At 50.2% G+C, this 70,297-nt stretch overlaps 3 protein-coding genes across 4 annotated transcripts; 1 reads left to right on the top strand and 2 right to left on the bottom strand.

The window, feature by feature from the left end:
• Window positions 1-13,744: 13,744 nt before the first annotated feature.
• On the top strand, window positions 13,745-18,224 carry ZNF740 (zinc finger protein 740; the record flags this gene model as incomplete). 2 transcript variants are annotated; one of them, XM_080705104.1, is made up of 5 exons in its annotated part: window positions 13,745-13,888; window positions 14,338-14,427; window positions 14,900-15,023; window positions 16,122-16,240; window positions 18,135-18,224. In XM_080705104.1, exons 1-5 carry the CDS (start codon window positions 13,805-13,807, stop codon window positions 18,222-18,224), a joined length of 507 nt encoding a protein of 168 aa, XP_080561230.1. In that variant the 5' UTR covers window positions 13,745-13,804. The 2 variants fall into 2 exon arrangements, with proteins under 2 accessions (XP_080561230.1, XP_080561229.1); XM_080705103.1 differs by having other exon boundaries at window positions 14,302-14,427.
• A 3,663-nt stretch (window positions 18,225-21,887) lies between these two features.
• ITGB7 (integrin subunit beta 7) lies at window positions 21,888-37,315 on the bottom strand (the record flags this gene model as incomplete). The annotated part of the gene is made up of 15 exons (XM_080704877.1): window positions 37,211-37,315; window positions 32,202-32,402; window positions 29,918-30,119; window positions 29,661-29,831; window positions 28,820-29,061; window positions 26,514-26,672; window positions 26,089-26,184; window positions 25,845-25,934; window positions 24,698-24,844; window positions 24,211-24,404; window positions 23,662-23,885; window positions 23,024-23,243; window positions 22,671-22,879; window positions 22,204-22,364; window positions 21,888-21,968 (listed from the first exon to the last, which is right to left on the bottom strand). The coding sequence occupies exons 2-15, from the start codon at window positions 32,397-32,399 to the stop codon at window positions 21,888-21,890; spliced, it is 2,394 nt and encodes a 797-aa protein (XP_080561003.1). The 5' UTR covers window positions 32,400-32,402; window positions 37,211-37,315.
• Window positions 37,316-42,172: 4,857 nt separating this feature from the next.
• RARG (retinoic acid receptor gamma) lies at window positions 42,173-68,214 on the bottom strand (the record flags this gene model as incomplete). Its single annotated transcript, XM_080706283.1, has 8 exons — window positions 42,173-42,372; window positions 49,518-49,676; window positions 50,759-50,963; window positions 53,838-54,014; window positions 54,198-54,358; window positions 55,032-55,173; window positions 55,341-55,489; window positions 68,031-68,214. 8 exons carry the CDS (start codon window positions 68,212-68,214, stop codon window positions 42,173-42,175), a joined length of 1,377 nt encoding a protein of 458 aa, XP_080562409.1.
• Window positions 68,215-70,297: the final 2,083 nt, after the last annotated feature.

Raw genomic sequence — 70,297 nt, 5'->3', positions numbered from 1 at the left:
AAATTTCCTACCCAGCAAAACTTTCTATCAAATTAGATGGGGAAATAAGAAGCTTCCATGACAAACAGAAACTGAAGGAATTTATGTCTTCAAAAGCAGCGCTAGAGAAAATACTCAAAGAGATTAACTACAAAGAAGAAATAGGTAACACACACCAGAACCAGAGAAACAAGATTTTCCATCCAACAGACAACTAAGATTAGTTATCTGTGGAGATTCATTACGTATGTTAGTCTTTTACCTATCTCTAAATTGTATTGTTTGCTTTTATTGTTGTTAATTTTTAGGATTTCTAGTTGGAATATTAATATACCTTCAGATATAGCATTTGAAAATATTTTATCCCATTCTATCAGTAACTTTTAACTCTGTTTACATTGTCTTTGGATATACAATATTTTTTTTTAGGGAGTTTGTATACTCTTTTGTTGCCTGTGCCATTGAAATCATATCCAAGAAATCACTGCCAATTTCAATGTTGTGAGGTTTTATGACCCAGATTTTCTTCTAAAAGTTTATAGTCTTAAGATTTATATTTAGGTCTTTTATCCATTTTGAGTTAATACTTGTATATGGGATTAGGTAAGGGTCCAATTTTATTCTTTTCCATATAATTATTATTTTCCAACAATATTTAGATAAAAGATTATTATTTCCCCCACCAAATGTTCGTGGAAACCTTGTCAAAAATAACTTGACAATATATGGAAGAATTTAGCTCTAGGCTTTTATTTAACTCCAATGGTTTATATATCTGCCTTTAGAACAGTACTACACTGTTTCAATTATTGTAGCTTTATATGGTTTGAAATCAGAAAATATATATCTTCTAGCTTTGTTCTTTTTCAAGATCATTTTGGGTATCTAGAGTCCATATTCCATATTAGGATAGATTTTTTTCTGAAAAATAAATATATAAATATATGATAGTTTCACCTAAAAAAAAAAAGAAAAAAATATTCTCTGGTAAGAAAGAAAGCAAAAAGAAATACTTAAATGTTATCTTTAAGTTATCAAAAGCTTGGTATCAGACAAATGAAACTGTTATGTGAGATTATCATTTTTAATTTTGGATAAATTGCTATAATACTAGATGTCAACCACTAAGCCAAGCATGGGAAGGAGGGATGGGGAGGGAATGGGGTGGGGATCGGGTGGGGGCTGACTGGGTGATGTGTGCATGTATGTCTACAAAAGTTTGTATCCCACTATTATGTATGAATACAGTGCACCAATAAAAAATTAAAAAAAAAAAAGAAAGAAACAGTGTCTCCCTACATTACTTCTAAGCTGGGCCTGGAACTGGGATCCCCTGTCTCAGCCTCCCAGTACTGGGATTATAGGCATGTGCCACTGTGCTTGCCTTTTTTTTTTTTTTTTTAATGGTAAAGGGAAAATTGAACCTAGAAGCATTCTACCTCCAAGCTAAACCCCGAGACCAATTTTATTTATTTAGAAACAGGGTCTCACGCCGGGCGTGGTGGCGCACGCTTGTAATCCCTGCACTTGGGAGGCAGAGACAGGAGGATCGCGCAGGTTCGAAGCGAGCCGCGTGCGCTGGCTTAGGAGACCCTGTTTCCAATAAAAATGTAAAAATAGGTCTGGGAATGTAGCCCGGAGGTAGAAGGGCTTCTAAGAACCCCAGTACCACCAAAAAAAAAAAAAAAAAAAAAGAAAAGAAACAGGGTCTCACTAGACTGTTGAGAGCCTCACTAAACTGCTGAGGCTGTCCTTGAATCTATTATCCTCCTGTCTCAGCCTCCCAAATATTAGGATTACAAGCATGTGCCAACACATCCAGTTTGTGCCTGGATTTAATAATATTGGTGTGTGTCCCTGGGTTCAATCACCAATAACACACAGAGCTCCAGTCTATCAATACAAATGACACCAACTACTATGACTGACCTGTACTCCTAGAACCTTCTGGTACCAACAATCCCTGCCCGGATAGAAAACAAGAATGAGAAGTCTTAATATGCCTACAGCCCTGTCCAGCTAAAAGAAGCTATAGAAAATGGATCATTCCACCTGTTCCCTAAATGATTTCAGGGCCTCTAGCTCTTGAGGGGGAATGACAGATTGGTAGATTAGAGATGAGCAGGGTAGAGAATCTGGCCAGCCCTTATGAGAAGAAATAAGAAGATGCACTGCCCAGGCACAATTGCTATTTTATTGATTGATTGTCACTGGGGATTTTTTTTTTTGGGCGGGTCTGGAGATGGAACCGAGGGGCATTTGACCTCCGAGCTACACCCCCTGGCCTATTTTTTTTTCTTTATTTTGATACAGAGTCTCACTGAGTTGCAGAGGGCCTCACTAAGTAGCTGAAAATGCCGAGATTACAAGCATGCACCACCATGCCAGACTGTCACTGGGGATTTAATTCAGAGGCATTCTACCTCCAAGTAATAAAAATCCCAATTTTATTTCTTATTTAAAAACAGGGTCTCAATAGGTTGCAGAGGGTGTCCCTGAGTTGCCCAGACTGGCTTCAAACCTGTGATCTCTGCTTCCCAAATACTGGGATTGCAAGGGTATGCCACCACATCTGGCTTGCAATTGCCATTTTATTTATTTATTTATTTATTTAGCAGTACTGGAGATGGAACCCAGGGACATTCTACCTCCAAACTACACCCCCAGCCCTATTTTTTATTCTTTATTTTGATACAGGGTCTGACTGAGTTGCAGAGACCTCACTAGTGAACCGGGATCCTCCTGTTGTAGCCTCCCAAATGCTGGGATGACAAGCGTGCGCCACCACGCACGGCTGTGATTGCCATTTTATACACTACCCCCTCGGGCCTCACTTAGAGGAAAGTTTCAAATGTGGCGGGAACAGGCAGGTAGGTGCACTGAGCGTGGTGAAAATAGCACAGCACACGGAGCACAGGGAGCCTCCTCCACCAAATGCGTATTCTTTGTGTATGTGTGGTGCTGGGGATTACTGCACCCAGGGGCACCTCCAGGCTAGAGCCCCTATTTTTCATTCTTTATTTTGAAACAGGGTCTCACTAAATTGTGGAGGGCCTTACTAAGTAGCTGAGGCTGACCACGAACGTGTGATTCTCCTTTCTCAGCCTCCTAAGTACTGGGATTACAAGTGTGTGCCACCACACCCAGCTCCAAATACATGTAATTGAGAAGGTAAGTTTCCAGAGTAAATAAGTCCCCTGAGGGGTGCTGTTTTCCTGTTTTCCCTTTCAGTAATGGGATATTCCAGGCTCTTTCCCTTTATCACAGACTTCTCTTAAGCTATACTTCCACTTCCCCTAAATAAGCCTTTTATATTCCCTTAAACAACAACAAACTGATAAGAATGCAGAAAGAGCCAGATGTGGTGGTGCATGCTTGTAATCCCAGCATTTGGGAGGCTGAGACTTGGAGGATCGCGGTTGGCAGATAGCCTCAGCTATTTAGTGAGGCCCTCCGCAACTTTAGTGAGACCCTGTTTCAAAATCAAGAATAAAAAACAGGCAGGGGGTGTGGCTTGGAAGTCGAATGCCCCTGGGTTTCATCCCCAGACCCGAAAGAAAAGAAAAAAAAAAGAATTAAAAAAATCAGGCTTAGGATATAGCTCACAGGTAGAAATAATAATAGAAAGCCAGGCTAACAGGGCGTGGTGGCACACGCTTGTAATCCCCGCGCTTGGGAAGCTGAGACAGGAGGATCGCACGGGTTCAAAACCAGCCTCAGCTGCTGAGTGAGGCTGTCAGCAACTTAGTGAGACCCTGTTTCCAAATAAAATATAAAAAAGGTCTGGGAGTATAGCCCGGAGATAGAAAGCCCCTGGGTTCCACCCCCAGTACCACACACACACACACACACACACACACAGCCAGGCATGGTGGCACATGCTTGTAATCTCAGTACTTAGGAGGCTGAGACAGGAGGACTACAAGTTCATGGCCAGCCTCAGCTATGTAGTGAGGCCCTGTTTTAAAATAAACAATAAAATAGGGCTGGGGGTGTAGCTTACAGGTAAAATATTGAGTTCAATCCCCAGTACCACACATAATAAAATAATAATAATAATAATAATAATAATACAATAATAATATTAGTAGTAATAATAGAACGTAGCTAGGCTTATACCTGTAATCTAGCTACTTGGAAGGCTGAGACAGGAGGATTGCAGGTTCAAGACCAGCCTGAGCAACTTAGGGAGACTCAGGAGCCCAGGGAGATCCTGTTTCCAAATAAAAAATAAAAAGGGCTGAGGGTATAGCTCAGAGAATCAGAATGCCCCTGAGTTCAATCCCCAGTACCAAAATTAGTAATAATATTCTTAAAGAGACATTAAGAAAGAGTGAGATAAATGAAAGTTTTGTGCTAAAATTCCTCACTCCCTGTCTAGACCTGTTGTCCTCAAGTTTCTGGGATATCTACAAATTTTTTTATTTTATTTTATTTTTTTTTGGCACTACAGGTTGAACCCAGGAGCATTCTAACTCTGAGCTACACCCCCAGATCTATTTTTTTTTTTTAAACAGGGTCTGGCTAAGTTGCTGAGGCTGTACTCAAACCTGCAAATCTTCCTCAGTCTCCAAAGTACTGCACCACCACATGGTTTCTACAAATCTTTACTCCTTCAGTTCTGATAATCATCTTGAGCACTATTAATTATCCCACCCACAATTAGTTTAAGTGAAGGAAATATCTATTGATCAAACAATGGAGACCAAAACAAGGACCAAAAGATGTCCATGTTGCCAGGCACAGTGGCGCACACTTGTAACCCCCGCGTTTGGGAGGCTGAGACAGGAGGATCGCACAGGTTCGAAGCCAGCCTCAGCTACTTAGTGAGGCTCTCAGCAACTTAGTGAGACCCTGTTTCCAAATAAAATATAAAATATGTCTGGGAGTATAGACCAGAGGTAGAAAGCCCCTGGGTTCCACTCCCAGTACCACCAAAAAAAAAATGTCCAGACTACCATAAACCATCCTGTGATACATGAACTCATGTTATTCTCACAAACATTCCCATATGCCCCCTTTCACCAAGTTTCCTTTAAAAGAGCCAGGAAGGAGCCGGACGTGGTGGCGCATGCTTGTAATCCCAGTATTTGGGAGGCAGAGACAGGAGGATCTTAGTTCTCAGATAGCCTCAGCTACTTAGTGAGACCCTTTGCATCTCACAAACTTCTGGCTTCTCCTTGGGTCTCCAGCGACGAAAGCGAGAGGTACGGTGCCGATTCAAGGAGTTTTAACCACCTCACCCCATAGACACCCAAGCACCACCCCGCAATTTCAAAATAAAGAATAAAAAATAGGGCTAGGGGTGTAGCTCGGAGGTAGAATGTCCCTGGGTTCCAGACCCGAAAAAAAAAAAAAAAAAAAAACAGGAAGCCAAGTATGGTGGCTGATACTTGAAATCCCAGTACTTGGGAGGTTGAGACAAGAGGATCTCAGGTTTGTGGCCAGCCTCAGCTACTTATTGAGGTCCTTCGCAACTTAGTGAGACCCTGTTTCAAATAAAGAATATAAATATAGGGCTGAGGCATAGCTTGGAGGTAGAATGATCCTGGGTTTAATCCCCAGTACCAAAAAATAAAGAACCAGGAACCCCCAAAGCGCATTTCTCTTAAGATGATCCTTGGATGTGTATTTCTTGGTCTCCTAAATAAATCTGTCTTTGGCTGGTGCCGAAATTCTTTTCCATCATCTAGGCTAAGGATTCCACTGGTCCTGAGTAGAGTCCCCCTTCATCCTCACTGAGAACTCCTGGGGTCCTTCTTGCAATCATCTTTTTCTCCTATGACACTCTGGCCTTTTCCAGGGAGGCCACAGTTAAACTTCATAGAATAAAGGCGGAAGGGTAGTAGGTAAAAAGAGGCTAACCTCAAGGTGCAGGGACTTGAGCAGGGCAGTCTCTGGCTACTCAGTGACCGCCTCTAAGAGAGCACATATCGTCAGATTGTGGTTGAGTGTACACAGCAATATCGTGCAAAGAAAGTTAACTCCTCTCCTTGCTAATCCCAAATCTGCAGGTCTGGGCCGACAGCAACCTCGCAGAACGACAAATTTGGCGCGTTAAAAGACCGGGGTCACAAACTTCTGGCTTCTACTTGGGACTCCAGCGACGAAAGCGAGAGGCACGGTGCCGTTTCAAGGAGTTTTAACCACCTCGCCCCGTAGAAAACCAAGCACCACCCCGCGCCTAGAGACTTCGGGGCCTGGGCGCCTGCCCTTAGTCAAGATGGCGGCGGGCTCGCCGCGCCACGGCGCACGCGCAGACCCCGCCCGCCCTTCCCAGCCGCCCGCGCGCCGCCCCGCCCGCTCGCCAGCTGCGGCGCCGAGCATCCCGGCCTCACCCCCTTTCTGGCTGTCCCCGCCTGTCCAGGCTCCCGAGCCCGGAAGTGGATGTGGCCGCTCGGCGGAGAGGACGAGGAGGAGGGGAAAGTGCTTCCGGGGAAACGGGCCCCGGGTTGGTGTTTGTAAACTTGCCTCGGTCCCGGCGGGGACGGCGGCGGCAGCGGGCTTGGCACGGTGTGCTGGAGCCTGCAGGCGGCGCCGCGCGGCGCGGGAGGCCGCCGGAGGCCGCGCCCGGCAGGTAGGCGGCCGCCCAGAGAGCGCAGCCTGGCCCGGGCGGACGGCAGCGCTTCGGCAGCTCGCAGGCCGTGGGGCGCCGCGCGGCAGGGGGAGGGGTGGGGGAGGGGCGCGCGGAGGGAGGGCGCCCGGGGAGGGGGAGGGCCGCGCGCGTGCCGCCGCGTCCGGGGCCGGGAGACGGGCGCTCTAGGAGGGGACGCGGGCACGAGCACGCATCTCGCGCGATGCTCGGGGCTCGGGCTCATCTCCGGGTTGGTGCGGCGATTCCTGCGGCTGCCTGGCTGCTTGGCTGGCTGGCTGGAAGGAAGGAGAGGGAACGCGCCGCACCGGGCTTCGCCCGCCCTCCCTCCAGCAGCGAAATTCGTACCTTTGGGCAGGGACTCGGGACGCGCACGTGTGGGCACTGCCAGTCCAGTCCAGCGATGGCCCCCGAGCTCTCCTCCACGCCGGGTCGGCTCGCCTCTGCAGAGTGCCAGCATTGCGGGCCGGCCCACTTGGCCCAAAAGCCCCGAAGGGCCTCCGCCCCCTTCTTCCATTCCTAAGATGGCAAACTCAAGTACTTACCCTGTTGGCAGAGTTCCTCATAAGAGGCCCCAATTACTTTTGCTCCTTTTGGCAGCTCCTCCTTGCCCAAGAGACCAGTTTCTTCTACTGACCTAGAAAGAAAGCTCTTCTTGACTCATGTCCTCTTTCTGAGCCTCACAGCCCAGCAAAAAAGTTCAGCCTATCACACGGATGTTGCACTTAAGCGCCCCATCTGCCTTTCTGGTTTCAGGTTTCTGGAATAGACCAAGAGCTTCATCAAGAGAATTCAACTGGAAAACCAAGACTGGCAGACTCATTTTCTCAGACAATAGGCAGGAGCCAGACAGAGACCAGGATTTCTTGGGACACCAATTTTCCCTTTGGAGGACACTAAGTTCTTTTAGAAGACAAAGGTAGTTCAATATGGCAGCAGGACTGAAAGGACACGAAGGAGCCATTACCGTGATTTGGTGACAGTTCTTCAAACGACAGTGTCTTAAAAGCTGGATCAAGGAACTTCTGAACTTTTGGGTTGCATTAAGTGAAAAACCAGCATGGCTCAGGTAAAAAGCTCTAGAGTCCTCCTTCAAGATCACTGGGAAGCCTGTTTGCAGTTTCACTCTTGAATGCTGCCCTAGTCAACAATATTGACCAACCCCAGTGAGCCAAGCTCTGTATTAAGCACCAGGGGGAGATCTAGAGGAAGGAAAGGAGACAGGCCACAGCCCCTGCCTTCAGGGAGCTTCCAGTCAAATGAAGGAGGTAGGCTATACTGCATCACAGGCATTAATGGGACATTTGCAAAGCAACATGTACTCAGTGTACGTTTGGTACATTAAATGCTGATGGGCATAAGGGAGTGCATAGTCTGGTGAATGCTTCGTTTGTTTTTTTCAACAGGAATTTATTGAGCTCCTGTTACATGCAAGGCATTGTGCTAGGAATACAAAGATGAATGAGCATATCTTGGTCTCTAGTATGCTCCCAGGCTTCTTGGAGTGGGGGGAAGGGATGGAAAGACAGTCTGTTTTCTATTTTTGTATTCACAACGCCTTGCATAGTGGCTGGCTAGTAGTAGATTCTGTTGATTGAAATAATGTGCAGTAACTGAGGCATGTATATTGCAGGGTGGGACTTCTGCCTGGATGGGGAAAGAGGCAAGACTTGAAGGATGCCTGGGATTTTTCTAGATAAGCAGAGAAAGGCATTCAGACAAGGGGACTGTGTGGGGCAGAGACTTAGAGGCATGGGAGAATGGTGAGCGTTGAGTATTGCAGGTACTTTGCTAGTTATAAAGCAAAGGACTTAAATGGGAATCCTTAGGGAAATGGGGTAGATAATGATGGATGGGGAAGTTGTTTCCTGGAGAGGTAAGCAGAGTATGACCCACGGGCCTTTTATGCTGTGCTAAGGAATTGGGCTTTTTTCTGTAGGGAATGGGAATTCCCTAAGGAACGTTAAGCACAGAGTAACATCAAATCAGTGTATTTAGAAAGTGATTGTCATTGTGGAGATGGAAGGTGGATGGGAGGGACAGGATGACCACAGGCTGTTACAGTCATCTAGAAAAGCGATGTGCACACATCCCTAGCGCTTCTCCTAGATTTCTTCCAGAGGACCTCCCCTACCAGTCTCACCAGGATGGCAGGCCGATTATAGTGTAATTGGCTTTCTTCCAGCTGCTTCTGCATGCACAGCTTCCTCCTCTCCATGCAGAGTAGGAACTCTTTGGTTTCTTCTTCCTTTGTCTGTTTGCAGCCCACTCCACAGCATCGTGTTCACTCTTGTGAAAAGGCTGTCTTTCACAGAGCACTCTGTGCTGGGCACTCCTAAGCTTTTCTTATCTTAGTTTAATTCTCATTAACCCTCTGAGGATAGGCACTGTGATGGGCATTTTGTATTTAGGGAAATGAGGCATAAAAGGCGAATAGCTAGGCACAGTGGCACATGCCTGTAATTCCACTACTTGGGAGGCCGAGACAGGAGGATCACAAGTTTGAGGCCAGTGTGCAGGGACTTAATGACACCATGTTTCAAAATAAGGGCTGGAGTGTAGCTCAGAGCTAAAACACCCTAGCATTTAATCCCCACTACTACAAAATAAGAGAATAGGGCTGGGGTATGGAGGTAGCTCAGTGGTAGAGTGTCCCTGGGTTTAGTCCCCAGTGTCCACACACACAAGGCAGAGTAATTTGCCCAAGATTATACAGTGCAAACAGGAGAGCTAAGTTTATTTTGTGTGTGTGGTACTGGGAATGGGACCCAGAGGCATTCTATCTCTGAGCTATACCCCTAGCCCTATTTTATTTATTATTGTTTTGGGAACAGGATCTCACTGGGTTGATGAAAGTTTCACCACTTTCTGAGGCCATCCTTGAACCTGCAAACCTCTTGTCTCAGGCTCCCAAGTGATTACAAGTGTGTGCCACCACACCCAGCCCAGAGCTCACATGCCTGCTTTTTAACCCTGGCCAGTTCACTCCAGTGCCCCTAAGTGTGGGAAATGGAGTCCCAAGATATACTAACCACCTCAAAGAAATTGCATTTTGTGAGCTTACTGGCCAATTTTTTTTTTTTTTAAGCAATACTAGGAGCCGGGCATGGTGGCGCACGCTTGTAATCCCAGCATTCGGGAGGCTGAGACCAAAGGATCACGGTTCGCAGACAGCCTCAGCTACTTAGTGAGGCCCTCTGCAACTCAGTGAGACGCGGTTTCAAAGTAAAGAATAAAAAATAGGGCAGGGGGTGTAGCTCAGAGTTCGAATGCCCCTGGGTTCCATCCCCAGACCTGCAAAAATAAATAAGTAAATAAAGTAATACTAGGGCTGGAACTCAGAGGCGTTCTTCCTCCGAGTTATAACCCAGTCCTAATTTTTATTTTTTATTTTGAAACTGGGTCTCACTAAGTTGTGGAGGGCCTCACTAAGTAGCTGAGGCTGTCCTCAAACCATGATCCTCCTGTCTCAGCCTCCCAAGTACTGGAATTACAAGTTTACCACTGCTCCTGGCCCCCTTTCTTTCTTTTTTTTCAATACTAGGAATGGAACCTAAAAACATTCTACTTCTGAGCTGAACCTCCAGCTGTTTTTATTCTTTACTTAGAAGCTGTCTCATTGAGTTGCAAAGGGTCTTATTAAGTAGCTGAGGCTGTCCGCTAACCATGATCCTCCTGTCTCATCCTCCTGAATGCTGGGAGTTGGGTGTGCACCACCACACCCAACTCCCCATTTCTATTTTTTATTCATTTTGAAACAGAGTCTCAGCCTGGAGTGGTGGCCCATGTTTATAATTCCAGCAATCAGGAGACTGAGACTGAGAATTATGGTTCACAGACAGCCTCATCTACTTAGGCCCTCCACGATTTAGTGAGACCTTGTTTTAAAATAAAGAATAAAAGCCAGGTGTGGTGGTGCATGCTTGTAATCCTAGTACTTGGGAGGCTGGGACAAGAGGATCATGCAGGTTCGAAGCCAGCCTTAGCTACTTAGCGAGGCTCTCAGCAACTTAGGGAAACCCTGTTTCCAAACAAAAATATAAAAATAGGTCTGGGATTGTAGCTCAGAGGGAGAAGGCCCCTGGGTTCCAGGCCCCTGGGTTCCATCCCCAGTGCCAAAAACAAACAAGGAAAAAAATAGGGCAGGGGGTATTGTTTGGAGGTAGAATGCCCCTGGGTTCCATCCCCAAACCTGCAAAAAAAAAAAACTGGGTCTCACCAAGTTTCAGAGGACCTCACAAGATTGCTGAGGCTAGCTTCAAACCTGTGATCCTCCTGTCTCAGCTTCCCAGGTACAAGTATTACAAGCATATGCCACCATGCCCAGGTCTGACCAAGCCTTTCTTAAGTTTTTCTTCAGTGCTGGGCATGGTGGAGCACGCTTGTAATCCCCGCACTTGGGAGGCAGAGACAGGAGATCCGCGCAGGTTCAAAGCCAGCCGTGCGCGCTGGCTTAGGAGATCCTGTTTCCAAATTTTAAAAAAAATGTAAAAATAGGTCTGGGAGTGTAGCCTGGAGGTAGAAGGGCTTTCAGGAACCCCAGTACCACCACCAAAAAAAAAAGTTCTTCAGTAAGAAAAGTATATATTAGCCAGGTGTGGTGGCAAACGCTTGTAATCCCAGCACTTGGGAGGCTGAGACCAGAGGGTCGCAGCTAAGGAGTGAGGCTCTCAGCAACTTAGTGAGACCCTGTTTCCAAATAAAGTATAAAACGAGGTCTGGGAGTATAGCCTGGAGGTAGAAAAGCCCGTGGGTTCTACCCCCGGTCCCCCCCCACACACACACACACAGTTTAAATATTCTTTTTATTTAAGTAACTTTTTTTTGGTACTGGGGATTTAACCCAGAAGCATTCTACTTCCAAGTTCCCAATTTTATTTGTTTGGAAACATTCTCATTGAGTTGTGGAGGGCCTCACTGAGTTGTAGAGGCTGGCTTCAAATCTGCACTCCTGCTGGACATGGTGGCACACGCTTGGGAGGCTGAGACTGGAGGATCACGGTTCAAAGACAGCCTCAGCTACTACTTAGTGAAGCCATTTGCAACTCAGACTCTGTTTCAAAATAAAGAATTTTAAAAAAAAGGGCTGGGGGTGTCACTCAGAGGTAGAATGCCCCTGGGTTCCATCCCCAGTACCGCAAAAAAAAAAAAAAAAAAAAAAAAAAAAATCTGCACTCCTGTTTCAGTCTCCCAAATCCTGGAATTATAAACATGCAGCAAACCCACCTCTAGCTAACCTTTTTTTTTTTTGGCGGGGGGGGAGTAACAGGATTGAACCCAAGGGCATCTTACCTCCAAGCTACCCCCTGCCCTATTTTTTTCTTTCTTTATTTTTGTGGTACTGGGGGTGGAACCCAGGGGCTTTTCTACCTTTGGGCTATACTTCCAGACCTGTTTGTTTGTTTGTTTGTTTTTGTTGTTGTTGTTGTTTTTTGGTGGTACTGGGGGTGGAACCCAGAGGCCTTCTACCTCTGGGCTATACTCCCAGACCTATTTTCTACTTTTATTTGGAAACAGGGTCTCACTAAGTTGCTGAGAGCCTCACTAAGTAGCTGAGGCTGGCTTCAAACCTGTGCGATCCTCTTGCTCAGCCTCCCAAGCGTGGGGATTACAAGTGTGCGCCACCACGCTCAGCTCTCCCAGACCTGTTTAATACTTTATTTGGATACAAGGTCTTACTAAGTTGTTAAGAGCCTCACTAAGTAGGGAGGCTGGATTTGAACCTGTGAGATCCTCCTCCTGTCTCAACCTCCCAAGCAGTGGGATTACAAGCATGCGCCACCACACCTGGCTTTATTTTTATTTTGAAACAGGGTCTTGCTAGGTCAATGAGAGTCTCACTACTTGGTGAGGCTGTCCTTAAACCTGTGATCCTTCTGTTTCAGCCTCCCAAGTACTAGGATTACAAGCTTGTGCCACCATGCCCTGCTCTGAGTAACTTTTTAACTTTATATGGAGCAGAGACTGAAAAAATGTGGGTGTATACATATACAAGTGGGCTGAAGGGTCAGTAGAAATTGTATATTCAACTCCAGAATCCCTTCAAGTGGTTTAATTTTTGTATCTGCTGTAATCGACAACAATTGGGAATGTAAAATCTAAAAGAAGAAATAACCTTATAGAATCTATAGCTGGCACCAGCAAGGTCTGCTAATTAGAAATGGGCTGTGAAGGCCAAGGGTGGCGTCGCACGCTTGTAATCCCAGCATTTGGGAGGCGGAGACCGGAGGATCCCAGTTCATGGCCAGCCTCAGCAACTTAGTGAGGCCCTCCACAACTTAGTGAGACCCTGTTTCACAATAAGGAATACAAAATAGGGCAGGGGGTATAGCTCGGAGGTCGAATGTCCCGGGTTCCATCCCCAGAACTGCAAAAAAAAAAAAGAAAAGAAAAGAAATGGGCTGTGAAGCCAGGTGTGGTGGCTCATGCTTGTAATCCCAGTAATTAGGAGGCTGAGACAAGACAGTTTCAAAGCTAGCCTCAACAATTTAGCAAGGTCCTCCACAACTTGAGACCCTGTTTCCAAAAAAGAAATAAAATCAGGTTGGGGGTATAACTTGGAAGTAGAATGCCTCTGGTACAGTCCCCAGTACCAAAAAAAGAAAAGAAAACGAGCTGTGAGTCTGAGGGCTGTTGAGAGAGGGAGCAAAGTCCCCTAGGGATCTTCATTTCAATGGGTCAGCTAGACAGACCCTATACCTACTCTCAATTAAGACTTAGAAATGCCTTCAAAGTACTTGGGGCTGAGAAAGTAGAATCTCAGATTCGCAGCCAGCCTCAGCTTCAGCGTCTTAGTGAGGCCCTCTGCAACTAAGACCCTGTTTCAAAATAAACAATAAAATAGGGCTAGGGGTACAGCTCAGAGGCATAATGCCCCCCCCCCCCCGCCGGGTTCAACCCCAGTACACACAAAAAAGTAATATGTAGCTACAGTACTAATGACAGAAGTGTTGATACTGCCTGGTTATTAACTCCACCTTAAACTAGTTCCTGGTGAGAGGAGTTAGGGAGGACTCTTGAAGGAAGTAAGGTTTGACAGTGAGGAGGGATGTCCCCAGGATGGAAACAGTTTGTAGCTGGGGGTAAAAGGTGCTGCTGTCTAGGATGGCAGTCCATTTTTGCCCTGCCCCGCCAGGTGACCTGACACCTCATCTCCTTTTAACTTAGGCAAGTCTCCTGGCTTGTGAAGGTCTAGCAGGTGTGAGTTTGGTTCCCACTGCAGCCAGCAAGAAGATGATGCTGAGCCAGATTGCCAGCAAGCAGGCCGAGAATGGCGAGCGGGCAGGTAGCCCTGATGTGCTGAGGTGCTCGAGTCAGGTACAGAACTTGAGTCCTTTTTGGCGCTTGGGATCGGGCGGCCAGGACACGCACATTCTTCTGTGTTTCCATTCAGGGAAGTGGGGAAAGAGGGTCCAGCTGGAGACTTTCTCTATACCTTTGGCCAAGTGGTTAACTCATTTTAAAAAGTCGTCAAAAGGCAACGCTTTTGGGTGTGTTGTCCCATCTTTGTAATCCTAGTACTTGAGAGGCTGAGACATGTGGATTGCAAGTTCTCAGCTAGCCTCAGCGATTTAGTGAACCCTCTACAACTTAGACCCTGTTTCAAAATAAAAATAAGTCTGGGGGTGTAGCCCAGAGGTAGAAGGCCCTGGGTTCTTTTCCCAGTGTTCCTCTCCCCCAAACCCCCCCCAAAAAAAGCCAACATTTGGTCTCTCATCTTGTGTTCTGAGATGGACTGTGAGTTTAGATTTGATTTGTCTCCAAAGGGCCACCGAAAAGACAGTGATAAATCCCGGAACCGCAAAGACGATGACAGCTTGGCTGATGCCTCTCATTCAAAAAAAACTGTTAAAAAGGCAGGTAATGGGGTAATCCCTGAGACTGGTACAGTTTGATAACGGGTCAATCATCCTCTTTCTTCCCAATGTGATGAAGGCTGGAGCTTTCCCTAACACTTTGGTCCCTCGCGGCCAGTGAATGTGCCCTCCACCACCCGCAGGCCACTTTGGTAGTTGTTGTCTACTCTTGCTGGAACATCTTTGGTTCGGGTCAGGGAGCATGGCCTGCACTTTGCCCCTGTGGCAGGGACAGGCCAACTCCAGCTCAGGTCATACTCGGTGTTGAATGTAGCAAGGTAGGCCCCTTCCATCTCCATCTCCTTCCCCTACCGCAGAGGGGCACTTAACCCTAAGAAATGCTGGAGGTGGCCACACCACTAGGTAGCTTTGGGGAGGCCTTCGTCCAGCAGCATAAAATGGCCCCGAGTAGAATTGTTTCTAGGAAGAGGGTGAGAGATAGACTTATGACTTGCCTGATTGTTGCCCCCAGGTGGTGGTAGTGGAACAAAATGGTTCTTTTCAAGTAAAAATTCCCAAAAATTTTATTTGCGAACACTGCTTTGGAGCCTTTAGGAGCAGTTATCACCTCAAGAGGCACATTCTTATTCATACTGGTAAGTTTCTTGCTTATATTAAAAGGGGGAGAATAAGCCAGGCATGGGGGTTCACGCTTGTGATCGCAGTACTTGGGAGGCAGAGACAGGAGGATTGCGGTTAGCCTCAGCTACTTAGAGAGGCCCTCTGCAATTCACTGAAACCCTGTTTCAAAATTAAAAAAAAAAAAATTGGGTTGGAGTTGTAGCTTGGAGTTAAATTGCTCCTGGGTTCCATCCCTAGTACTGCAAAATAAATAAATAAATATTAAAAATAATAAAAGGGGAAAAGTAGCTGAGCATGATGGTGCAGTCTTATAATCCCAGTACATGAGAAGCTGAGACAAGAGGATCAAAGTTTCGAAGGCAGTGATAATCTCATCAACCTAGTGAGACCCTGTTTCCAAATAAAAATTAAAAAATAGGTCTGGGAGGTGTATTTCAGAGGTAGGATGCTTCTGGGTTCAATCCCAAGTATTGCAAAAATAAATAAATAATAGAGTGAGAGTATCTGCTTGGTGACACACGCCCATAATCCCAGTACATGGGAGGCTGACACAGGAGGATTTCAGGTTTGAGACCAGCCTCAGCAACGGTGAGGACCTGTGTCAACATAAAAAATAAAGCTGGGCATGGTGGCACATGCTTGTAATCCCAGCACTTGGGAGGCTGAGACAGGAGGATCGCTCAGGTTCGAAGCCAGCCTCAGCTACTTAGGCTCTCAGAAACTTAGTGAGACCCTGTTTCCAAATAAAGTATAAAATAGGTCTGGGAGTATAGCCCAGAGGTAGAAGGCCCCTGGGTTCCACCCTTAGTACCACAAAAAGTAAAAATAAAAATGAAAAAGGCTGGGGTGTAGCTCAGACAGGTCATAATCTATAGCTCGTATTCTGTGAGGATACATAGCTGTCTAGTTGTGTTTATATTTTCCAGTTTAAAAATGGAGGAATTAGATAAGCAAAGTAGAAAGATTGCGTGGCATTGTGTTTGATGTCACTAAGACCATTGTCTTGGGGACCCCTCCACACTCGTGAGAGCTTGGGTGTCTGGCATATAACTGGAATGCTGTGCCTGCCATATATGCCTCCTGACAGTTACTTCTCTCTCCACCTGGGCCAGGTGAGAAGCCATTTGAGTGTGATATATGTGACATGCGCTTCATCCAGAAGTACCACCTGGAGCGCCATAAGCGTGTGCACAGTGGAGAAAAGCCCTACCAGTGTGAGCGGTGTCATCAGGTAAGACTCACTCATCATTCCCCCACGGCCCCACGTAAAAACTCCCCAAGAACCAGGGCCACTCCTGCCTGCCAAGGGGACCACCGTATGCAGCTGCTCATGGTGAGCACTTGTTAAATAGCGGGGTCCATTGGTGCAGGCCATAATCCCAGTACTTAGGAGGCTGCGACAGGAGGGTCATAGGTTTGAGCCACCTAAGTAGCTTTGTGAGGCTCTTGGCAACTTAGCCAGATCCTGTTTTAAAACAAAACAAGATAGTGCTGAAAGTGTAGTTCAGAGACAGAATGCCCCTGGGTTCAATCCCTAATACTACACAAGAAGTAATAGCGCGGGGATTACAAGCATGCGCCACCATGCCCGGCTGACCTATTTTATATTTTTGGAAACAGGGTCTCCCTAAGTTGCTGAGAGTCTCCCTAAGTAGCTGAGGCTGGCTTCGAACCTGCCCGATCCTCCTGTCTCAGCCTCCCAAGTGCTGGGATTACAAGTATGTGCCACCACTGCCCAGCTAAAATAATGGTATTTTTTAAGTATTTACTCCTTTCTTTCTTTTTTTTTTTTTTTTTTTTTTTTTTTTTTTTTGTGGTGGTGGTGGTGGTACTGGGGGTGGAACCCAGAGGCTTTCTACCTCCGGGCTATACTCCCAGACCTTTTTTTATATTTTATTTGGAAACAGGGTCTCACTAAGTTGCTGAAAGCCTCACTAAGTAGCTGAGGCTGGCTTCGAACCTGTGCGATCCTCCTGTCTCAGCCTCCCAAGTGCGGGTATTACAAGCATGCGCCACCACGCCCGGCTACTTACTCCTTTCTAAGCACTGTGAGAACATACAGTACTTTTTTAAAGGGGGTCTATTTTTTTTTTTTTTTTTTGTCTTTTTGGACTGGGGATTGAACCCAGGGTGGTGCACTTGCCAGGCAAGCGCTTTGCCAATGAGCTACATCCCAGCCCATACAGTACTTTTAGCTCCATAATATCACAATATAGCTTTGTTGTCCTCATTTCACATATGGGGAAAATGAGATTCAGAGACATTCAGTTTCCCAGACACAAAGTAGATCAGGGGAGAGCCAAAATTCAGTCTTAACTTGAGAGCACAAATACTTTGGAGGGAGAGATGAATCTTTGCCCTAGGAGGCCAGCATCTGATCTAATGAGAATGTCACTGTCTGAACCAGAACAAGGACAGGAGATGAGAAATGTTAGTAGCTAATGCTTCCTGAACGCTTTGCTAGGTCTCAGGGTTTTATCTGTTTGTTGGTTGGTATTGGGATTGAATGAACCCAGGAGCATTCTGCCTCTGAGCTACACCCTGACCCTTTTTATTAATAGTAGTATTTGTTTTGAAACAAGCTGGTTTTGTTCCACATTCTTGCATTAAACTGTTAGCCAGGCATCATGGCTCATGCCTATAATCCCATTACTTGGGAGGCTGAGACAGGAGGATTACAGATTCGAGGACAGCCTCAGCAAGTAGTGAGTGAGACTCTCGTCGACCTAGTGGCGGTGGTAGATGCCCCTGGGTTCAATGTCCAGTACCGCCAAAAAAAAACAAATGTCCTTTGAGGATGGCATACTTTTCCTTTTTATTCTCTGCCCTATCTTCAGCTCTAAGTATTTAATGAATAAATAAATCAGCTACACTGACAGTAGATGCCGGCGGCTTTGTCTTATGGCTGAGTGTACAGATTCAGGACTGTTAAGTAACTTGTCCAGGGTCACACAACATCTAAGTGACAGAGCCGGGATTCGGAGCCGGCAGTCTGGCTCCAGCTTCCACATTTGAATCACGCCATCCGCACGTGCTGAGGGGGCGCGTAGGATGTGCCTGGCGCCTTCTCTGTGGGAAAGGAGCTTGTTGACAGGCAGCTGAGTTTCTCCTCCCTTTCTTCTCAGTGTTTTTCTCGGACAGATCGATTACTCAGACACAAACGGATGTGCCAAGGGTGCCAGTCGAAGACTTCCGATGGGCAGTTTTCTCTTTAGGCGCAAGGGGTCCCTGGTGGTGGGAGTGATCAGAAGAATCTACCGAAGAGTGCACCCCCTCTGGTCTGATGGTCCCACCACCGCCCCATCTGAACCTGTCCCCCTCCTGGAGGAGTGGACCCAGGAGACCAGAAGAGTGCATCGGGACAGTGGCTCCAGAGCTTCAGCTCTGTAAATAATCTGAGACTACGAGAATCTCGGGGAAATTCCTCCAGCATTCCCGGGTATGGGAGCCGGTCCCCAGACCCTTTGCTGTGGTCACTGGTGGGGACTCAAGGTATAGGACCAAGACTGAAATGTGGCTCCCACAACCTTGGACTCTAGCGGGCAGCTAAAATGGAAAAGATTAGGGAAGGGGATTTGCTTGTTCTGTTCTGTTCTTGTTTTTGTTCATCCAAAAGCAATTTCAGCAGGTAAACTGTGGACACAGGTAATCTGGAGGCATAGAGTCCTGGCCCAAGCTGGGACTATGGCTGGTCCAGCCCTCTTCCAAAATGGAGTTTTTAGTTACAGTAGATCCTCGGTGTTCCACAGCCCTGCACCTTTCTCCTGTTCGAGGGAGAATAGGATCAGGGATGGCAGCTGAGCTGACTCTGGCCTTCTTATACACTGTAGGGACAAAAGGAAAGTGGTGGGAGGAGCAGACAAGGGCTGCATCCCAGCATGAGGAGGACCTCTCACCTCCTCGTGGGAGGAGCAGCACTTGTGCCCGTGGGCGTCGTGACGGCCCGAGCTGCTGTACATGAGGGGTCAGCTCAAGTGCCTTTTGGAGGAGACTTGGGTGAGAGTGGCCCTTCTCTCTGGGCAGTTGGTCTTGTACATGGTTTTGTGGCTACCTCGCTGTCAGTGACTCCTGACACCAGACAGGTGTTAAGCAGGGAGTCATGGATGTTCAAGTGGGTTCTCTCCTTGTGTCCTCTTATAAACAGCCCAGGACTAGTCCCAAGTTGGCTAACAGCTGTTCAAGAAACAAAGGAATGTGGTGACCCCTGACATGACTTGAGCAGTGGCAGCCGTTCTCCCTGCCCAAATCCTATCACTGTATGCAGGTGGAGGAGAGAGGGCTCTGGCCTTTGGTCCAAAGAATAAGACCTTGGCTTCCTTGTTGATGGCCAGTCCTACCCAACAAAGATGGGGGAGGAGGGATGCTGCAGAGGACTGGCTGCAGGAAGAAACTTAATGTAGGTTTTATTAACCATATTCTTTGCTCCTCTCCTCCAATACCACCACCCTTTCTACTCCCAAGAAAATGATCAGGTGTGTGCATATATATGTATGTGAGTGCTCACGTTCGTATGATGGAGGAGATGGCATATTATTGAGCCAAACCCTTCTCTACCCCTCAGGGGAAGATATACATAAACAGCTTCCTCCTGCTCAGACCTGAAGGGTGCTTGAGGTCCCAGCAGGAGCTGAGAATTCAATTTAGGGAACAGAGGGCTTTGTTCCAGAGGGCGGGGGTCTAGGTTGATTCAATAAGATAGTGGTTAGGGTTTTTATAATCCCAGCCAGGGTTTGTGAACATGAGTTTTTCCAAGATGAAATAAAGACAAAACAAAACCCTCTTTCTTCCTGCTAAAGAAAAAGGATCCTTATGGGAGGTACTGGGGTTTGGCTGATCCCCTTGTAACCTGCCCTGACCCATGTTAGCACCTAGCCAGCGGTGGAGATCTGAGATGGCAGCCTCCAGAAAGTGGTTTCATTGCCCGGAAAATGTAGGAAATATGCAGCGGCAGCTATTGCCCATTCCAAGATGATTAGGAGGCAGGGGTCCTCCGTACCTCTAAGGTAGAAATATTTCAGGGGAAAAGGATGGAGACATGGCACCTATTCGTTTTCCCTGACAGCTGAGATCCTTTGGAGAGGCACAGGGATGTTGGCTGCCATGTGTTCCACCTTTATGCTAACACCCGCATGCAGTGTACTCCAGAACCTGCACCTGAGTCCTTGGATCCGTCATCTGCTCCCTGTAAGCGTGGGCATCTTTCTGCATGGGAGCCAGCTCTCTTCTTTAGAGGGCTCCACTGGGGCTGGGATTTTGCTCTCATTGAACTTTGGATGATACATTGAGAAAGCTGTCCTCCAAAAGTGCTTTATGAGAGTCCTCTCCCTCCCACTTGGAGCCCATCTTTTGTGGAAGGTGGTATATGTGGAGAGAATCACGAGTGACCTGTGCCCTTTCATGCTGGAATGTGTATGCTAGATGAGAATGAACCCTCTCCCTGCCACAGACCTCGCTTCCTGCCTGGGTGGGTGGGAGGGGGCCATGCCAGAACCGCCCCTGCGAGTCTGGGGAGTCAAGAGGCTTAGTCCAGCTCACAAGCTCATGTTCTGGGGTAATGGCTGCGTGAGGGAGGCGCAAAGGGCTGAAAGCAGTGACTGAGCACCGAGCTGCAAGCCTGCTGCGGGGAAGCCACACACTGAAGGCTGCATGGGCTCCTGGGCCCAGAGCTCCACCCCACTCTGCTGGGGGGCTCAGCCCTGGAGAGCTGCCTCAGGTGTGGGTGAAGGGCAGGTGCCATAGGGCGGGCTCCCAGAGGCCAGGGGTCAGAGCTGGGGAAAGAGTAGTGCCAGTTCCTGGGTGGGCTCCTGGACCATACCCACCTGCCCTTTCCAGCACTCCACTTTTTCCACCTGCCCCTAGCTGCCTCTTGTCATTACTTAGCTACTGATTGTGCCCCTCAGCTTGCCATGGGGGTGGGGTTAAACGAGTGGAGCCCTACTGCAGCTTTTAACCCTCTCCCCAGATGCTCTTCGCCTCTGCTGTGGCCCTGGGGCTCTTATCTTCAACAATCCCCTCCAACCCTTCGTCTCCACCTCTTTTTTTTTTTTTAATATACTTATTTTGCTATGGGGGAAGGGACTATCAAATGAACAAGATCACTTTTAAATGGTAGTTTTTATAAGATGTTATAAACTTGTATCTTTTTACCATTAAAGTGCAGTGTATGTTCCTTCATGATATATTTAGGATATTTAAATAAAAATAATGGGGCTTTTCTACATTCCAATTTCTCTTTAGGAAATTGTTCTCTTTAGGAAATGTTAGCATAAACACTTTGGGGAAGTTTTTTCACTGGGGGCCCAAGTGATTTTAATGGTTTTCTCTTCCCAGTGTAACCACCCCAGTTTCAGTGCCCAGTAAGCCAGCCTTTTAAAACCCCTTCTTCACAGAGGAGTGACAAAGGCAGGGCATCTGTCCTGATGAAGCCACAGAGCAGGACAGACTGAGGTCAGACACCATGATGCAGAGGCAATGTCGGGGTGTATTCGCTTCCTGCATCGGCATCACCTGAGAATATAGCAGGCCTGGGGGATTGGGGCCCAGATGTTCCCAGATAGCTCCCTGCCCTCAGTGGACGTGGGCTTTCCTGAGCCCCAGGCTGCACAGCCTGCTTTGGCCTTGGTGGGGTGAGGCAAAGTGACAGTGGTAGTCTTAGGTTAAGACTTTATTGTATACGTGAGTGGGAGATCCCCTGCTCTTTGTGAAGTGAGGAACAGGGTCACAGCAGTAGTGCTTCCCGCTGAGTATCACTGGAGTGGAGTGGAGTGGCGACCACTCCTCAGGTGTGGATTAGCTCCTTACCAGACTGCCGCCTGATAGGTTCTGACCCCCCATTCCCATCGCCCACCCAGAGAGGAGTCCTGGTCAGGCCCCTTCCCTCAAGGAGTGGGGCCATCTGTCCCTTGGAAGCGGGGATTGATGGTGGTCGTAATGGCACTTTTGTAGAGAGGGTTGCTGTCCTGTGGAAAAACGTGCAAGTTAGGAAACATCTCAGGATTCATCTTCCCTTTGTCTAGTCCTAAACCCAGCCTAGAACTTGAGCAAGTTCTTAGGAGCTGCAGGAAGCAGAGGGTTGAGTAGGCAGAGGGAGGCGCCTGGTGGAAAGAGTTCAGATTGGGTGGAGTGGGGAAGTAGGGTGAGGACGGGGCCATCCCCGGGGAGCGCAGCCTGGGGGGCAGGAGGCCCTCTCCTCACCTGCTTCCAGTGGAGCTGCTGCTGCTCCTTCTCAAAGCGACTATATTCTCGGCGGTCATAGATCTCCACTGAAAGTCGGTAAGCCAGGACCAGCCCCAGTCCCACCGCCACAATGCCCCCCGTGCAGCCCAGCACGATGGCCTGGGTGTGGTCTGCTCCCTCTGTGGAGAAGACATGATGCCTACCTCAGGGGCCAGGGCATAGGGATAGATCAGCAGCTGCTTACAATGTGTCTGGCCTAATTCTGTCACTGAAAGTAAAGGAGCCCATTCAGGTCCAAGATTCTCACTGAGTGGAGCCCTGTCCTGCCCCACCTGGTCCATCACTTCTGCCCTGGATTCACAACTTTGCGCAATCCCGGCCTCGTTTCCCATTCTCGTCACATCCCACATCACCAGTTCTGAGACCCTCCCAGTCAAACGTTCAGGGATCTATCTAACACACCCATGACATCTCCACCCACTTACTCTCTTGAGGTCTCACTCTCAGCATGACTCTGCCTCCAGCCTCTTCCTCCACCAGGAAGAAGAACAGCCGGTTGTCCAGTGTCCGCTCTTTGCACCAGCCATCATCCAAGACGGGAGCCAAAGCCAGGGTCACATTGGCATGGGCACAAGCCATGCTGCAGTTGGCAGCCAGGGGACCCGTCCCGAAGGCCCCGCACTCCGCACAGTCCCTGTGGATGCCAGTAGGTCACCAGCTGAGCAGTTGTTGACCCCTGGCCCTCACCCACACCCCATGCAGGATGGAGGGCAGGCAGGTGGCGGTGCCCAGCATGCCTCACTGTGCCCCTGCTCCCAATCAAGACCCGATGCCTCACCTGTGTCTCTCACACGGTGTCTTGCAGCCTGGGCACTGGTCACACAGGACACCATAGTAGCCGTCCAAGCACTGGCAGCGGTTGCATTTGCAGTGTCCATGACCACTGCAGAGCTGTCCCTCGGGGCTAACACAGCTGTCCGTGTCCTCACTGCACTCACACGCTCTGCCCGTGCGGTTGGCATGACAGTGACACACTCCACAGTGGCAGCGACCAAAGCCTGGAATAGAGCCATGCACAGGGTAACCACCATCCTGCCCACCCAGCTGGCCATCACACACCACCACAGCTCCACGCACTCAGTCCCTCAGGCACACCTGACCTCCGACTCACACCAGAATATCTGACTCTTGCCTCCGGGGCCATGAGTGCCCTTGGGAGGGCCCTTCTGATCCCATGCATCTCGGTACTAGCTGGGCGTGGTGGCACACACTTGTAATCCCCGTGCTTGGGAGGCTGAGACAGGAGGATCGTGCAGATTCGAAGCCAGCCTCAGCTACTTAGTGAGGCTCTCAGCAACTTAGTGAGACCCTGTTTCCAAATAAAATATAAAATAGGTCTGGGGTATATAGCCCGGAGGTAGAAAGCCTCTGGATTCCACGCCCAGTACCACACACACACAAAAAAAGGCTCAGTACCTCCACAGAGGATGCCCTCATGACGCTCACAGCTGGCATCGTCACACTCGCACAAACGCCCAGAGCTCTGTCCACTACAGCTGCAGCGTCCACACTGGCACCGTCCCTTCCCACTGCACAAGGGCCCTGTTCCATTGGGGGCCCGGCACCCAGATTCCAGGTCCAGGGAGGACAAGTCAGCCTCAGAGCACTCACAGAGCCGACCCAGGCGACCAGGGGCACAGCTAGGAAGGGAAGGCGGGAGAGGGTGAGTCGGGGGGGGGGTAACCATCCCTGACCTTCTCCTGAGATGTAGGTTAGAGGTAACCTACATTCTTGATAGTGTTGGAGAAAGATGAGCTGAAAGGATACTGGGTTTCGGGGGAGCAGGGAGGGAAGGGATTCTATCAAGGAAGGAGCCTGGGCACACCTCGGAAGCTTCAGGGCATGGCACTGAGGTGGAATCTGGGATGACTAGGAGACTCCAGCGGAAGGGGGGAAGCAAAGGAAGAGGAACACGGGGTGGTCACTTGTGGGGCCAGATGGCTACAGGGACCAGGAGGTCCAAACCTGCACATCCCGCACTGAAGGTGCCCCTGGCCATCACTGCAGTGGGGAGCCTGCGGCTGGGTGTCGCTGCAGTTACAGTCACACAGTGTGTGCAACTCCACGATCAGCTCCTCCGAGAAGCCAAGGGCTCGGAGCCTCAGCAACTGCGGCTCTGGGAGGCAGTGGTTAGCTTGGAGAGTAACCCAGAAATTTACCTGAGGACAGAAACCAGACTAAGATTAGACACTAATGCACCCGGGCACCGCCCCCCCCCCCAAGCCTGCTAATCATGCAGAACCTACCCCTTAGTAAATTAAGGGCTAGAATCATGCTAACACCCATTTCCTGGAAACATTTGAAGAGGATTCATTGAACCCTTCAGAAAGGACAGGTGGAAAACCACCTCTGCTTTGGCACCATTTTGTACCCAGCCCCCTGCTCCCATCTCTTCCTGCCAGGTCTCCACTACCATTCCCCGCTTCCTTCTGCCTCTCCTGCTGGCTCTCACCGTCTGGTTGACTCGGACATGGTTGCACTGTCCCCGGTCCCCAGCCTCACTCTTCTGCTTCTCAGGACCCCCACACTGGGATTCGTAAGAGATGCTGACCCCAGGAGGGACTGAAAAGTGTTCAAGGGTCACAGTGGATGACAGGCTCTGCAGGAAGAGAGGGAGTGAGGAACCCATGCGGGTGAGGATCCTGACCCGACTCCCGCCCTCCCAGCACTCCCAGGCCTGTCAGGACCCCACCTGCTGTCTGCCCCAGGCCTCCTAGTGAGCAGGCATATCTGGAGGAAGGACCTGTGAGAACCCTGTGTTGACTACCTGGGATCTGGAAGCCTCGGTTACAGCGTGGCAGCCCTAGCAGCTATAGAAACACAGAGACTGTGCTTGTCAAGCCCTTTCCTTATGTGTGACCTTGGGCAAGACAACTAGTCTCCTGGGTCTGTTTTCTCACCTGCAAAATAGGGATAAACCAGGCATGGTGGCTCATGCCTGTAATCCCAGTACTTGGGAGGCTGAGACAGGAGGATCACAGATTTGAAGCCAGCCTCAGCAACTGAGTGAGGCCCTCCACAAGTTAATGAGACCTTGTTTCAAAATGAAAAAGATAAAATAGAGCTGGGCGTGGTAGCACATACTTGTAATCCCAGTATTTAGGAGGCTGAGACAGGAAGATCATGGGTTCAAAGCCAGCCTCAGCAATATAGCAAGGCTCTCAGAAACCTAGTGAGACTCTGTTTCCAAATAAATAAAATCATGCCGGGCCTGGTGGCGCACGCTTGTAATCACAGTACTTGGGAGGCTGAGACAGGAGGATCGAAGGTTTGCAGCCAGCCTCGGCTACTTAGTGAGGCAACTTACTGAGACCCTGTTTCAAAATAAAGAATAAAAATAGGACTAGAGGTGTAGCTCAGAGGTAGAATGCCCCTGGGTTCCATCCCCAGACCTGCAAAAAAAAAAAAAAAAACCCCAAAGCGATTTGTGAATGAGCGAGTGGCCAATAGCAGCCACATGCAAACTGGAGGTATGAACTGTAAAATGGCAGAACCAAGAAGTGATCTGCCCCCTTAGTTCTGCTACCTCACCTGCAGATCCTTTCCCACCTCTCCCCAGTACCCACCCTGGCCTTCTCCCTCCAGCCCTGGCCCCTCACATCATAAGCTTCCATGATGAGCTGCACCACGTTGCTGGAGTCCTCACTCAGTTCTCCCACTGCAGACTTGGGGATCAGCCCACTCAGCTCCTGAGTTAGGGGAAGGTGGTGAAAATGGTGAAGCTGGGTCTAAGAAAATAGGTTTCTATGGGTCTAAGAGGAGGTACATTGGTAGGGGGAGAATGGGTCTTTAGGGACATTGAGAAAGGCTGGGAGCAGTAGTAGGCATTCAGACAGCTCTCACCTTGTAGATGGGCAGTGCAGTACTGGTGACAGCAAAGATGGGCTGGATGTTTGCTGCAGAGAGAGCCTGGGCTACCTGACCCACAGAGGGGTAGTCCTGGGACAGGGAGTGGGGGCAAGATGAGCACCACAGATCTCCCCCAAAGCATGGCAGGTGCCCCCAGCCCAAGGAATCCAGGACCCAAGGAGCCACCGGCTGGAGGAGCCCCGGAGGCTGGGCTAAAAGGAGAGAGGAGATGAGGAGTGGGTGACACAGGTCCCCTGTCTAAGCAGCTGGGGCCATGGAGAGGAGCAACTACAGGGGAAGATGGCAGAGTGTCTACAGGATGTACGTAGCCAGTGAAGAATGTGGGGCTCGGGGAAGGGGTGAGAAGGAAGAGGAGGTATGATCACATGGCGAGGAGTGGAGTGAGGCCCAGAACTCACGAACTCTGGGCTGCGGCTGTAGAGGCCGTTGCTGTCCAAGTGGCAGTGCCCATCACTGGGCATGTAAATGCCACCCAACTTCCCATCTCCAGCCGTGTGGAATGTGTCATCAGAAGTGAATACCAGCAGCCGGGACACGTTTCTCCAGCCAATCTGCTCCTGGGGTGCAGGGGGCATGGGCTCTGTACCTGAGCATGGCCCCGGGCCACCCCAGCCAGCCCTGAGAGCCCACGACATGGCCAGTCTCACTCTGTGTCAGCCTGTCCCTCCCCTGCTTCCAGCTCCCTGCTTCTTCCTGCCCTTTCCAGCCCCTCCCCAAAACAGGGCCATTGTTATGAATAATATGTACTTCTTCCTCAGGATCCTTTACTGCAATCCACCAAGTGTGTGTGTGTGTGTGTGTGTGTGTGTGTGTGTGTGTGTGTGGTACTGGGGGTGGAATCTAGAGGTTTTCTACCTCCGGGCTATACTCCCAGACCTATTTTTATATGTTATTTGGAAATAGGGTCTCACTAAGTTGCTGAGAGCATCACTAAGTAGCTGAGGCTGGCATCAAACCTGTGCAGTCCTGTCTCAGCCTCCCAAGTGCGGGGATTACAAGCATGCGCCACCACGCCCAGCTTGTTTTTTATTTTATTTATTTATTTATTTATTTATTTATTTATTTATTTATTTATGTGTGTGTGGGGGGTGCTGGGCATACACTCTGAGCTATACTCCCAGCCCAATTTTTTTCTTTATTTTTGAAACAGGGTCTCACTAAGTTGCAGGGTGCCTCACTAAGTAGCTGAGGCTGGCCACGAACCTGCAATCCTCCTGTCTCAGCCTTCCAAGTACTGGGAATACAAGTGTGTGCCACCATGCCTGGCCCCCAGCTCTATTTTTTATTCTTTATTTTGAAGCAAGGTCTCACTAAGTTGCAGAAGACCTCACTAAGTAGCTGGCACCGTCCATTAACAGTGATCCTCCTGTCTCAACCTCCCAAGTACTAGGATTATAAGCATGTGCCACCACACCCGGCTCCTTTATATTATTTGGAATCAGAGTCTCACTAAGTAGCTGTCAGCCTCACTAAATTGCTCAAAAGTGTGTGCTACCACACCCAGCTACACCAAATAATTGTTAAAAAAAAAAAAAAAAAAAGAGCTGGGCATGGTGGTGCACGCTTGTAATCCCAATACTTGGAAGGCTGAAACAGGAGGATCGCGCAGGTTCAAAGCCAGCCTCAGCTACTTAGGCTCTCAGCAATTTAGTGAGACCTTGTTTCCAAATAAAATATGAAATAGGTCTGGGAGTGTAGCCCCAAGGTAAAAAGCTCCCAGGTTTCATCCCCAGTACTACACACACACAGACACACAAAAAAAGATATGCAAGCCAGGCTTGATGGTACACATGCCTGTAATTCCAGTACTTGGGATGCTGAGACAAGAGGATCACAGGTTCAAAGATATCCTCAGCAAAGTACTGAGACTCTCATCAACCTAGTGAGACCCTGTTTCAAATTTAAAATAAAGCCAGGAATAGTGGTACACACTTGAAATCCCAGTACTTGGGAGGCGGAGACAGGAGGATCTCACAGGTTCAAAGCCAGCCACTCTGGCTTAAGAAACCCTGTTTCCAAATTAAAAAAAAAAAAGTATAAAATAGGTCTGGGAGTGTAGCTCAGAGGTAGAAGGGTTTCCAGGAACCCCAGTACCACCAAAAAAATAAAAATAAAAAATAAAGCTGGGCGTGGTGGTGCACACTTGTAATCCCAGCACTTGAGAGGCTGAGACAGGAAGATCGCACAGGTTCAAAGCCAGCCTCAGCAATTTAGTGAGACCCTGTTTCCAAATAAAGTATAAAATAGGTTTGGGAGTATAACTGGAGATAGAAAAGCCCCTGGTTTCCACCCCCAGTACCACAAAAAATAAATAAATAAAAATAAAGAATAAAAAATAGGGCTGGGGGTGTAGTTAGAATGCATCTAGTGCCATACCACCCTGAACACGCCTGCTCTCATCTGATCTGGGAAGCTAAGCAGGATCAGGCCTGGTTAGTACTTGGATGGGAGGTAGAATGGCCCTGGGTTCCATCCCAGTACTGAAAAAAAAAAAAAAAAGGAAAAGAAAAGAAAAGAAAAGAAAAAAACAGAACAATATGAATGGTATACCCTCTAAAACTGCACTGCACAACCATGGGGAGGGCCTCAGAGGAGCTCAGTGATAGGGTACTTGCCTAGTACCCTACAATGCTCCATAAAACAAACAAACAAACAAAAACCACAACTCTAGGAGCAGTCCTAGCCCAAACACCCACCTCCTCACCTGGCAGAGCGCAGCCTGCAGGATAGCATCAAAGCCGCCTTCGGGTGAGTCCAGGTTGCCAGACACACTCTGGCGCCCCACCTCCCGCTCAAAGGCCTGTGCATCCCCGGTCAAGGGCAGCACGTGGTGGAAGCTGAATGGCGGCTGGCAGCGCTCCAGCCGGCTGGGGCAGGGGTGGCGCAGCTTGGCCGGCACTGTGCTCACAAAGGGGAGCACCGTTTTGTCCACAAAGGAGCCGAAACCTGGCAGGAGAGGTTGTACCTGGAGTCACTAGATGGACAGCAGCGAAATGGAGGGGTGGAGTCCTAGAAGTGACGGGAGGATACTACGAGAAGGGAGGACCCAGTACCTGGCAGGGGTGAAGAGGTGAGACCAGGATCGTGGAAGTGGGGGTGGAGACTAAGGAGAGGACAGGGTTGATGGCTGAGGAAGGCCAGGCTGTAGGATGTAGAAGCAGCAGGAGGCAAAGGAGGGGCTCTCCGCAGAGGAGAGATGAGCTGGGATTGTGAAGAGCGACAGTAGCATCTAGGTCTTGTCTAAACGACACTGCGCTGGAACAATGGCCTCAGGCAGTGTCCAGGTTGGTAGGTCTGGGGCAGCTGTCTGACATTCTCTCCAGACTGGGCCTGGGCTAGCCCTCCTGTACAGGGAGGAGCTCTACTAGACAGCCAACCCTCAGTCCCTCCGCTCTGGCCTAGAAGATGGGTGTCTGAAGATCCTGTGGCCTGGCTGTCTGTTAAACACAGGGAACGGGCAGGGGGCCCTTGGGAGTCCAGGGCATTGTCATAGGCTACGGTGGTCCACGCCGGCAAAGGCAGGACGGGGACCACCCCCTGCTCACCAATGCGCACAGAATGGGTGACCTCCTGAAGCCTGACCAGCAGGGCGTTCCCGAGCTGGCGCACGTGTTCCAGGTCGTCCTTCATGGAATAGCTCAGGTCCATGAGGTAGTACAGGTCCACCGGGTACCCTGCAGCTCGGAGGAAGCGGACCCGCAGCCGCTGGGGCTCCCCTGGGCGGGGAGAAGGGGGCGGGGGTCAGCCGAGCGCTTTCGACCCCAGCCCAAACCTGCGCCCGGGCCGCGCTGCCCTGACTCACCGGGTCGTAGCACCACCCGGACCCGCTGCGGCGCCAGCTGGGTGGCCCCCTCGCCGCGGGCGCCCTGGCTCAGCGGCTGGTCCTGCAGCACCTCCTGCCGGCCGCGGGGCTCCTCCAGCTCCTGAGCGGGGCAGCCCCGAGCCAGCAGCTCTTCCCGCCGTGCGCAGCGCCGCGAGTCCGCCTCCCCAGAGCCAGTGAAGTTCTGCGTGGCAAGGGAAGGCTGTGGAGACCCCAGCCCCCGACCCCCTCGGGCCCGCTCCCAGAACCACTGGTAAACCTGGCTGCCTCAGCCGGGCATGGTGGAGCACGCCTGTAGCTTGTAATCCCAGCATTTGCGAGGCTGAAACAGGAGGGTCGCAGGTTCTTGGCCAGCCTCAGCAACCTAGTGAGACCCTCCACAACTTAGTGAGACCCTGCTTCAAAATTTAAAAAAAGGGCTGGGGGTATAGTTCAGAGGTAGAATGCCCTGTCCCCTCTGCTCCCAGTCAACTCCATGAGCCTCCCCTCTTCCTTCCCTCCCCCTTTCCCTACACAGCTACCCTTGAACTCCTGACCCTTTCTTCCTTCTCTGACCCCACTTCCTAAGCAGCCTCCCCTTCCCCTATCCTTATCTTAGCTCCCCTCCCCCTGCCACCCGCCCTTCCTCTCCCCCTAGACCCATAGACTTCCTGTTGAGATCTTAGGGACCTCACTACCACACAAAAAAGGACTTCCTAGTCCAAAGTCCCTGCATGCTCAGACCAAAATGGGAAGGGGGTCAGGCTAGGACCCACAGTTCCTGCGAAGGCAGAGGATAGCTGTGGAAAAGGAGACCTCTCCCCCACCCCCACGGCCTGGGAAGCCACAGGGGAAGGAAATGGTTATGGTGGCTTTTCAGCTGGCAGGGGTGCCAGGTCTAGGGATTGGAGGCGGTGGACACAGACCCAACTGTCCAAGAGCCCTGTGTTCCCAGCCACAGCCTGGCCCCTCTGCCTCTCTGGTCCCCACAGTCTCTATGTGTACCCTTCCTATCCTCCCGAGCTCATCATGTGCCTTCCTCCCTGGCCCTCTTAGCATCTGTGGCTGGCTCCCATGAAGTCGCCCTGGTCTCTTACCCAGGGCCTGTAATGATCTAACTCTCTGTCTCCCTATGAGAGGCTGGTTCTGCCTCTACTCTAGCCCCTCGGGGCTCTGCAGTGAGCCCTGCCTCTTTAAGCCATGAATGAAGAACAGCCTTGTCTGGCCAGCCAGGGAGACACCGCTTCCCCGCGTCTCCTTGGCCACTTAGGTGGTTCAAGTCTTCTTACCACTCCCTGCCCCTCTCCCATCTGAAGGCCTCAGGCTCTTGGAAGCTTTGCCTTCCTTCCACCAGCCCAGTCACAGGCTGCTACACATCCTGGAACAGAATACACCCCACCTAGGCTCAGACTCAGAAACTCAAACACACATTTTCTTTTATTTCTTTTCATTTCTCCCCCCACCCCCTGGGTACTGGGAGTGGACCCCAGGAACATTCTACCTTCAAGCTACACCCCCAAGCCCTAGTTTTTTATTCTTTTTATTTTGAAACAGGGTCTCACTGAGTTGCAGAGGGCCTCACTAAGTAGCTGAGGCTGGCCACAAACCTGTGTTCCTCCTGTCTCAGCCTCCCAAGTACTGGGATTACAAATGACACCACACCGAGCTACAGTCACACACTTTCCCATCAAATCCGTGTGTTGAAGCCCTAATCCTCAATGTGAGGGATTTGCAGACCCCATCTTCGGGAGGTACTTAGATTCAGATGAGGTCTTAAAAGTGGGATCCACATGATGGGACTAGTGCTTTTGTAAGAAGGGACACCAGCAAGCATGTTCCTTCTTTCTCTACCATTTAAGGACAGTAAAAAGGTGGCCAGTCTGTCAGGAAGACAGCCCACACTTGGGAACCAAATCAGCCTGCGCCTTGATTGATTTCCCAGCCTTCCAAGTTATAAGAAGTAAATTGCTTAAGCCGCCCAGTCTATAGAACATTGTTAGGGCAGCCCCAGTTGGCCAGTATGCTTCCTCGCGTGCACACATGCACGGTAAGCATACCCAGCTCCGACTTCATGCTCATACGTCCTTGCCATATATATGCAAATAAAAAGACAGAAACATGTGTGCATGTGAATGCAAACTCACTTGGTCCCACACCGGAGTGCTGTGTGCATAAACTCATGAAATTGCAGAATATACCCAGTAAAATCACACATGTGCCCACACAGCCCCCCATACACATCTGGGCTATGCGCACACGCACACAAACTTCAAAGGCCTGTCTTTACCAGTTGCTTGCACCATGCGCAGCTGGGGTGTGAGAGGATGCACTCCTGGCAGGAAGGGGCCGGCTGGCAGGAGCCTGGCAGGGACAGGTCAGGGTGCCCCCGTTCTGTGGCATCCCCTGAAAATGGGATCTCGGCGTCCAATTCACTCTCACCTCCTCCAAGGGCCAGCAGAACAAGAACCACTGACAAAACCACCATGGCCTGCAACAGATGTAAAGGGGACCATGTGGGTCCTCATGGAGGACCAAGCTCCCAGTCCTCAAAACCTAGCTTGTGGCTGCCACTCTCAAAACTCTGTCCCAACCTTTGATCCCTTCTTATTGTTTCACCTCCCCCTATGGATTCAATAGTTTGTCTTTTTGGTTTTTTTTTTTTCTCCAAAGTAACAGGAAGAGGCAGTATGGGGCCTCGGAGAAGACCAGTCCTTTCAGTGTGCAGATTTCTTGTGGCCAGGTGGACAAAGTGGCCAAAAAGGGTCTGGGACTGGGCCTGGGGGCACTGAGGGCTGCATCAGAATCCAAGCTGTAATGGGGGTAAAAGCCCATGAGAAATGGACAAGAGTGTGTCCCACCTCAGTCACTGGTTGTGTTGTACCTCAGGCTTTCCCTTTGGGCTTCCGTCTCCACATCTGTAAGGTAGAGAGTTGAAAAACATTATCTGACAGCCCAGGCAGCATTGACAGTCTTGGGTTTTTTTGTGTTTTTTTTTTTTGTTTTTGTTTTTTGTGCTGGGGATTGAACTCAGGGCATTCTTTCTCTGAGCTACACCCTCAGCCCTATTTTACTTTTTGAAATGGGGTCTCATTAAGTTTCAGAGAGCCTCACTAAATCGCTGAGGCTGGCTGAGAACCTGCCATCCTCCTTTCTCAGCCTCCAAAGTACTGGCATTACTAGCCTGTGCCACCACGTCCAGGAGATAATCTTGGATTCTAAATAAGGGAAGACGGTCAGTTAGTGGGAATGAGAGAAAAGAATCCTGGGGCAGCAAAAGGACTGACTTGACTATAAGAAGAGTTTTCTGAAGGTCTGGAATGAAGGAGGAAGGAAGGCCAGGGTTGCAAAGTTTTTTTGTTTTTTTTGTTTTTTGGTCTTTGTTTTTGTACCTTGCACAAAATGAATCTAGATTGGTGAAAGAAACTGTATGCAAGGTAATTCTTAGAATGACCTTTAAAAAAAAAAAAACAGGCAAATTCCTGATTTTTTTAAAAACTGGGTGTGACCTGGGTGTGGCCTGGTGGTGTGTGCTTGTAATTACTATACTTGGGAAGCTGAAATAGAGGGATCTGAGATTCTAGGACAGCCTCAGCAAGTAGTGAGAATCTCACCAACCTAGCAAGACCCTGTTTCAAAATTAAAAAAACAAGCCAGGCGTGGTGGCTCACACTTGTAATCCCAGCATTCGTGAGGTTGAGACCGGAGGATTGTGGTTCGGGGACAGCCTCAGCTACTTAGTGAGGCCCTCTGCAACTCAGTGAGACCTGGTTTCAAAATAAAAAGAATAAAAAAAATTAAAAAATTAAATAGGGCTAGGTTTGTAACTTGGAGGTAGAATACCCCTGGGTTCAATCCCCAGTACCATACCTGGTGCCTCATTTCATTTCTTTTCTTTTCTCTTCTTTTCTTTTAGTTTCTTTTCTTTCTTTGCACCAGGGATGGGAGGCATTCTACCTCCAAGCTAAACCCCCAGTCTGATTTTTTTTTAAATTTCTTATTTGGAAACAAGGTCTCAGTAGGTTGCCAAGAGCCTTGCTAAATTGCTAAATTGCCGAGGCAGGCTTTCAACCTGTGATCCTCTTGTCCCTGTCTCCCAAGTACTGGGATTACAAGCATATGCCACCACGCCTGGCATGAATTTTCTTTTAACTACTTTTTTTTTTTTGGTGGTGGTACTGGGAGTGGAACCCAGGGGCTTTCTACCTCCAGGCTATACTCCCAGACCTAATTTATACTTCATTTGGAAAAAGGGTCTCACTAAGTTACTGAGAGCCTCAATAAGTAGCTGAGGCTGGCTTCGAACCTGCGCGATCCTCCTGTCTCAACCTCACAAGTGCAGGGACTACAAGGGTGCCCAGCCTTTTAACTACTTTTCTTGGAGATCTTTCTATCTGAGAAAAGAAAGCATCTCCTTACTTATTTTTACAGCCATGCAGATTTTTTATTGTGTGAGCACACCATGTTGTAACCAACCCCTAAATTCTGAAGGGCTTGGGGATGTAGCTCAGTGGCAGAGTGCTTGCCCAGCATGTATTCAGGTGAATCTGTAGGATAAATCCCTGGAAGAGGTTGTGCAGGGTCAATAGAAAAGTATCATTTGCAATATCTTTGAATATCACCATCATAAGCTCCTTGCAGTTCACACTGCCATGGCAGCATGTGCTAAAGGAGCACCAATGCCTTGCCATGAAGTGTCGCATCCTCCTCTGCCTGGGCCAGCTCAGGTCCAGATGCTCTGCAGGGAGTATGGGGAAGGGTGGGATGCCAAGTCTTCAACTACTCCCACCCTGCTCCCCTCCCCCACAACCTCAGGCAGGTGCGGTCTGTAACTGAGCCTCCACCCCTGGGGAGAGGCCAGCCTGAGACTCAGCCTCAGTGTAACCTCAGCCCTGCCGGCTCTGCGTGCTGTGGTCAGGGAGGCTGAAGATGCAGCCTGGCTTTGACTCATCTTGCAGGTGGGGCCCCCACAGCGACACCAGTTCCCAAGATAGAGCACATCTAGGAGAGTCCTCAAGCCCTCTCATCTCCCCTAAATGGGGCTCTGGACGGCCTCCCGCTTCCACTCTTTCAATTCTCCCCACCTAGGACAAACTCCTCTCCCTCTCTTTCTTTCTCTCCCCCCTCACCTTTCTCCTCTCCCTATTTAAACATTCGCTTACATCTCTGCAGCTCTTCTCTAGTTCACCACAGTTCTTTATTTTACTTCCTTTTACTCTCTAATCCTAAGCATAGAATGGAGAGCTCTTCTACTGCAACCCCTGATTCTGCAAAAAGAAACCTATGTCCCCGTGGTAAGCCCAGGTCACAGAGTGAACAGGAAGCAGAGCAGGGATTGTGACGAGTCAGGCCTCTTGATTCATTCGCTATTTCCTCTCCTCCAACCCCGGCGCCATCACTAACACAAATTGTCTTCTCCCCACTGGCCCCAGCAGGCTTGACCTAATCCCACTTCTCTGTCCTTGTGGGTTTTCTTCAGTCTTCCATTCTCTTCCTAGGACCAAATGCTGGTCCCATTTTTCTGGACTCAATTCCAATACATACCCCATTGTCCCTGTTGCAATGTATTTTGCTGTTATGATTATTCTAAATCTAGATAAAATATTTTTTTCGAGTACTGAGGATTACACCTAAAGTCTCATGTATGCTACACCCATGCCCTATTGCTGAGCTACCTTCCCAGACCCTAAATTGATGTGTGTGTGTGTGTGTGTGTGTGTGTGTGTGTGAGAGAGAGAGAGAGAGAGAGAGAGAGAGAGAGAGAGAGAGAGAGAGAGAGAGGGTGGGGGAGAGAGAGAGAGAGAGAGAGAGAGAGAGGGGATTGAACCCAGGAGTATTTTACCCCTGAGCTACACTCCCGGCCCAATTTTTTATTTTATTTTAATTAATTTATTTATTTATTGCAGGTCTGGGGATGGAACCCAGGGGCATTCGACCTCAGAGCTATACCCCTTGCCCTATTTTTTATTCTTTATTTTGAAACAGGGTCTCACTGAGTTGCAGAGGGCCTCACCAAGTAGCTGAGGCTGTCTGCGAACCACGATCCTCCAGTCTCAGCCTCTCAAATGCTGGGATGACAAGCGTGTACCACCACGCCCGGATTTGTTTTATTTTGAAAGAGGGTCTTGCTAGGATAATGAGAGTCTCACTATTTGCTGAGACTGTCTTTATACCTGCAGTCCTCCTGTTTCAACCTCCCAAGTACAGGGATTATAAACTTGCGCAACAACGGCCGGCTTGATATTTCAGTTATAATTAATTTGACTATACTTTGACAACACTAACTCTATTTTGAGCTTTCTCCTATAACACAAGCTGAGTAAAGCAGCTAGCTGATAGTCGCCCTTAACAACTGGTTGACTGATAGCTGTATTGATAACTGTGTGCCAATATGCAAAGGCGATAGTAGTTGGTATCTGGGACCTTTCCGTCCAAAATCAACATCTGGAAGCTGAGCTAATTCACATTCTGGGACTGTAAATACCAGTGTCTTCAGACTGCTATTTGAGACACATCTCACTCTGACTGTACTCTTTTGCAGATATTCACTCTGAAAGTCATGGGCCACCAGAGACCCCACCCAGTGAACAGACCTTTGACTTCATTGTATGCAGATCAATGGCATCCCAGACCCTTGAGGGGGACCAGTCTCCAGACCATTTGCTCCAAAGAAAAGACAAAAAATGTGCCCCTTTTGGAGGAACCATAATTCTTGAGGTGAAATTGTCACCAGGTATTGGGGAACTGGGCCACCACCCTGGCTATTCCAGCATGACAACCCTTTAGTAGCTAAGAAACAGAGCTTCTTCCCAAGCCACCCATATGGCCCAAGTCAAGCAGAACCCCCTCTGCTTCCCATCCCAATCACAAGGAGGAAACGGAACTGAGCTGCTGGGCCACAGTGTCTGGGGAACATGGAGTCTGTGGCAGAGGTGCAGACTGGGAGGAAGCCTGTGCTGAGGACAAACCATCAGGCAGCAAGGAAGGCAGTGGGGGCGATTTTGGGAGAGGCCTGCCTTGGTATAGCCCAGGTCCTCCAAAAGCATTCCCCACCTCTTTCCTGTCCTTTTAGCCCCACTCTTGGGAAACTGATGAGTGATGGAGGTTGGGAGGGGGTAGAGGAGGGAACAGGGACAGGGTAGCTTCAGGAATGCAGAAAGGAGCTCTTAGCCTTCCTCAAAACTAAAGAGAACCCTGAGTGTCCAAGTCAGAGCCTTCTTCCCCAGAGGTTGGGACCAGGTGGGCCTGGGCTTGGCAAGAGAGGAGGCAGCAGGGCTGGTGCCCTGCCCGGGTACTCACAGGTGCATGCAGAGCAGCCTTTCCTCCAGCGGCAGCAGCAGCCTTTGTGTACTGCTCTAGAGGCTGCCGAGGAGGAAGTGACACGCCCTGGGGTGGGGGAGTCTTTGGGGTGGCTGATCTAGAAGATGGAGCAGATAGTGGTGGAGCTGGGTCAAGAGAGTAGATGATGCAGAGATCTGGAAGAAGGCTCATCCACTGAGCACCAGGCAGGTGTGGGATGATCATGTTAGTTATTGGTCCCAGCAATCTCATCAGCTAGGTGTTAGGACACCCACTCCACCCTTAATCTAACAGATGCAGAGATGGAGGCTTGGAGGTCAAAATAAAGGACTTTAACCAGGGTCATCCAGCTAATAAGTGCCTGGTCTGGGGCTTAAATCCAGGAAGGAGCAGGATAGGAAGGAATATGAAGGCAGAAATTACTAGCGAGAAGCAAGTTAGAGACTACCGTTCATTTTGAAAACCCAGGGGCCACTGTATCAAAGTACTTAACTACATGGAGCTAAAGTGCTTGAGTTCAAGTCGTGCTCTCTCTCTCTCTCTCTCTCTCTCTCTCTCTCTCTCTCTCTCTCTCTCTCTCTCTCTCTCTCCCCTCTCTCTCTCTCTTTGTGATACTGGGGATGGAACCCAGGAGCCTTTTACCTCCATGCTACACCTCCAGACCTATTTTATATTTTATTTGGAAAATGGGTCTAACTAAGTTACTGAGAGTCTCACTAAGCTGCTGAGGCTGGCTTAGAAACTGTCATCCTCCTGTCTCAGCCTCCCAAATACTGGGATTACACGCCTGGTCCCTAGTTCTCGTTCTCTCTCTTTTTTTATGGGTCTGGGTATGGAACCCAGGGGCATTTGACCTCCAAGCTACACCCCCTGCCCTATTTTGTATTCTTTATTTTGAAACAGGGTCTCACTAGGTTGCAGAGGGCCTCACTAAGTAGCTGAGGCTGTTCACAAACCGAGATCGGTCTCAGCCTCCCGAATGCTGGGATTACAAGTGTGTGCCACCACGCCCAGCTCCTAGTTATCTCTTAAAAGTCATTAGTAAGCCGGGCGTGGTGGCGCACGCTTGTAATCCCCGCGCTTGGGAGGCTGAGACAGGAGGATCGCACGGGTTCGAAGCCAGCCTCAGCTACTTAGTGAGGCTCTCAGCAACTTAGTGAGACCCTGTTTCCAAATAAAATATTAAAAAGGTCTGGGAGTATAGCCCGGAGGTAGAAAGCTTCTGGGTTCCACCCCCAGTACCACCCCCCCCAAAAAAAAAAGTCATTAGTAGCCAGGCTTGGTGGCACATGCTTTATAATCCCAGCACTTAGGAGGCTGAGACAGGAGGATTGTGGTTCAAGGACAGCCTCAGCTACTTAGTGAGACCCTCTGCAACTTAGTGAGACCCTGTTTCAAAATAAAGAATAAAAATAGGGCTGAGGGTATAGATCAGAGGTAGATTGTTGGTTCAATCCCCAGTACTGGGAAAAAAAAAATAAGTCATTAGTAAGGCCCTTAGCTGAGTTTCTTAACCTTTCTGTGGTGGCTTTCTCTTCTGTCAAGTGGGACTTGTAGGATTATGATGAGAATTAAATTAGGTAACTCATACCAATTGCTTATAAGAGAATCTGGCACACACTAAGGGCTTGATAAGAGAATCAGCAGGAGTGAGAATGGGGGTGAGAAAAGAAAGGAAATGTCCAGACAGCTGGAAAGCTGGAGGGAGAGGCACAGGGCCAATCTTGGAGAGTATGCCTTGCGGGTGGAGGAGCCAAGACAGTAGTGGAGCTTAGGAAGGGTGGAGGAGAGCAAAGCAGAGGCAAGAACAGCAGCTGGAGCCGGGTGTGGTGGCGCAGGCCTGTAATCCCAGCAACTGAAAGGTTCAGACAGGAGGATTGCAGGTTCTAGGTTTAAGGCCAGCCTCAGCCACTCGGGAGTCCCTCAACAATTTTTTTTTTTTGAGGTACTGGGGATTAAACCCAGGGGCATTCTACCTCCAAGTTACATCCCCAGCTGTATTTTTTATTTTGAAACAGGGTCTCACTGAATTACCAACAGCCTCCCTAAGTACCTGAGGCTGGCCATGAACCTGTCATCCTCCTGTCTCAGACTCCCAAGTACTGGGATTACAAGCGTGCGCCACCAAGCTGGGTTAGCCCTATTTATTTATTTTTACTTCGAAACAGGGTCTCAATAGTTGGATGAAAGTCTATTTGCTGAGGCTGTCCTTGAACCTGAAATCCTTCTGTCTCAGCCTCCCAAGTATTGGGATTACAAGTATATGCCACCACACCCGGCTGACACCTGTTTCAAAATAAAAAATTTTAAAAGGGCAAAAAGGGCTAGAGGGAGCCAGGTGTGGTGGTGCATGTTTGTAATCCCAGTTCAATTTCCAGCACCAAAACAACAATAATAACAACAAACACAGCAGCTGGAGCCAGGACAGGCTGAGTCTTGTAAGGGGGTGGGTTGTGAGAAATACAAATGAAGCCGGGCGTGGCAGCGCACACTTGTAATCCCAGCATTTGGGAAGCTGAGACAGGAGGATCACAGCTCAAGGACAGCCTCAGCTACTTAGTGAGGGCCTCTGCAACTCACTGGGACCCTTTTCAAAATAAAGAATAAAAAATAGGGCTGGGGGTGTAGCTCAGAGGTAGAATGGCCAGGGCTTCCATCCTTAATACCACAAAAAGTAAAAGAAAAAAATACAAATGATATAGGTCCCTGACCCAGACCTGGCCACCAGAAGCTTTGAGAGGGACCTGGACATAAGGTCTGGGTTCACAGGTGCTGCCTCCCCTACCAGAAGAGTCACCCCTAGTACAGAGGGACCAGCTCTTAGGATCCCTGTGTAGCCACTGCAGATAGCAAAGTGTCCATCTTCCTGCAGGTACTCAATAAACGTCGGATGGATCCTACAAGTGTAGCCGCTGAGAGGAGGCACCTGGAGAGGAGGGGCTCCTTGTCTGGGAGGGCTCCAACTGACCCCAAGATATGGGACAGCCAGACCTTCCCCTCCCCCACAGTCAGGGGTTACCATGGCAATGCCCTCCTTCCCCCACAGGCCCTGTGGTTTCCTCTAAATCTTCTTTCACTTTCTTCTTCTGCTTTCCCCCCACTCTTCTCTCCTCCCCAACTCCCACTTCCTCAACCTCTTCCCCCCCATGCACAGGTTGCCAGTGGAGAATGCCAGGGGCAAGGCCGGCAAATCACTGCCAGGGAAAAAGTGGGTGGGGCAGGGGAGATGAGGGCGGTCACAAGGGAGGACAGAAAGGGTCCTGAGTTCCATCCCCAGTACCGCAAAAATATAAATAAAGAATAAAATATAGGGCTGGGGGTGTAGCTCAGAGGTAGAATGCTTCTGAGTTCCATCCCCAGTACCTCAAAAAAAAAAAAAAAAAAAAAAAGGTGGGCCCAGCAGCAGAGGCTAAAGGCCTTGAGAACGGGGCATTGTAGAGGGACCTGTAGGGAAAGGGAGAGAGATTAGGACAGAAGGTAACTGTGGGATGGCGGGGGGGCTATGGAGGAAGAGTGGGCACAGAAGGGATGGAGGGAGGAAGTCGCAGGGGTCAGAGTGGGAGAACCCACCGAGGGGCTGGTCCCAAGCAAGCTATAGCTTAGATCCGGGATAAGGTTTTTCTCTTCTGGGGTCAGGGACATCCATGCAGTGAACCCTTCCCCAGAAAAGGGCAGATGGCACATACATAAGGGGAGGCCCATGGGGACCCCAGGTGAGAACACAGTTGGCAGCCAGGAGAGGCCCTGCTGCCTCCCTTCCCTCCCTCTTCTGGCCCTCCAGCACATCCCATCCTAGCTTCTTGGCTCCCCTAGGAAAACTGCAATATCCAATGGACTAGCCAGCCAGAGCCTCCCCCACTGCACCCAGAGGGAGCCACATCCCGTGTGAGTTTCCGTCACTTTATTTTGCAAAAATAGAAAACTCAGCAATATGCGATACAGCGGGATGCAGGGGAGATGTAAACAGAGGGGAGGGGACAGCACCCTGACCCCCCAGAGAGAAAGGAGAGCCAGTGGGAATCTTATTTGGCAGCTAAATACAAACCGGGGATTGGAGGAAGAAGGGAGGGGTCACAGAGGCCCTGGGCTCCCCCTCCCAAGACCCCTGGAGGAAGGGGTCATTCCAGGGTGTAAACAAAAGCTAATAAATAAATAGAGGCTTCCTCTGGATCAGGGTGGGATCAGCTAAGCAGCATCTCCCCTCCCGGGCCAAGCTGCTCTGGGGGTTAGGGTGAAAGGCACTAGGAGGGATCCCCGGCTCCTCTGTAGTGTAGGAGGGTCCCTGACCGATGGCTGAGATGGGGGCGCAGGAGGAGCCCAAGGCACGAGACAGAGCTGGAGGAAGGGTTTGTAACGGAGGGCACGGGGTCAAACATTGCGCCCCAGCGAGAGGTGCAGAACGGACCGGCATCTGTCCCTTTCACCTTCGGGTCCTGCCCCAGCAATTCAGGGCCCAGCCTGCCCCCACCTGGCCTGGCACAAGGATGGAGCGCAGAGGGCAGCATAACTACAGGTGCATCACACAGCATTAGGCACCAATGGCGAGGGCGAGAGGCGGGCTCAGCCTCCCCCGTGGCCTCCCTTCTGGTCTCTAGTGTTCCTGTTTGCTCCCAATGGACCAAGCACCTGGCAGAGAAAGGGGCTGTGGGGTGGCAGGGTCTTCCTGCCCTGGGGAGCTGAGGACCCTCGTATCTGAGGGGCAGTGCTGAGATTTTAGAGTCCACACCCAGGCTCACCCCTCCATCCTCTCTCCGGATGGGAGCAGGGCAGGCCCCCAGGACCAGAGAGGGAGGTGGTTAGAGCAGAAAGGGGATGAACACAGAGGCACCCCTGGAAACTTTGGCAAAACAAGGAGCTCATTGGAAGGGTGGGGAGAGAGCAGAGCAGGTCCTCCCCCAGTCACTGTGGCATCTGGGAGATGGTCAGTCTGCTGCCTGGAGCCCAACCCCACAGCGGGGGAGGTCAGGGGTCCTGGTCACGCTGGGGACTTCTGTCCCCTTTGTCCTGACCCCTGGGTGCCTCGTCCTCACTGGAGGCCTTGGTGTGGGGGCCGGGCTGCGAGGAATCGTCCTCAAACATTTCAGGGTTCTCCAGCATCTCTCGGATCAGGGGGGGCATCGGGCCTGGAATCTCCATCTTCAGGGTAATGGCCCTTTCTGCTCCTACAATGGAGAAGCAAGGTCAGAAGGACAGGACATGGCTTTGTTTTTTTGTTTTTTGGGTTTTTTTTGTGGGTCTGGGGATGGAACCCCCCCCTGCCCAATTTTTTATTCTTTATTTTGAAACAGGGTCTCACTGAGTTGCAAAGGGCCTCACTAAGTAGCTGAGGCTGTCCTTGAACTGTGATCCTCCTGTCTCAGCTTCCCAAATGCTGGGATTTCAAGCATGCGCCACCTCACCCAGCACATGCTGGTTTTTGAACTTGTGATCCTCTTGCCTCCCTCTCCCAAGAAATGGGATTGCAGACAAGGGAATTCTATCTCTGAGTTACACCCCCAACCCTTTCTTTCTTTCTCTTTCTTTCTTCCTTCCTTCCTTCCTTCCTTCCTTCCTTCCTTCCTTTCTTTCTTTCTTTATTTCTTTCTTTCGTACTGGGGATGGAACCCAGGGGCATTCTACCTCCACGCTATACCCGTAGCCCTATTTTTTTTTTTCTTTATTTCAAAACAGGGTCTCACTGAGTTGCAAAGTAGCTGAGGCTGTCCGAGAACCATGATCCTCCTGTCTCAGCCTCCCAAATGCTGAGATTTTAAGTGGGCACTACCATGCCTGGCTCCAACCCTTCCTTCCTTTCTTCCTTCCTTTCTTTCTTTCTTTCCTTCTTTCTTTTTTCTTTTTTTGGTACTGGGGATTGAACTCAGGGGCATTCAACCTCCAAGCTACACCTCCAGCTCAATTTATTTTTATTTTGAAGCAGGGTCTCACCAGGCTGATGGGAGTCTCACTACTGAGACTGTCCTTGAACCTGTGATCCTTCTGTCTCAGCCTCCTAAGTATTGAGATTACAGGTATGCATCTCCACACCTGGCTTAGCCCTGTTTTTAATAATATTTACAACTGCTAGTATTTATCAAACAAGTACTATGTTCCAAGAATCTTTCCAAACCAGCATCAATAGAACTTTCTGTAATGATGCAAGCATTTCCCTGTCCAATACGGTAGACATTAGGAGCATGTGACTACTAAGCACTTCAGAATTGAATTTGTGTGTGTGTGTGTGTGTGTGTGTGTGTGTGTGTGTGTGTGTGTTACTGGGGGTGAAACCCAGGGGCTTGTCTACCTCCGGGCTATACTCGCAGACCTATTTTATACTTTATTTGGAAACAGGGTCTCGCTAAGTTGCTGAGAGCCTCACTAAGTAGCTGAGGCTGGCTTGGAACCTGTGCGATCCTCCTGTCTCAGCCTCCCAAGTGCTGGGATTACAAGCGTGTGCCACCACGCCCGGCTAGAAAGGAACCTTTTTCGGAGATTATGCTGGAGAACAAACCCATGCTATGCAAACATTCTACCCTTGAGCCACACACCCAGTTCTAGAACTGAATTGTGTGTGTGTGTGTGTGTGTGTGTGTGTGTGTGTGTGTGTGTTACTGAGGACTGAATCCAGGAGCATTCTATATTCCAGGCCTTTTTTATTTTTCTTTCGTTCTTTCTTTATTTTTATTTTATTTTTTGCAGTACTGCGGGTGGAACTCAAGGGCATCCTACCTTGGAACTCTACCCTCAGCCCTATTTTATTTATTTTATTACAGTACTGGGGATTGAACCAAGGGGTGTTCTACCTCTGAGCTATACCCCTGCCCAATTTTTTTTTTTTTCTTTGCGGGTCTGGGGATGGAACCCAGAGGCATTTGGCCTCCGAGCTATACCCCCTGTCCAACTTTTTATTCTTTATTTTGAAACAGGGTCTCACTGAGTTGCAGAGGGCCTCACTAAGTAGTTGAGGGTGTCTACAAACCGCGATTCTCCAGTCTCAGCCTCCCAAATGGTGGGATTACAAGCGTGCGCCACCATGCCCGGCTCCCAATTTATTATTCTTTACTTTGACACAGGGTCTCACTAAATTGCAAAGGGCCTCACTACTGGTGAGGCTGGCAGCAAACCTGCAATCCTCCTCTCTCAGCCTCCCAAGTACTGCCAGTTCTATTTTTTTTCTTTTTTCTAGTACCAGGGATGAAACCCAGGGGCATTCTACCTCCCAGCTACATTTCCAATCCTTGTGTGTGTGTGTGTGTGTGTGTGTGTGTGTGTGTGTGTTACTAGGGATGGAACCCAGGGGCATTCTACCTCAAGCTACACCCCCAGCCCAATTTTTTTATTGTTTATTTGCAAACAGGGTTTCACTGAGTTGCAAAGGGCCTAAGTAGCTGAGGCTGTCCTCGAACCGTGATCCTACTGTCTCAGCCTCCCAAATGCTGGGATTACAAGCATGCTCCACCGCACCCGGCTCTAGCCCTTTTTTTTTAATCGTTTATTTTGAAACAGGGTTATGGAGGGCTTCACTAAGTAGCTGAGGCTGGCTGCAAATCTGCGATCCTCCTGTCTCAGCCTCCCAAATACTGGCTGGGATTATAAATGTGCACCACCATTACGGCTTCTTTATTTATTTATTTATTTTGGTGGTACTGGGGACGAAACCCAGGGGCCTTCTACCTCCGGGCTACACTCCCAGACCTATTTTATATTTAATTTGGAAACAGGGTCTCTTAAACCAGCTGAGGCTGGCTTTGAACCTGCGTGATCCTCCTGTCTCCGCCTCCCAAGCATGAGGATTACAAGTGTGTGCCACCATACCCGGCCTTATTATTTATTTTGAAAGAGGGTCTCACAAAGTTCCGGAGACTGGCAGCAAACCTGCGATCTGATCCTCCTATCTCAGCCTCCCAAATACTGGTATTACAAGCATGCCCCACCACGCCTAGTTAAAGTCTCACTAATTTGCAGAGAGCCTCACTAAGTAGCTGAGGCTGGCCATGAACCTGCATTCCTCCTATTTTAGCTTCTCAAGTACTGTTTTTTTTTTTTTTTTTTTTTTTTTTTTTTTGCGGTACTGGGGTTGGAACTCATGGACATTCTACCTCTGAGTGGCATCCCCAGCCCTATTTTTTATTATTTATTTATTTTTTATTTTTTTGCGGAACTGGGGATAGAACCCAGGGGGCATTCTACCTCCAAGCTATACCCTAGCCCTATTTTTTAGTCTTTGTTTTTTATTTTATTTATTTACTTATTTATTTTGCGGTACGGGGGGGGGGGGATGGAACCCAGGGGCATTCTACCTCCGAGCTACACCCCAGCCCTATTTTTTAGTCTTTATTTTGCATTTATTATTATTTTTGTGTGTGGTGGAACCCAGGGGCTTTTCTACCTCCAGGCTATACTCCCAGACCTATTTTTATATTTTATTTGGAAACAGGGTCTCACTAAGTTGCTGAGAGCCTCACCAAGCTGAGGCTGGCTTCGAACCTACGCAATCCTCCTGTTTCAGCCTCCCAAGTGCTGGGATTACAAGTGTGCGCCACCATGCCTGGCTTGTATTATTTATTTTGAAACAGGTTCTCACTGAGTTGCAGGCCTCACTAAGTAGCTGAGGCTGTCCAGGAACCATGATCCTCCTGTCTCAGCCCCCCCAATCCAGCTGGGATTACAAGTGTGCACCACCACGCCCAGCTCAAGAACTAGAATTATAAGCATGCATCACCATACCCAGCTAGACACAGAATTTTAATTTTTTAAAAATTTTTTTAATTTTTTTAAACTAAAAAAAATTTTTTTTTAAAAGCCAGGTGTGGTGGCTCTGGTAGTACTGGGGATGGAACTCAGGGGCATTCTACCTCTGAGGTATACACCTGACTATATATTTTGTGTGTGTGTGTGTGGTACCGGGGTTCCTGGAAACCCTTCTATCTCTGGGCTACACTCCCAGACCTATTTTTATACTTTTTATTTGGAAACAGGGTCTCTTAAGCCAGCGCAGCTGGCTTTGAACCTGCGCGATCCTCCAGTCTCTGCCTCCCAAGCGCGGGGATTACAAGCGTGCGCCACCACGCCTGGCTCACCTGGCTGTATTTTATTCTTTCTTTCTTTCTTTCTTTCTTTCTTTCTTTCTTTCTTTCTTTCTTTCTTTCTTTCTTTCTTTTCTTTTCTTTTTTTTTTTTTTATGGTACTGGGGGTAGAACCCAGGGGCTTTCTACCTCCAGACTATACTCCCAGACCTATTTTATATTTTATTTGGAAACAGGGTCTCACTAAGTTGCAGAGAGCCTCTATAAGTAGTTGAGGCTGGCTTCGAAGCTGTGTGATCCTCCTGTCTCAGCCTCCCAAGCGCGGGGATTACAAGCGTGTGCCCATCTATTATTTTCTTCTTTATTTTTATTAATTGATTACATTGATTACATTTTTTGTGTGTGTGGTGTAGAGTCTCACTGAGTTAAAAAGGACCTCACTGAGCCAGGCATGGTGGCGCACGCTTGTAATCCCTGCACTTGGGAGGCTGAGACAGGAGGATTGCACAGGTTCGAAGCCAGCCTCAGTCAGCTACTTAGTGAGGCTCTCAGAAACTTAGTTGAGACCCTGTTTCTAATAAAAAATATAAAATAGGTCTGGGAGTATAGCCCAGAGGTAGAAAGCCTCTGGGTTCCACCCCCAGTACCACCAAAAAATTTAAATAAATTAATTAAAAATAAAATAAAATAAAAAGGGCCTCACTAAGCAGTAGCTGAGGCTGTCTGTTAACCACGATCCTCCTGTCTCAGCCTCCCAAATGCTGGGATTACAAGCATGTGCCACCACTCTTTATTTTGTAACAAGGTCTCACTAAGTTGAAGAGGGTCTCACTAAGTAACTGGAGCTGTCTGCGAACCTGCGATCATCCTGTTTCTAGAACTTAAATTTTAATTCACATTTCTAAGCACAGTGTGTTCCAACTCATTTAGTACTCACAATTAGCTTATGTGGCAGGCATCAATAAATACCAGTTTAAGCTGGGCATGGTGGTGCACGCTTGTAATCCCAGCATTCAGGAGGCTGAGACTGGAGGATCGCGGTTCACGGACAGCCTCAGCTACTTAGTGAGGCCCTCTGCAACTCAGTGAGACCCGGTTTCAAAATAAAGAATAAAAAAATAGGGCAGGAGCTGTAGCTCGGAGGTTGAATCTCCCTGGGTTACATCTCTAGACCCATAAATAAATAAATAAATAAATAAATAAATAAATACCAGTTTACAAACAGAAAAACAAGGTGCAAAAAAGTAAAGGAGGAAGCTGGGTATGGTGGTACATGCCTGTAATCAGTGTTGGGAAGCTGAGACAGGGGACTGAAAGTTCAAGGCCAGCCTCTGCAACTTACTGAAAGTTGTTTCAATTTTATTTTATTTATTTATTTACTTATTTATTTCCTTCTTTCTTTTTTTTTTTTTTTTGTGGTACTGAGGATTGAACCCAGAGGCATTCTACCTCCAGGCTATATCCCCAACCCCACTTTATTTTTTATTTATTTATTTTGTTTGTGTGGTTTTGGAAATTGTACCCAGGGGCATTCTACCTCTAAGTTACAACCCCAGTCCTATCTTTTTTTATTTAATTAATTAATTTATTTATTTATTTATTGCTATACTGGGGATGATGGAACCCAGGGGCATTCTACCTCTGAACTGAACTCTCAGCTCTCTTTTTTTTCTTTTTGAATTTTGAAACAGGGTTTCACTGAGTTGCAGATGGGCTAAGTAGCTGGGCCCAAAGGTTGAAGGGCTTCCAGGAACCCCAGGACCACCAAAAAAATAAAAATTAAAAAAATAAAAAAAGCCGAGCATGGTGGTGCACACTTGTAATCCCAGCGCTTGGGAGGCTGAGACAGGAGGATCACACAGGTTCGAAGCCAGCCTCAGCTACTTAGAGAGGCTCTCAGCAACTAAGTGAGCCCCTGTTTCTAAATAAAATATTAAAAAGATCTGGGAGTATAGCCCTGAGGTAGAAAGCCTCTGGGTTCCACCTCTAGTACCACAAAAAAAATTAAATTAAAATTTAAAAAATAATAAAATTTAAAAATATAAAATATTTTAATTCACTACTCAGGAAGCTAAGACAGGAGGATCCCAGATTCAAGGACAGCCTCAGCAACTTAGCGAGACTCAGAGAAACCTTGAGAGACCCTCTTTCCAAATAAGAAATAAAATCAGTAGGCCGGGAGTAGCTCAGAGGTAATTCGAATGCCTTTGGATTAAATTCCCAGTACCATAAACTAAATAAATTTTATTATTTTATTTATTTATTACTAAATATTTGGTACCAGAGATTGAACTGAGGGATTTTTATCTTCATGCTCTATCCCCAGCCCTTTTTAATTTTTATTTCAAAACAGGGTCTCATGAGGTTGCCGAGAGTCTCACTATTTGCTGAGGCTGGCCATGGACCTGCGATCCTCCTGTCTCAGCCTCCGAAGTACTGGGATCACAGGCATGTGCCATCACGCTGAGCTCCCAGCCCTATTTTTTATCTTTATATTTGAAACAGGGTCTAAGTTATGGAGGGCCTCACTAAGTAGCTGAGGTTGGCCACGAAACTGCTATTCTATCTCAGCATCCCAAGTACTGGGATTACAAGCTTGTGCCACCATGCCTGACTTTTTTTTTTTTTTTTGCAGTACTAGGGATGAAACCCAGGGGCATTCTACCTCTGAGTGACACCTCCAGCCCTATCTTTCTTTCTTTCTTTCTTTCATTCATCCTTTCTTCTGGATCTGGGGATGGAACCCAGGAGCATTCAACTTCTGAGGTACACCCCCAGCCCTATTTTTTTATACTTTATTTTGAAACAGGGTCTCACTAAGCTACAGAGGGCCTCACTAAGTAGCTGAGGCTGTCCACGAACTGCGATCCTCCTGTCTCAGCCTCCCAAATGCTGGGATTACAACCGTTTGCCACCACGCCCGGCTTTAATTTATATTTTGAAACAGGGTCTCACTCAATTGCTGAAGGCCTCATTAAGTTGTGAGGCTGGCTTTGAACCTGTGATCCTCCTGCCTCAGCCTCCCAAGTACTGAGATTAGAGGTGTGGCCCATAACACCCAGCTGTGGTGAGCACTTGCTCAGCATGTAGAAGGTACTTGGTTTTATCCCCAGCACTGCCAAAAAAAGAAAAAAAGAAAAAAAACGGAAAGCAATTTGCCCAAAAGTCACTTCTCTAGGATGTAGCCAATCTGGGACTACAATGTAGGTCAACTGGTTCTCAGTCACTTTGTTCCTGTCTCTACCTGCAGCTGTATGACCTGCAGCTCTGGGAAGACAAAGAGGGAAGGCTCACTCATGACTAACCCTTGGTACTGATGCCCCGCAGGTCGGTGATTTTCATGAGCATCCTTGGGAACATGTAGGGCTGGCTGGGCCGCCGGCGCCGGGCATAGAGCCTGAGGGCTTCCAGCAGTGGCTCCTGCAGCTTGTCTACTTTTTCAGGTTCCTCCAGGTCCATGCGGTCTATGGGGACAAGCACAATGGAACGAGAAGGGAAGGAAATGAAGGGAGAACACAGCGACAGGTGGCTATCTCCAGAGGGACCCATGGCCTCCAGGCCCTAAACTGTTGGATCCAGCCCTCCCCCCATTGTCCCTGAGCCCCAGCAGGCACCCCCTAGCCCCGCTTTAAACCCTGTACCTATTCCCATTCAGCAAGGAGCTTTCTCTAGCAAATCACTCCTGCCAGATCCCTATCTCAGCACCAGTACCTTGGGTTTCTTCAGCTGCTCCTGTCTCTGTCCCCTCACTTTTATTTATTTATTTATTTATTTTTTTTGCAGGTCTGGGGATGGAACCCAGGGCCATTTGACCTCTGAGCGACACACCCTGCCCTATTTTGTATTCTTTACTTATTTAATTAATTAATTTATTTTTTTGGTGGTACTGGGGTTCCTGGAAACCCTTTTACCTCTGGGCTACACTCTCAGACACCTATTTTTTATATTTTTATTTGGAAACAGGGTCTCTTAAACCAGCGCGGCTGGCTTCAAACCTGCGCGATCCTCCTGTCTCCGCCTCCCAAGTGCGGGGATTACAAGCGTATGCCACCACGCCCCGCCTTGTATTCGTTATTTTAAAACAGGGTCTCACTAGGTTGCGGAGGGCCTCACTAAGTAGCTGAGGCTGTCCATGAACAGCAATCCTCCTGTCTCAGCCTCCCGAATGCTGGGATTACAAGCGTGCGCCACCACGCCCAGCTATTTTTTTTATCTTTATTTTGAAATAGAGTCTCACTAAGTTTCAGAGGGTCTCACTAAGTAGCCAAGGCTGTCCGAGAACCGTGATCCTCCAGTCTCAGCCTCCTGAATGCTGGGATTACAAATTTGCAGCACCACGCCCAGCTTTTTTTTTTTTTTTCCTTGCTCTATATTCTAGGATACTGAGAAGGCTGTATAGGATCTGAGATGTCTGTGGCTTGGGGTAGGTGCAACAATTCCAGAGGCAGGGACCTCCAAGCCCCCCCCCACCCCCATTTGGCCAGATATCAGGTGTGGAGTGTGGTGGGAAAGAAGTCTGAGCAGACACCAGGGGGCGCTCCTGTACCTCCACAGATGAGGCAGATGGCACTGAGCAGCCCTGTCTCGGTGTCATCCATCTCCAGTGGCAGGAGCTGCCCAGCAAAGGCAAAGACGAGGTCTGTGAGGGGCCCAAAGCCAGCGTTGTGCATCTGGGTCCGGTTCAGAGTCAGCCCATCGGAGAAGGTCATGGTGTCCTGCTCTGGGGTATACCTTGTGCAGATCCGCAGCATCTGGAGGTAATGGTACAAGGAGGGTTATTGCTGTCTCTTTCTCCGCTGGAGGGGTTGGTATGGGAACCCATAGGGGTTGGTTGGTGGGGGAAAAGAAAGAATCAATGGAAAATAATAAAGTTAGGTTCCCGGTAAATGCAACCTGAACCAGGTATAGGGAGGAAGGCAGAGAGAAGGCCCTGAGAAATCAGGAGATGGCAGGGCATCCAGAAATCTAGGATCAGGTCCTAGGGGCAGATGCTAAGACAAAAAGCATACGCAGCATGTAATCCCAGTTACTCAGGAGACTTAGCAAGATTCCATCTCAAATAAAATAAAAACAGAAAGCTGGATGTGATGGTGCATGCCTGTAATCCCAGTACTTGGGAGGCTGAGACAGGAGGATCACATATTCCTGGCCAATTTAATGGACCTCCACAATTTTTTTTTTTTTTTTTTTTGTGGTGGTACTGGGGTTCCTGGAAGCCCTTCTACCTCCGGGCTACACTCCCAGACCTATTTTTACATTTTTATTTGGAAACAGGGTCTCCTAAGCCAGAGCGCTTGGCTGGCTTCAAACCTGCGCGATCCTCCTGTCTCTGCCTCCCAAGTGTGGGGATTACAAACGTGCGCCACCACGCCCGGCTTGGACCTCCACAATTTAATGAGACTGTTTCAAAATAAAGAATAGTGGTACATGCTTGTAATCCCCGCACTTGGGAGGCTGAGACAAGAGGATCACGGTTCGCATATAGCCTCAGCTACTTAGTGAGGCCCTGTGAAACTCAGTGAGACCCTGTTTCAAAATAAAGACTAAAGCCCAGCGTGGTGGCACACACTTGTAATCCCCGCATTTGGGAGGCTGAGACAGGAGGATTGTGCCAGGAGGCTGAGACAGGTTCGAAGCCAGCCTCAGCTACTTAGTGAGACCCTGTTTCCAAAAAATATATAAAAATAGGTCTGGAAGTATAGCCCGGAGATAGAAAGCCTCTGGGTTCTACCCCCAGTACCACAAAATAAATAAATAAAATAAAATAAAGACTAAAAAATAGAGCTGGGAGTGTAGCTCAGAGGTAGAATACCTCTGGGTTCCATCCCCAGTACCAAAAAAAAAAAAAAAAAAACCTCAAAATATATGGCTGGAGGTGTAGTTCGGAGGTAGAATGCCCCTGGGTTTCATCCCCAGTACCAAAAAACAAACAAATAAAGCCAGGCATGTAATTACAAGCACAGGCTTGTAATCCCAGCATTTGGGAGGCTGAGACAGGAGGATCACGGTTCTCAGCCAGCTTCAGCTACTTAACGAGGCCCTTTACAACTCAGTGAGACCCTGTTTCAAATGAAGAACAAAAAAAATAGGGCTGAGGGTGTAGCTCAGAGGTATAATGCCCCTGGATTTTATCCTCAGTACTGTAAAAAATAAAATAATAATAAAAATAAATAAATAAGTAAATAAATAAAATAAAAAATGAAAGCTAGGCACTGTGGCACAAATTTGTAACCTCAGTATGTGGGAGACTGAGACAGGAAAATCGCAGGTTCAAAGCCACCCCCAGGAACTAAGTAAGACCCTGTTTCCAAAAAAATAAAATAGGTCTAAGGGTCTACCCCAAAGGTAGAATGCGCCTGGGTTCCATCCCAAGTACCACCAAAAATAAAAAATGAAATAAGGCTGGGGGGTAGCTCACAGGTAAATTGTCCCTGAGTTCAATCCCCAGTACCACACACACAAAATAAATAATAAAATAAAATAAATAAAGCCAGGCATGGTGGCACACGCTTATAATCCCAGCATTTGGGAGGCTTAGCCAGGAGGATCACGGTTGGAGTTCACAGTCTCAGCTACTTAGTGAGGCCCTTTGCAACTTAGTGGGACCCTGTTTCAAATAAAGAATAAGAGCTGAGCCAGGTGGGGTGGTGCACGCTTGTAATCCCAGCATTCAGGAGGCTGAGACCGTAGGATCGCGGTTCGCGGACAGCCTCAGCTACTTAGTGAGGCCCTTTGCAACTCAGTGAGACCCTGTTTTAAAATAAAGAATAAAAAATTGGACAGGGGGTGTAGCTCGGAGGTCAAATGCCTCTGGGTTCCAGCCCCAGACCAGCCAAAAACAAACAAACAAACAAACAAAAAGAATAAGAGCTGGGTGCCAGGCGTGGTGGCGCATGTTTGTAATCCCAGCATTTGGGAGGCTGAGACTGGAGGATCACGGTTCACAGACAGCCTCAGCTGCTTAGTGAGGCACTCTGTAACTTAGTGAGACCCTGTTTCAAAATAAAGAATAAAAAATAGGGCAGGGGTTGTAGCTTGGAGGTCAAATGCACCTGAGTTCCATCCCTAGACCCGCAAAAAAAAAAAAAGTAGCCTCAGCTACTTTGTGAGGCCCTTTGCAACTCAGTGAGACCTGGTTTCAAAATAAAGAATAAAAAATAGGGCTGGGGGTGTAGCTCGGGGGTAGAATGCCCCATGGGTTTCATCCCCAGACCCACAATAAATAAATAAATAAATAAATAAATAAATAAATAAGGCTAAAGATGTAGCTCAGAGGTAGATTGCCCCTGGGTTCAATCCCCAACACACCCTCACACACACAACAATAATAATAGTAATAGTAATAGTAATAGTAATAGTAATAGTAATAATAATAATAATAATAATAATAGTAGGATGTATCTCAGTGGTAGACCACTTGTCCAATATGTATAAAACCTTGGGTTCAATCTCCAGTAGCGAGGAAGGAAGGAAGGAAAGAAGAAAGGAAAAGCTTGGGTAGAGGAGGTCTGGGGAGTCACGGATATCTGGGGGTGGGGGAAGATAAGAAAATCTTCTAGTGGACCAAGTTGCTGGGACTCTCATATGCGGGCTGGACTGTGGCGGGACCCAAAGGTCTAACGCACCAGGATGTCCAGGCAGGCAGCCTTGAGCAGAGTGATCTGGTCAGCAATGCTGAGCCCTGTGAAGCCAGGCAACCGCTTGGCAAACTCCACAATCTTGATGATGCACTTGGTGGCCAGCTCACTGAACTTGTCCCACAGCCCCAGATCCAGCTGTACACGATGGTCTGCACTAGAGTTCTGCAGGGGAGGAGAGGGAGGTTAGGGTGCGAGTGGAGGCTTCCCCTGGGAGCTGTCTTCTCTCTGCCAGTACCCCAAGCTCTGCAGGCCGCCACCCTCCTTGTCTTCAGCAGACCACAGCCTCCAACACGGGCCTTACCCACGCTCAGGCCCTGCCCTCCTGGGGATGGGCTGGCTCCTCACCGTGGTGTACTTGCCCAGCTGGCAGAGCGAGGGGAAGGTCTCCTGATGGGCTCTGCTGACCTTGCTGATGAGCTCTTCCAGCTGGGGGCTCAGCTCATAGCTGTCTGGAGACCCTTCTTCCTTTACCTCTTTCTTTTTCTTGTTCCGGTCATTTCGCACAGCTTGGGGGTAGAGCCAAGGAAGTGTCAGGACCCCCAGGGCCTTCCTTAAGATGTCCTCTCTCACCCTAACTTAATGTGTTCAGTCCTTACCATAAATATCTATTCCCTGCCACCCTAATTAGTGCCTCAGTTTCCCTGTCTCCTACATTAGTTCGTATTCCCAGGCTGGCTCTCCCCAGCCCCACCCAGGGCCTGTAGTCCCTGCTCCCTCTCCAGGCCATTCGGCTCCATCCTGCCCTTCCTGTCACCCTGCAGGAGCTGGGGGGGGGGGGAGCAGGATATGCAGGCGGCAGGATATCCACTTATAGCCTTGGCAGCACAATGGGGGGGGATGGAGAGGAGAGGCCAACCCAGAGCCATCTCAGGCTCAGTCCTGGGAACAGAGGACAGGAGGGAACTGGCAAGCCCACCATCCTGCCCTATGCAGTAGGGGAGATGTGAAACCCCAATACCCATAGACTCATTTGGAGGAAGGGTTAAGGAGAGAGAAAAATGAAAACGGGTGGGGCCTCCTGGGTGAAAGGAGCTAATCAAATAGATCTGGTCTGGGAGGAGACAACACCCCAGGGCAGGCATGATTCCAGAGGTCAGGGAAGTGGGGGTGGCCAAAGGGAAGACAAGCAACCACAGGGTAGGACAGGAGTGCTTCTGCCCAGGCTGGGTGGAAGCCTACCTTCCTTGGACATGCCCACTTCAAAGCACTTTTGTAGCCGACAGTACTGGCAGCGATTCCTGGTCACCTTGTTGATGATACAGTTTTTGTCGCGGTGACATGTATACACCATGTTCTTCTGGATGCTGCGTCGGAAGAAGCCCTTGGAGTTGAGGGGAAGGAGGGGCGTCTGTGAAGCAGGATGCTGGGAATACCAACCTCTCACTTGCCATGCAGATGGCCCCAGGCCTGACCTAATCTAAACCACGCGCCCACTCACAGCACCTGGGTCCCAGGTAACCTTGGATCCCCAATAGGCCCCGTACACACCTTGCAGCCTTCACACGAGCTGACCCCATAGTGGTAGCCAGAGGACTTGTCATTGCACACGAAGCATGGCTTGTAAACCCGAGGAGGTGGTGGAGGCGAGGGCGAGCTGGGCACCATCTCCTCTGAGCTAGTGCTCTGGGTCTCCACCGCTGTGGGGGGGAGCAGTGATGTGAAGGTCAGGGTAGGGCCCCACAGACCTCCAGGCCTTCCCACCACATCCCCTGCACCCACTTCTCCCTTGCACCCACTGGTGACAGCCATCACCACCACTAGACCTCAGCAGACACTCCTAAAAAGCCCAACCGGGTGTGGTGGCACACACTTGAAAACCCAGTACTCGGGAGGCTGACAGGACAGGAGGATCTGACAGCTACTTAGTGAGGCAATCTGCAAGTTAGTGAGACCCTGTTTCAAAATAAAGAATAAAATGGGACTAGGAGTATAGCTCGGAGGTAGAATGCCCCTGGATTCACTCCCCAGTACCACAAAAAAAAAAAAAGAAAAAAAAAGAAAAGAAAAGAAAAGAAGAAAGCTCCAGTCTGCATTGAGCTGAGATCCTAGCCCACCCCACAGTCTGGCCAACTCCTCCACAATAATGCCAGCCCAAGGCCTGCTTGACATTTTCAATTCTCCAAATTCCAGACCAAAGCCATCTCAGAAGTTAACTTCTTTGGGCCTCAGTTTCCCCAACTATGAAGTAGGAGTAGAAGGGCCCTGCACCTCTGAACTCTCATCACCCCCTGTCACTGGTAGATCTTGCCAGGTAGTTTGCCTGCCTCCCTCACTACTCTCCACCTCCAGGAGCAACAGATATGGGGGCAGGTAGGTCAATTACAGGCCACCTGCAGCTGGCAGCTGACTGAATGACCTGCTGGGATACTCAGAAATGAGAACAGGACCCGGGCTTGGTGGCACACTTGTAATCCCAGCGCTTGGGAGGCGGAGACAGGAGGATCGCACAGGTTCGAAGCCAGCCTCAGATACTTAGTGAGGCTCTGGGCAACTTAATGAGAACCTGTTTCCAAATAAAGTATAAAATAGCTGGGCGTGGTGGCGCACGCTTATAATCCCCGCACTTGGGAGGCAGAGACAGGAGGATCGCGCAGGTTCAAAGCCAGCCGCACGTGCTGGCTTAGGAGACCCTGTTTCCAAATAAAAATGTAAAAATAGGTCTGGGAGTGTAGCCCGGAGGTAGAAGGGCTTCCAGGAACCCTAGTACCACCAAAAAAAAAATTATATATATATATATATATATATATTAGGTCTGGGAGTATAGCCCGGAGGTAGAAAGCCCCTGGGTTCCACCCCAGTACCACCAAAAAAAAAAAAAAAAAAAAAGAAAGAAAGAAAAGAAAAGAAATGAGAACAGGAGCTGGGCATAGTGGCTTGGGAGGCTGAGACAGGAGGATCACCAGCCTCAGCTACTTAGTGAGGCCCTTTGCAACTCAGTGAGACCTTGTTTCAAAATAAAAAATAAAAAAATCAGGAATGGGGGTGTAGCTCAGAGGTAGAATGCCCCTGGGTTCCATCCCCAGGACAGGGAAAAAAAAAAAAAAAAAAAAGAACAGCTAGGCGTGGTGGCATGCTTGTAATCCCAGTGCTTGGGAGGCTGAGACAGGAGAATCGCACAGGTTCGAAGCCAGCCTCAGCTACTGAGTGAGGTTCTCAGAAACTTAGTGAGACCCTGTTTCCAAATAAAATATATTTTTTTAAAAATAGGTCAGGGGTGTACCCCAGAGGTAGAGGCCCCTGGGTTCCATCCCCAGGACCAAAAAAAAAAAAAAGAACAACTTGATGTCTCTCAAGAAGTGTGGGTAATTCTTGGCCTTTTCTCCCCACCAACTACCAAGGTCCTTTGCTCCAGAAGCCAGTGAGGCAGTGAAGCACCAGAGTCAGAGGACAAGCAACAGCCTAATTTCACACCTAAAGGAACTGAGTCCAAGATAGGGGGCATGACAGGTACTGTGCCATGCTGCCAGCTAGCAGCAGAGTCAAGGCTCCCAGGTCCTCTGACTAGACCTAAACTGCCATTAGTGAGAAGCTGAGGAAGGGTGCTATTTGCTCAGATTAAGTCTAGAAGCTGCTGGGGGTGCAGCAAACCAGAGAGTCAGGTGACAGTAGGTAAACAGAGCTGGTGGGGGAGGGGACCTACCTCTGGACCCTCTCTGACCCTTCACTCCTAAACTACCTCTGAAAATACTCAACTGCAGTTTGCAGGGGGTCGCATCCTCCTTTCTGTGCAGGAGGCCACCCAGTAAATCCTGGGCAAACGTGTGGTTGATCTTCAGATCTGTAAATTATCCAAACTGTGGTACCTGTTGCCCAAACCTGGAGGATCCAAGATATTGCAAGAAATCCCTAACGAACCCACTCCACAGGAGGGAAGCACTTCCCACCCTACACACACACACACACACACACACACACACACACACACACACCTCAATTAGCATAAGAATCCTGCCAGAGTGAGATTCCCCAATGAAAGGGGGGGGAAGGGTGTCAGGAATCTATTCAAGACTGGGGGGAGGGACCTCCAGGAGGGCTAGTGCTGGGAGAGTGGGGAGGGCTGGAATGCCTTTCAGGACCTCTCCTCACCCCTTAGGCCCACCCTGGTGTCCACAGGGGCATGTGTCCTGCCCACAGGCCTGTGTGGGGTGGTGCTCTCTCCGGTTGCTGACGCCCTCCCTGCCCGCAGAGCGCGCCTCATTTCCTCTCTTGCGCAAGGGCCTGGGTGCGGTCAGACTGGCATGGGGCAGCGCCAGCCAATTATAAGACTGGGGGCCCCGGGGAGCCAGGCCCAGGGGCAGCTTTTCCCGTCTAAGTGGTACTGTCACCTATTCTGACACCCCTCTGGCATACTCCAGACCCCTGAACCCTAAAGTGTAGTCCAGTGGTTCTAAGGTCAGGACTGTGTGCGGAGGTGCTGGAAGGGGACTGCTTTCTCCTTCCATCTGATCACCTCCTCTACCCAGGGCTGAGACCCCACCACTGGGATGCTGTTCCTGGGCTAGGCAGGGGCCCCTGCTGGGGAGGAGGGGGACTCTGGGTTTTCCTCCTTTTAAAGCCCAAATTGCTGAAATTGAGGAAATTCCTGGCCAGGCTGAGCGGATCTTCAAACAAACTCTTTATAACCGGCTGTAAACGCTCCCAGCTGCGGGGCCCAGAGCTGAGCAGCTTGAACTCCCAATCTAGCACACACCTCGGAGACAATCTCACAAGCCAACACCACCCAGGGCACAGGCATAGGGGATCCCTATAACCCTGACCCGATCCTAGCACCGAGGAGCCGAGGGACTCACAAGTGGGCATCAAGGCACACTCACTCCAACCGTGCCGGGTAGGTGGAGGACAAGTCACAGGCACACACGCGTGCACACACACACACACACACACACACACACACACACACACACCTCCACCACCACCACCACCACTGGGCTATGAATAACAAGAGAACAGCTCTACCACCAAATACTGCAGCCTGCCAACACAGCACCAGGACATGAAAGCCTGCAAGCACACACAAACATACCATCTTGCCCCTTTCTCTAAACCACTTTCTCTGTGAAAGTGTGTGGGGTGCCTAAAGCTGGCGTTGTGCATCCACGCCCACTAGGACCCTAGAGGCTAAAATATCATCCAAATTGAAATGCAAAAACACCCTGCCAATCAAGTATAAGGGAATTCCATGGGCCTGAATAAGAACAGGGTCTTTGCCCAGACCCTCTTAAAAAAATTAAAAAAAAAAAGCCTTCCTGGAAGATCCTCCCCACCTCAGAACCCTCCCCTAATATATCCCAAATCCCTATCCTATTGGACAATGAGAAGAAGGCTAAGAATTCACAAGGCTTTGGTGCAGAGCAATAGTTCCATGCTTTCTCCACCCTTTAAACGGCACTCTTTAATTCTCGCCTCGCCCCCCCCAAAGTATGGTCTCCTGTTTGCCACCTCCCCCTTCCAGTCTCCCAGTTGTTAAATCTGAGCAGCTCTACCCTGGAACCACAAAAAAAAAAAAAAAACACTGAACTTGTAAACAGCGCTGCTGAGTGCCAAGGAGCGAGGCGCGTTGGCGGGGGCTCGGTGACCCGGCGCGCGCACTCCCCCGGCGCCGGCCGCCCGCCCATTCCCTGCGCGCTCCCCAAGCCCCGGGCCCCGGCCGGCCGTTCCCGGGCCGCGGGCGCAGTCCCAGTCCCGGGTAAATTTGGGGGGTGTTCCAGGCTCCCCTCCCGGACTCTCCCCACACCCCACCCCGCCAGGCACTGCGGCCCAGGCTTCAAAGCCGCCTCTCATCTGGACTTCATTTGTACTGCCTCTCAGTCCCCAGCTTTTTATTACTGCTCTGGAAAGGGGTTCCTGGGCCCCAGGCCTGGCATCTCCCGTTTCACAGAGGGAAAAGATGGATACTGGGGAACGCCGTCGGCTACTCCTCAGCTGCTGTCACCTCCAGACTGCTCACACACGCGCGCACACACACACACACACACACACACACACACACACACAAACTTTGCTTTAAACTTTTCGCTTCCTGCTGAAATTGTGTGTTGGAGCCATAGAAAAAAGTGATCTCTCATACAACCAAATTCATGTTTCCAAACACTTCTTTTTTAAATGGGAGGGGCAGGGTCCAGACCTCTCCCTCTTATGTGCACAACCCCGTGCACCCCACAGGCAGAGCACACAGGATGCACTCTGGGACACAGCGCTTTCCAAAACCGCCCCCGCAGCCACGCAGGGGTACACGCCCTCAAAGCCTCGCGCCACAAACATCCCCACACGGAGCCCTGCAGATCTGCCAACTCAGGCTGAGGGCGACAGTGCGGAGGGACCCCACTCCCACAGCCACGCCACCCAGGCCAGGGCTGCCCACGCCAGGGAGTCACACGCTCTGCAAATATTTCCACGCTCCCAATTTTGCACATGGGCTTTACAAACGCCACCCACGGTCCTGGGTGCCATATCCACTCCGGGCCAGGGACCTGAGGGCACAAACTACCAACACACCTCGGTCTCTCCCTATTGCCAGGAACTCTGGAGCACATCAACCACAGGTCCCAGCTAAACACCCACCATGGAAAACCACACACTACTCCAAACACTACTGCACGCACGCAAAGGAGCCGCTGAGGCCCCCGCGTTTAAAGGGCCAGTACCTCGTACAGAAAGAGCCAGAATCTCCTTTGCACCCAAGTTCCCACCTTTGCACAAGGAAAGAGTAAGCACCAGCCTCTCTTGCACCCCCCACCCAACCCCCAAGCTTGAGTACCTACATTGCAGGCTGGCGGGTTGTGGCCAAGCAAAAGACTCAAGTCCGGCGAAACAGGAGCTGCCGGTGGCTCTGCGCAGCAAGCCGGCCCCGGGCCCGGCCGCCCCATACAGCCGTCGCGGACCCGGGGCAAACGATTCCATGCAGTCGTACATCGCGACCCGGCTTGGAGGGAGGCTGGGTGCTAGAACACCAAGGACCCGCAGCCGATTCCCCCTCCTCCCCCGGCGGCGCCCCGCTCCTGGAGGGGGGGAGGGGGAGGGCTAGCATAGGGCGCTGGGCTGCATGGGGGGTAAGGGGAGGGCGGGGAAGAGGGGGATCCCCAGCAAAGGAAAGGGACTGGGCGGGGCACGAGTCCCGGGCAGCCGCTTCTGTCTCCTTCCAGCTCTCGCTCGGAGCCTCCCGGCTGCTAGCACTGGGGAGACCTTTTGTAAAAGCAAAGCCTGGAGGGGTGGGGGGTGGGGCTTGGAGAACGTAGGGGGCCGGGCACCAAGATGAGCAGAGCTGGGAGTGGAACGCACACACATACACTCTCGGCGCGCGCCCTAGCTTAGACATACATCCATGCATGCGTTTATTTTGGCAGGCACCATGCTCTTGCAAATATGCAATAGTGCACTTGCGTGTCTCCACGCACATAAATTCATAGATGCACACATGTTTATGCAAGCACATCTGGCTCGGGAGAATGCTTGCAAGCTTTCTCCACAGTCCGGAGGCTTTGCACGCTTATGCACTTAGGCGCGTGCCCAGGTTGGGATTGGAAGAAGGAGTGGAAGAACCAAGCACACGCATTTCCTTTCGTACAATTTCCCCGCTTCTCTCATCCTTCCTTCTTCACACGAGTCAGTAGAGGCAGGGATGTTAAGGGTTTGGGGGAGAGCGAAACGTGGAGGTTCCCCGCGACGCAGTTCTCCAGAGCCGGAGGACCTGCACTACCTCCACCCCCACCCCTCATTCCCAGGCCTGGCTCCTCCCTCTCCCTTCGCGCGCACGCGCACGCGCGCGGCTCAGGGCCGAACAGCGCATTCCTGCGGCTCGGCGCGCGCTCCCGCCTCCTTCCTTCCCGTCCTCCCCACCCCCGGTCCGAGGGCCGGAGCGCGCTCCCGCCGTGAACTCTCCGGGAACCCCCCTCGGGGCGGGTGGCCGGGCGCGCTCACCTCCTCCTGACCCGGCCCCGCCCCGCCCCGCCCCGGCCGGCGGAGTCCCCCGCCCCCCCGCCCGCGCCGCGCGGCCGCGTCTGCGCTCCTGCCCGCGGTGCTCCCTCCCAGCCCGGGTCCTCCCTCGCCGCGTCCGGCGCGCCAGCCTCCAGTGCCCCCGACGCGCCGCGACTGACACTCCCCGAGCGCCCCACCGTCTCGCTCAGCGCCCTCTCCTCGAACCTAACTGCGCTTTTACAGCACGCAGCTATCTCCAAACCGCCCCAACAGTGCCAAAGGCGCCTCCGACGAAGCCGCCCCTCCAGTGCCAACTTCCCTCCCCCAGTTTCTAGCGTGCCAGGAGCCCCAGGGTGCCAGTGCCCCCTCGGCAATAGCCGCTGTGGTCCTCAGCTGTCCCGGGGCCATTTACACCCCACCGTCGGCAGTAGCCGCCCTCCCCGTCGGCGCCACCCCGCGTCCCGGGGCTCGGGGGAGCCGCTCACGGTCCCCTCGGCCGCCCCTCCCCGGCCTGGACGCCCCCTCGGGACCGGGAGGGGACCTGGGGGCGGGGGCTTGGCCACGTCAGAGCTGGCCCCTGCCGGGCCCGGCCGAATCGGGGACCCTGGCCCGGGGACAGCGCCGGCGGCGGCGACTCCCGGAAGCCGCCCCCCGCGCCCCGCCCGCCGCCCGCCCGGCCGGCTCCGGGAGCACCCCGCCCGGCCCCTTCCCCCGCTGGCGGCGCGGCCGGGCCAGGGTGGGGCGCGCTTTTCTAAGAATCTGCTGAACGGTGTCGGGGGCGCACTGGGGTTCTGCAGGAGTGGGGCGCCTGTTGGAAGAATAAAGAGCAGGAAGGGGTGCCAGAGTAGGCAGGGAGGGAGGGGCAGGGGAGGGGCCGGCGGCTGCCGGGACTGGGGGGGCAGGGCTGGGAAGTAAGGCCTGGACTGCGGCTGAGGGGCTGGGGGGGGGGGGGCAGGGCTGACCCGGGCTGGAAGCCGGCAGGCTAGGGACCGCAGCGCTCTCCAACCTAGTATGAGCTCCCTCTTATGGCCCAACCACAAATACCCCATTTTTCAATTCAGCCCCCCAAAAAAGAAAAGCGGAGGATAGGTTTCTTAATTGGAATATACAAAAAAATAAGTGTAAAATGGGGATAACCCAAAAACAAGGGGGAAAGAGCCCTGATTAGTCAACTTCAGGCTGTCATCCCCCCCTTTCCCCTAGGAAATCTGAAAGGTCCCAATTAAGTCAGGCCTGCCTGGTTGGTAATTAGAACCAGAAGTGGCCAGGCCACAGGGAGGGGGTAGGAGGAGGGCACAGAGGAGCGGGGGTGGGAGGGCTCCGGGAAGCCGTGAGTCCTCAGTAGCCCCCCTTTCCCTTCACCAAATGCACCCCACTCCCATCACTCCCATCTGTGTGAGCTTCCCAGTCGTTGCTGAGAGGGGCCTTAGGATCAGGCATTAGGAGGCCCACCCTTCCCATCAACCCCAACCCCCCATTCTAGACAGACAGTACAGCCTTGGGTAGAAGGCAGGATGGGGGGAATCTAGTGCCCCCTTTCCCCCCCAAAGCTCCCCCAGCCCTTATTGCAGCAATTAGACCCATTAGCCTTCTAGCATTTCATGGGAACCAGATGTTCTCCACCAGCCTGGTGAGAGCATGAGGGGGGCTGCTGCCTGACTCACCCCCTTCCCTATGATCCCCACCACCAGGGCGCACCCCATCCTAGCTAGATCCCCACAAAGGCCTGGCCCCAGAGGCAAAGAAGAGCATACCCCTCACTCACTAAGGAAGCCTTAGCACTCAGACTCTGGCATGTTCACCCTTCAGAGCCCCCACCCCCTGTAAGGGCGAGTTTGGCCAGGATTGGGGAGGACCTGGGGCAGCTAAGTCCTAAGCATCCCTTCTCCCTCCCCCTGCCCCGCCCCTCCTGCCACCTTCTGGACGAGGCTAGAGGATAACTGGCTCTGAATTCCTCATGCTAAATTTTCCTTTTCTTCCAAAACCCTCCCTCAAAAAACTGAAGGGGCATTTCAAAGTGAAGCAGGCCCCGCCTAGAAGGGTAAGTCCTAGGCAAGGAGTCCCACCTGAAAGGCAGTGGGAGGGGCCTTTGGAGGAGGAGGAGGAGGAGGGGACAGCAGGGGGGGGATAGGGAGGTGTGAATAAGGGATGGGACCCAAAGTAATGATATGAGGAGCCCTGGGCAGGATGGGGGCTGGGACGGGGTAGGGGGCCAGGAGAGGGGGGTGCAGCCTGGGCCCCAGTGGCGGCGGCTTGCCCGGCTCCCCCCGCCGGAGAGGTTTCCTGTTGCAATCAAAGCCCCGTTTGTGTCGGCCTGGAGCTGGAGCCGGAGGAGGAGAGACCGGGAGGGGAGGGGAAGGAGCCAGTCACTGGGGTTTTTTCCTGGAGGAGGCCTCTCTGCCGCCTCTCGCCACCCGCCACCCATACCCGCCAGCCTGCTCTCCTGGCTTTTTTCTCCCAGTTGCCTGGGTTTGCTCTGAGTCTGCCCCTTTTGGCCTAGATAGCTGCCCTGTCTTGTTTAGGTTTGAGAGGTCTCTCTTCTTGCGGGTTTGGGGATGGAACCCAGGGACATTCGACCTCCAAGCTACACCCCTTGCCCTATTTTTTATTCTTCATTCTGAAACCAGGTCTCACTGTGTTGCAAAGAGCCTCACTGAGTAGAGGAGGCTGTCTGCGAACCGTGATCCTCTGGTCTCAGCCTCCCGAATCCTGGGATTACAAGTGTGTGCTACCATGTCCGGCTCTTCTTGAGTTTTCAAGTGGGACTCCTTTTTTGTCTCTGCCAGCCTACCCTCAGTTTCCTTGTGTGTGGTGAAGTCTGGGCTCCCTGCCCCAAGGATACTAACTCCATGACCAGGGCAGCTGTCTCTAGGTTTAGAGGGAAAATGGCCAGGTCCCCAAGATCACAGCTACCTCCTCAAGGCCGGAAGGAGAGCATGGCTTCCCTTCCCTTCCAGCACACTCTGTTCCCTGTAATCTTGATAAAGCAAATATACAACACACCGATGCACACAAACAGAGAGTCGCAGGGACACAGACACCAGGGGTTTCATGCACATGCATGCACGGGTGCGCGCGCACACACACCCCTCCGTTTTCCACGCACACAGGCCCGAGCTTGCCTCCGCAGCAGGCTCCCCTCACCTCGCCCCTCCTCCAACAAGCTGTTCTGAGATGCCTGCCTCACCCACTGAGGCCCAGGGAGAGCCCCAAAAGGTGGGGAAAGTCTTCCCTTTTCAGCAAGGATGTCCCCAAGGTTCCAGAAACCCCATAATAAGACCTGAGTCAGCTCTGGGCTCCCTTATGGACCACCCTCTCTTATTCTAAGTGTGTGAGAGAGTGGTCCACAGAATCAGAGAGGACTCAGGGGCACGGCTCGTGGTGAAGATGGCCTTGACATCAGATTTAGGCCTCTAGTCCCTTTCCATTAGATGGTCCCATAAGGAACCACAGGTCAGAGAAATGAGATGGCACTCTCAGGTCCGACTACTCTCCACTAGGTGAGGTTTCCCAGACTCCAGGATCTCTTCTGCTTTCTGTACTGCCACTAGGTGCCCCACCCCCGTGCAAGCTGTCTGCACCCAAGCCTTCCCCTCCTCCCCACCCCACCTGCCACCTCCCTGCCCAGACCTGTCCCTCCATGCTAGCCGCACCCTCCCTAGCTACCTGCCCTGGTTCTAGCTTCTCCCTCAGATTTCTCCTTTCAGCCCCACTCCTTAGAGCAGGTTTTGGGTCTGGATCCCCTACTTTGACCTTACTTTGAACTCTAGCCTTGGTCTCCATGATTTCCGAACTTCACTGGGGACTGGTCTCTGATTCTGAACACTCCCCCACTACCATCCTTTCTCCCCCCCCCCCCCCCCCCCCCCGTTACTCCAGCTCCCTTAGTTGCCGCTTTCAGAACCTGAAAAAATCAAGCCCCAAGAGACTGAGTTGTATGGTTCTCTGCAAGAACTACATTCATAGCCAGGAGTGGTGGTACACACCTGTAATCCTAGCACTTGGGAGACTGAGACAGGAGGATCACAGGTTTGAGGCCAGCCTCAGCTACTAAGTGAGGCTCTTGGCAACTTAGTGAGACCCTGTTTCAAAATGAAAAATAAAGTAGGGCTGGGGTGTAGCTCCCAGGTAGAACTCCCCTGGGTTCAATCTCCAGTAACACACACACACACACACACACACACACACATTCATGGGGAGAGAGTGGTTCTTTCTCACTTTCCTCAGACCCTAGGACAGATTCACAGGATAAAAATAAAGAAGAGGGAAGCCCAGCTGAGGTTTCCAGAAAGGGGGCTTTGTCCTATCCTTCACCTGCACTACTCAGTAAGCCCTACTGGACTACACACATGCCACTGCAGACCTCACACACTCCAGACACAACATCAGAGGCCCTAGGAAATGCCCCTCGCTCCTCACACTGACTCTTTGTTGTGCACCTGGAATTCTGTACATGTACAGAGTCTCAGAGAGATGCTGCTGCACACACAACTACATATGGTTGCACACACACACACACACACACACACACACACACACACACACACGCATGCACATCTCCAGATGAGAACATTCTTTCCAGGGCAGATGCCAATCCAGTCTAGTCACCACTTCTTTTTTTTCTTTTTTCTTTTTTTTTTTTTCTTTTTTTTGCTGTACTGGGGATTGAACCCAGGGGCATTCTACCTCCAAGCTACACTCCCAGCCCTCTTTTATTTTTCTTTGGAAACACGATCTAGCTAGTTGATGAGAGTCTCACTACTTGCTGAGGCTGACTTTGAACCTGTGATCCTCCTTTTTCAGCCTCCCAAGTACTGGAATTACAAGCTTATGCCATCACACCCAACTTAGGCTCCTTTATTCCAGCCTCTGCCTCTGAGCTTGTACAACTATTAAGAATGTGTCTGTCTCTGTCTCTCTCTCTCGTTTTTCTCTTCACCAGGCTTACATGCTGATCCTTTACCTCTCAAAGCCCTGTACCCCAAACTCCAGTAAATGGGCACCCCCACCTGTAATGGCCAGGCCAGAAGAGTAGAGAGGAGTCCCAGGGGAGCAGGGGAGGCCCAAACTTTGCCTGCTGTCAGCACTCAAAGGCTTAACCCAAAGAGGGCAGGCCTGGGGGACAAGTAGGGATCTGCACAGCATGTGGGCACCATGCCAGACCCCAAGGGAGAGGAGGAGCTCAGAATCATGTGACTAGAGGGGAGGATGCTTCTGGAACCTCCCCCACCTCTCTGGATTGTTCATGGTACAGGAGCCACCTTCTTCACTGCTGTTTGCATCCTTCCTAGAACAAAGCAGGAGAGTACCCTGACCCTACACACCCTTGAGCACCTTGTACTACGTTTCTTTGCAGACTCAGAGCAATCTTACCTCTTGATCGTAGACATAGCTCCTCGGCCTCCCAGACCCCTTTACTTCCCAACCTGGCTCCTCCACCTCCCACCTGCATACAGGCAGCAGCGCAGCCTCAGACTGCACTAGATCCCCCTTGGCTGTACACACAAAAGTACACCCTCTGTTAGCTGACATACACAGGAGGCCGTTTTAAACCTCCTGATTTTTTTTTTCCGGCACTGGGGATGGAACCCAGAGGCATTCTACCTCTGAGCTATATCCCCAGCCCTACTTTTTATTCTTTACTTTGAGACAGGGTCTCAGTGAGTTGCAAAGGACCTAAGTAGTAGCTGAGGCTGTCTGCAAACCACAATTCTCCTGTCTCAGCCTCCCAAATGCTGGGATTACAAGCCTGTGCCACCATGCCCAGCTTAAACCTCCTAATTTTTTTTTTTTTTTTTTTTTTGGTGGTACTGGGGGTGGAACCCAGGGGCTTTCTACCTCTGGGCTATACTCCCAGACCTATTTTTTTTTTATAATTTATTTGGAAACAGAGTCTCACTAAGTTGCTGAGAGCCTCACTAAGTAGGGGAGGCTGGCTTCGAACCTGTGCGATCCTCCTGTCTCAGCCTCCCAAGTGCTGGGATTAAAAGCGTGAGCCACCACGCCCAACAAACCTCCTGATTTTAAACCTGCTATTTCCCCATCCCTTTTGAGCAGGAGAGCTCCCATTTGCAAATGCTTGCCTGTAGTTCACATCCAATCCCCTCCCCACCACCATTATCACTCCTCTCCACTACTCCATCAGACCAGTCCTTCATCCCCTGCCCACCTTCCTAACTGGGATGCCAACGTTCCACATAACCCACCCTCCAGATGCCCTCCTGTTTCCATTTGCCCTCATCCCCCAAGATCCCTGGGACTCACACAGAGAGGCCATCTCCTTGGGGAGGTCAGGCTGGCCCAGGCCCCGGAAGGTAGGGCTCAGCATCTCGAATGGTGGGGACCCCCTGAGTGCCCCTGGAAAGGCGAAGGGGAAGCCTGCCCCTGGGTATCCAGATCCGGGCCCCAGGGCACCAGCCACAAAGAGTCGCTCCTTATTGGTGGCCATGGCAGCTGCGATGTGGGAGTCCCCTGGGGTCTGCAATGGGCGGGGGTGATCTTCAGCCACAGCCCCCGCCCATGCCCACTGCCCGGGCCTGGGAGGCTCCGTGCCCACCCTGCCTGGCCTGGTCACAGGGTCTCCAAGAGTCCTAGAGAGAGAGGAAAAGGAGAGGTGAGAAAGAGCACTCTGAAGTTCCAAGCCCCGTGGCCCCTGTCAGGTGTGTCTACACTGCCCTGGCTTGGGCCCCTCCCAGTGAAGAGAAGGCAGGGCAGGGAGTTGTGCAGACTCTGAGAAACTCTCTGGATTAGCTCCACAGAAGGGCAAACTGAGGTTCTGAAGTGAACGATGGCCCAAAGACTTTTTGAGGAGAGGATTCCCAGACTGAAAAGTGATCATGAAGCACCACAGTTGGGTTAGACATTTGACTTAACCCTTGTATCAGTTCTGTGAAATGTGAATTACGATACCCATTTCACAGATGAGGAAAATGAGGCTAAGTGACTGGTGAAGGTCACAGGGCTATAAGTGGTGGAGCCAGGATGCAAACTGTCAGGCTGGGGGTGTAACGGCTTAGTGGTAGAGCGCCTGCCCACCCTGTGGGAGGCCCTGGGTTCCATCCCCAGCCAACCTCCCCCCAAAATACTTGATTTCTCTACCACCCTCCAGAGGAGAGTGTACAGGAGAGTGTCACCTGAACTGACATCTCCGCCAATCGCTGGCGATGGGGCCTTAGTGAGTTAGTTATTATCTCTGTGTCTCAGTTTCCTGATATACCATTGGGAATAACAATAGGCCCACTGCAGAAGGCTACTGCAAGGATTCAGTAATTTAACATGGGTAGCTGGATGTGGTGGCACACATCTATAATCCCAGGACTTGGGAGTCTGAGACAGGAGGATTGCAGGTTCAAGGACAGCTTCAGCAATTAGTAAAACTTTCATCAACCTAGTTGGACTCTGCTTCAAAAATAAAAAAATAAAATAGGGCTGAGGGTGTAGCTCAGACGTAGAATGTCCCTGGGTTCAATCCCCAGTATCACACACACAAAAAAAACCCCAATAACATGTAATGTACTGAGAATGTAGGGCTTATTGTAAATGCTATATAAATGTCTCAAATTCTTTCCCTTTGTATCTTTTCTTCCTCTATACCTCCTCTCTCTCATTGTTTATATTTTTATTTTTGAGGGGGGTCCTAGGGATTGAACCCAGAGGCATTTTACCATTGAGCTATACTTCCAGCTTTACTTTTTTTGTTGTTGTTTTTTCAAACAGGGTCTCACTAATTTCCAGAAGGCTGGCCTCAAACCTGTGATCCTCTTGTCTCAGCCTGCCAAGTACTGGGATTACAGGCATGCACCAAAAGGGACTGGCTACGCCTCCCTTGTAATTAGCATTTCCCTCTCTATCTTCCTCAGTACTTCTTTCTTCCCCCTTCCTAAATTTTTATCTCCAATCAGCCCTTATTCCATACCTCTTCTGTACCCTCTCCTTCAAATCAGGGATGTTGATGCAACCTTCACTACGTGATAACTATGATGCAAGGAAACTCTTTTTTCTTTTCTTTTTGTACTGGGATTAACCACAGGGGCGTTCTACCTCTGAGCTACCCCAGCTCTATCTTTTTTTTTTTTTTTTTTTTTTTCCGGGTACTGGGGATGGAACCCAGGGGCATTCTACCTCCAAGCTATACCCTCAGCCCTATTTTTTTTTATTCTTTATTTTGAAACAGGGTCTCACTGAGTTGCAAAGGGCCTCACTAAGCAGCCAGCTGAGGCTGTCTGAGAACCATGATCCTCCTGTCTCAGCCTCCTGAATTACAAGCGTGGGATTACAAGCGTGAGCCACCAGGCCTGGCTTTATTTATTTATTTATTTATTTTGTGGGTCTGGGGATGGAACCCAGGGGCATTCTACCTCCAAGCTACACCACCTGCCCTATTTTTTATTCTTTATTTTAAAACAGGGTCTCACTCAGTTGCAGAGGGCCTCACTAAGTAGCTGAGGCTGTCCGTGAACTGCAATCCTCCGGGTCTCAGCCTCCCGAATGTTGGAATTACAAGCGTGCGCCACCACGCCTGGCTTGTTTTT

Source organism: Muscardinus avellanarius, assembly GCF_963383645.1.
Source record: "Muscardinus avellanarius genome assembly, chromosome: 11".
Lineage (NCBI taxonomy): Eukaryota > Metazoa > Chordata > Mammalia > Rodentia > Gliridae > Muscardinus > Muscardinus avellanarius.
Note: the sequence above shows the minus strand (reverse complement) of the source record. Positions and strands in the feature narration are given on the sequence as shown.